This window comes from Cupressus sempervirens, chromosome 7 (assembly GCF_028749045.1).
Source record: "Cupressus sempervirens isolate cs-2001-9-10 chromosome 7, ASM2874904v1, whole genome shotgun sequence".
NCBI lineage: Eukaryota > Viridiplantae > Streptophyta > Pinopsida > Cupressales > Cupressaceae > Cupressus > Cupressus sempervirens.
In genome coordinates this window covers 895179562-895251650 of record NC_143124.1, presented here as the reverse complement: position 1 = coordinate 895251650, position 72089 = coordinate 895179562, and positions in this window count along the sequence as shown.

Below are 72089 nucleotides of genomic sequence, written 5' to 3'. Positions count from 1 at the left end.
CATGTGATAAGAGAAATAGTAATGAAATGGTTTATCCTAGTGAGCTATTTGAGAAAGAATTAGATACAGATCAATACATTCTAGGAATGCAATTTCATGATAATTCTTATGATTTGGGATCTAATCATTTTTTGGAATATGAAGAAAATGCAGCATATATTCAATCTGATATATGGTGTACTGATGTTGCAAGTGAGGATAAATTAGATTTTCCATACTTTTTATATTCGGAGGCATAAGGTGAGTTACCATCTAATTCATGTAACTCGTTCAACAAATTAGAATATCAAGCTTTTGTGTTTTCGGTTGAAGGAATCCATGATTCAGTCAGTAGTGATCAATTTTAGTTTGATTTCAGTTGTTATGATCACACTAATTCATATTTTCATAGTGAGCAAGGTGTAGACAATATGTATGATTTTTATACACACTATGAAGATGATGACAGTAGTTTTGTTTTGCCTAATGAGCTGATTGTGAATAATGATGTGTTGAGAATGAGAGTTTTAGTTTGCCTCAGGAGAATGTGAATGAAAATAAGGTTTATGACAGAGGTAAGGAGTTCTGAAACTTTTTCGGTGGCCTGGGGCCATCGCTTGTGCATAGTAGTTGTAGATTTCCTTATTTTCAATAAAGCTATTCAGGAGAGTTTTGTTGTCAGGTGTGTGGTATGCTTCTCCTAGAGATTTGAAATCTTGCCATGCCTGTAGGGGGCATGCATCCCCAGATAGAGCCACTGTTGGGACTAAAAATTGCATGCTGCATTTTTAGTCATATTTCGTAAATTTTGAGAAAATCAGGCCCATAAATGCCCTTTTGATGAGATTGTACCCAGCTATTAGTATGAGGCCTACATGTTGTTCAATGTTTCTAACACCCTCCATTCAGCATGTCCACCGGTTTCGTGAAGTTAAAACATCATTCTGAGCTGTTTGGCGAAATCCTATTTTGAGCATCCATCAAATCTACATTTTATCCTAAATGTTAAAAAGTGACAAGAGGCAGTGTTTGCCATTTAATATCTCGCACCCAGAAATATTTTGTGACTTGTCGCTTTGCAAATGTCTAGTGTCCATACCTAAGAACCTATGTTTTAGATTTTGAGTCGATTCAAGTCCATTTGACTAGGTTTTGAATCCCTCAAAATTGGTTAGTTACTGTTTTCATGCTTTTGCAATTAATTTTTAATTCTAGGAAGCCCTGTTTGACAGGTTATAACTTTTGACCAGTTGAACAAAATATTGAAATTCCTATTGAATTTCATTGTAGATATTAGAGACTTGTTATGTTTCAAGTTTCAGCCTATGATGAATCCGTTTGATTAGTTGTCAAACATGATTCCAAATGGAATTTCTATCTTTTCACTGTTGTCATTATTTGCAGATTGATTGGGAGCCCTGTTCAAGATGTCATATCTTTCTGCCTATGAATGGTAGGACCAAATGGTTTTCTTTCCTATATTCTACTCTAAAAATACTATAAGTGTGTTAGTTTTTAAGCCTTGACAAATTCGTCTACATACTTTTCTAGGTCCATTCCATTTGCAAACAATGTTTTCTTGCAGTGCTTTCAATCTGCAGATTCCAAGTAGCCTACTTTGAGCGTCTACCATTTGTGCCCTATTATTCTTCATGAGCCCAAATCATAGATTCATATTGTCCTCATGACAAAGAACTAACGCCCCAAGTTTCATTTTTCCCATGTGCTCATTTACCTAGTTTTCTAGGCCAAATCTAAAGCCAATTTATTGTTTTCTGACATGTTCTTGTGTAGGTAATTCTGAAGGGGTGACCTTAATGGTCAATATCTTTTGACCCTAGATTCATCCTAAGAAAAGATCCGACAAAGTGCAAGAATGTGGTACAGAGAGTCAGTGTGCCAATTTTCAGAGCCTAGTCAGAGGTTTGGGTCAATTTTCAAAGGCAGTCAACAAACTTCCTAACGAAAATTTGATAAGTTGCAGATTAAGGGTAAAATGATCTTTAGTTCATTATTCAGTGTTCAAATTTCTTTTCAATTAGTTCATGGAGATTATTGGATCAGTTTGCATATCAGATGCTCGAAAATGAATTATTTTTTAGCTAGACCCACTTTGGGGTCCGACTAATTACATCAAATTAAAGAAGAGGCTGAGCAAATCGAAAGTTTTGAAAGGGAAACTTACAATGCAAAATGTGGTTTTTGAATTAATGTTTCTTAACTCCTTATAAAGAAATAAATTAGTTCCTTTAGATGCATTATAAGAAACGTTTAGAACATCACCAAGAGAAAAGATGAAGTTTTTCCATTTTTCATTGAGATGAAGGTAATTAAAACAAAGTTGCAAAATAACTAAAGTGTAACTTTTAATACAAAAGGTCTCCACAACTGCACTGATAGAGGAATAACATCCATGTGTGGAGTCTTGCCACATGTACAATTTTGAAGTCTCCATGCAAAATAAAGGATGCCATCAATATGCAGAATGTAGGGGAGTAAGACGTGCAAGTTCCCTCCACATTGGCAGATGTTTGGAGAGACGTTAAGAGTGATGAAGCCCATGATAGGAGGCATCTCAGTTTAAGACTTGAAGCAACCAATGCAAGTGAAGCCGAGTCTGAACAGGGGTCACTAGTCTCATAATAAATGATAAGTCAAAGGAGGTTGTGATTATAGAGTGAAAGCAAGTGAAGCCACCATGGTCAAAGACTACAGGAAGAAGCCGCAGCAACCAAGAAGGAATCTGTAGGCAAGTTGATAAGAGGCACACCATTTACATGAGGCAGCAGTCAATGCATAATAAGAAAAGACTCCAACCCACATGTTTGAACAGAGGAATTAAGACGTAGTCATTCATAGAGGGCGAACATGTATAAAAGGGAGCTCCATGTATTTAAAAAGGGAGTAGCAGTTTCAAATCAACCAAGACCACAAGAAGGTACACATGTTTCCAAAGGTGGGAGTAGTTGAAAGAAGCAAAGACACCCAATGGCTTGGAAGGAATAGAGATGTGTCTTTTAAAATATATCTCACGTAGGCCTACAAGCAGAAAAATAAAACCCTCCATGCCAATAAAGAGAGCAGCTCACGCATTGAGCAATCAACACATGAATAGAAGGGTAGTCACTGCATTGAAAAATAGAACCCTCCATGCTGAAAATGAAAAGAAGTTTCAAAACAAGTATAAAAGGAAATTCGCAGGCAGTGAGGGGATATAAAGTGGAGATCATGCAAACAACAATGGAATAGTCCACCCTGCCATGAAAAATGCATCCACGCAAGCATTTTCAAAGAAATCTATGAGCAAAGAGCACTAAAATATCACACTATATTTTAAAGGAGAAAAAAGCTTCTTCAATAGTAGCATCATGCTGAAAGGTAATGAAAACACAAGCAATCCACGCATTGAATGAAGCTATAGGGCAAGAGCTTTATCCCATATTGATTATGTGGGAGTGCTTTTAAATGTTTAAATACCATTTCAAATGGTATGTATTGTGAAGTAAAGAAAGGGCCTTTTGTAAAGGCAGTGCCCGTGTGGTGGGCCCAACCCAAATGCAGTGCAATAAATAAGGATGACATCAGTGTGGGGTCTACGCAAAATTTTAAACGACAATGCAATGAAGGGATGATGATGTCATTATTTCCTAAGTGACCAGAAAGTTGAAAATTTTAGAAGGCATTATGACGCCATCGAAAAATGGCAACATTTTCTAATGACGACATAGCACCCTATCGAAAGACCTTGAAATCTGGTGAAGTGTGTGGGAAGATAGGTGGGTCCCACTTGAGGTCCTCAACCAATTAGAAAAGGACAAGTGGTAGCCAAAATAGTGACAAAGCGGTTACGTGGCACTCCAAAGTAGGTGATGATGTGGTGAGATTGCAGACAGAACAAGGAGATTGCAACATGTGGAAGATCCTGTGGTAGGCACTATGTCAGAAATGGAAGTTTCTCAGAAGTTAACCATAGCGACATAGTGCCCTTACTGACGTGGTGACTTCGTCAGTGATGAGTAGGAAGTTCGTGAGCTAGTAGGGACCTGCCACGTAGTGGCAGTGATGGGTCCGGAGGTGAATGACATGTGGTGAAGTGGGTAGTGACATGGCACATAAAATAAAGGACCAATGAGATGATGCCACATGGCATCTAGATGGAGCAGTCAACCAATCACATGCAAACACGTGGCAAAGTGGTCAAACCTAGTTGACCCAAGTGAAGGCATATTGGGAAAAAATAAAATGTTTTTAAAAGGTTTTAAATTAGTTTTTCAAAAAAAGGGGGTATGTATGTGTAGCATTTTAAAAAGAAAAAAGATATTTTCTAAAGTTGAACTTCAGATAATTTCAAAATTCTTGAAATTTTAAATTTCGAAGTAGTGTAGACCAGGTAGTTCAGAGTAGAGGCCTGATCTTCAAACAACCATAACTAGAGTATTTTTTAACCAAATTGGGCACGCCAATACACCGTTGGAACTGGGAGAACCTGAACTTTCCAAATTTGAGGTCAGTTTTTGTATAGGTATTCACCAATTTGAACTACAAGTTAGTTTGTGAAATTAGGGGCATTGGTAACAAAAAGAGCAGATTTAATTATTGATCATCTAAATCAGTTACAACACAATTTTGAAGGCTTGGTAAATCTTGATTGTGGAGAAAACAAGCATAAAAGGTTACATTGCATTCTGAAGGCCACATTATAACTGATTTTCACTTTTATGGTGAATTCCTTTCAACTCCAGAATTAGTTACATCCTTTCATGATTACGTTTTGAGATATTTTATGCCTCTGGGAGCTAGAATCATGGGATTTGATTCTCGGTTAGAAGGAAAAGATAATAAAGATGGTTTTAACCTGCTGAGAAGGTTTTTTGGGTGGACAAGTGTCATGTTAGATTCAATCTGGGAAATTGCTTCTTTCCTATATCTTTCATTCTTCTTCTCATTTGTGGGGGTTGGTAGTTTGCTCTGGGTAATACCTACAGGGTTCCAGTTCTACTATTGAAACCAGGATTGTAGATGGTTTTTCTTCTTGACTTTGAGCTAAGCTCTAGCAGTGAAGGCCACACATTCGCCATGTGCAAATTTTCATTCCATGTTATGCATTTTTATTCTAAAGTATTGGATATTGATGCTAGACTATGTGAATTATCTTGAGTTTCATTTTGTTTTACCAATTACTATATTTAGTCTTTCCAAGGATAAATACAAAGGGGGATTTACAAGAATTATCTAAGTTTCCTAATCCTGTCTCCTAATTCTTCATGTGTCATTAACTTTGTAATTGAATGGATAATGTTCATTTGGTTTAAGACATTTTGGATGAAATGTATATCAGATCTTTGTTGCTCTTGACTCGAGGAGTCAAATAAATGCTTCATAGTTCTTGTAAGGTTTTTGGGTACATGAAGGGGATATTGCATAAGTATGGGATTGGGGAATTTTAGTTGATAAACTTGATTGTAAGGAAAGCAAGTTAGGTCACCCTACTACTAATGACTCTATGTTTCAATGGATAAGGCACTGATGACTAAATTAGATACAAGCTGATATGAATGGCATTTGCACAAAATCTTTATTTCAAGTAATTTTAGTTGTTCATATTTGTAGTGGGCATAAAATTTGAACCCTCACTCAGCTTCTGAGATCCATAGATCTGCACCTAGCTACTATAGGTTCATGTCATTTCATAAGTCGTTAGGAGAAATAAGGGGTTTTCATCTACTTAATAGATTTAGGGATATGCTTTTGCACTGGTACAGTATCATTTGAATCTAAGGTTCACCCGCCTAGGTTTAGCAGAGCCTGAAGTAGAAGAAGGGTCATGCCTTATAGTTGGCCTGTTGTCAAAAATGGCATGTTGAAAATGGGAGCTAGCTTCCCATAGATGTGTCACTTTCTCAGTGGGATAATTGAAAACCCTCCAGCATTTTCAAAAAGCCAACAGATTTGATAGGTCAAGTGTTTCTATTCAAAAAAAAAGATGAACCCACTTTAGGGTCTGATCGGTTGCTTCAGATTGATAGAATGTCATGGAATTCTAAACGTATCTTTATATTTAAAATGATTTTGATTTGTATAGAGGTAATATGGAAATCAAATATGAATGAACAAATATCATCAGGATGGAGCAATTAAATATGTGGAACAACATCCCTGGCAAAAAGAAAAGTGTGTCCTTGTTTGGTAAGGTTGGTGATTTTGTACCTCATAAGATGAGATATTGTGAATTGAATGCCTATAAGATAAGAGCTAATTGGAGCATTACAAGTGGGAAGAAAGTGAACTTCTGGGGGGGGGGGGGGGGAGGATGAATGAGGAGTTTAAACTAGAACCCATAAAACTTTCACCATTCATATATCACATGAATTAATATACTAAAACAACATGTAAATAATATGCATTAATCATGTAAACATGTAATCAAACACATACATAACACTAGATATGATTATCTAGAAACCCTCCAAGTGAGAAGGTAAAACTGGGCTGGAGATGACATGCACAAATCTTCACTACTACAGCAATAAAGTGTATCCAATTAAGGTTACAATGGTTTGACCATGAATAATGAAGGCTTACAAAGACTATTTAGTCCCAACTTGTTAGAGGATTTCAAAACCCTATTAGAAGTGTGCCTGGTTAGAGGACTTTAACTTACAACTAAGTAAGCACACTATTAAAGGATTTCAGATAGACTATTAGGAGTACTTTGTTAAGAGATTTAACTAAAATCACTTGTTAAAATGTCTGAACATAGATCTTTTAGTTGGCACTTGCTTACCTGATAATAGATCACCTCTACACAATTTTTTATTGATCCTTCATGATTTGATGTATCAATGTTGTATCCTTCTCTATCCTCTGTTCTTCTCTAACCGATTCTACAATTCACTCTTACTTCTAAGTCATCTTGAAAGCTCTACAAACTATCTTTTTTTTTCTTCAATTTGATCATTCGCCCCTTATACATTGTTCTCATCATCATAAAGAGTTTAGGGCTTCATCCTCCTTACGAAGAATCTAGTGGCATAGGGTTAAGTATGAATCTATGGCTGAGATTCATCCATTTTTTTTTCTTAAACCTTCCCATTTTTTGATTGGCTACATGTAACTGCATAGGGAATCTACCTATAGATTTGTCCTTATCTTCAAAACATCAAAATCTACCCTTAAGTTAGCTTGAAAATGGTTTACATAGTTATTTGTGCCATTACAAATAAATATATCCAAATTGTGTCACTCAACATATGAAGTCTTTGATGCTCGACATACATTGTATTTCTACTTCTGACTTAGCACTTGATCTACTCAAGATCCACTATTTACTCGGCACTTGAATCACTCAGCATGGTCTATCTATTTGGAACTTGAGTGATTTGACACTTATTGCAACTTGACATGGTCTCATATTTACATGTTGTGCTCGACATGTATTACTAATTTAGCATGAACTAAGTAAATATTTTAAGTGTGTTGACATTCACTTGTCAAAACCAATCTGAGATCAACAATCTCCCCCTTTGACATGAGTGTCAAAAACACTTAAATATACAATATTCTACTTAACTTGTTGAGCATAACATATCCATGACTTGGCTTATATACAAAACTTTAAAATTTCAAAAAAATTAAATAACCTATATACCTCAAAATTGATAACTCCCCCTAAGTTAATGTGTTTATTTTGTATCCATAATCTATGCTTCTCTCTAACTTCAATGCATTATATCTGATACTCTTTCATCTGATCTGATACTCTATCATAGCTAATTTTGTGTCTATTTATTTTTTTCCTAAAAAATGAATATCAAAAATGTATATGTATATCACCTCAACGATATAAATTTATTTTATTTTCTTTCTTTCTTTTATTCACTACTTCCCCATTGTTCATAATCTCTTTCTATATGTCCCTATTTCTAGCTAGCTCCTCCTTTCTTTATTCTCCCCCTATGTTATATTTCTCCTTCTTGTTTTATCTCTCCCCATTTTTTGACACTTATGTCAAATGGGCTATACATGTACAGTGTGTTTGTCCAAAAAGGATTTATAGACTTCCATTATGATTTTGAGAGCTACATCCCAGTTGTCACATGCAACATCCAATGATTTGATTTGTATTGCAAGCTCAAAAGCTAGGTTTACTAGGCCATTTAAGGTAGAAAGATTATGGAATTTCTTCAATAGAGTTTTTGCATAACCTAGTTCCCTGTGTATTATTTCCATGTATGGGGTGAGGGATGCCTATATACATGTTAGTTTGGCTCTTATACTAGCCTCCTCTACTATTAACATAGCTAATTGACTTTATGGCTAAAGTAATGTATGAAAATACTTCTCACTCTAAGTAGGATTTCGAGGTAACCTTGTACTTGATATGTTAAGATTTCTCTCCAAGCTCAGAATATGATGAATAGTCTCTTGGGTGAAGAGTGTAGGGTCACATAATATGGTCTACAATGTGAATATATTCTCAAGTACCTTCTTCACATCCTCAACCTTTATTGCTAATGCAACCTGAGTGAGTGCTATATCACTAGATATATTTTCATTTACCTTGCTTTGGAATTTCTTTTTAGACCATTCTAAGAGTTTAGCATTAGTATCAGTGTCTTCATTATTGACCTTTTCCACTATATCTAACAATTGTTCTAGTAGTGGCTTGGTCTCTTCAGGAATTGGCAAACTAAATGCATCTAAAAAGATTTCTTTAATGTCTTGAAGTGCTTGCTTCTACCTATATCTCTCCTAAGAACTTCTTGATGCTTTTTCTTCTCTAAGGCTTGTTGCAAAATGCCTATTTGGTCTAGTGTCATTGTATCATAATCAAATTTTGAAATAAAAATCTCTTCATCTAGAGTGATATCTCCATAGTGAATTAACTTTTCAACTTTCGAAGAGCTAGAGCTTTGCACTGGGATTTGTAATGGTATAGCTTCTATGCTCAACTTTTGAAGAACTTTTGTAGGAGAAGTGCCAAATGTTGGTAGAGTTACCAATGCCTAGATGGCTTCCTACTCCTTTGCCTTAGATGTTTGCTCATTCTCTTTACATTTTCTCTTGTCTATTACAATGACATGAATAGAACCTTATCCTTGTGCTTCAGGTATAAATGACTCTATTTGTCCTACTTCTTGTTTTTTAGTAATAATGTCTTTTTCTTCTTCTATAGTTTGCCTCTACTCAACTGTATCAACTTTAACAAATTTATCAACCTTAGTAGATTTATCTACTATTGTTTGAGTCAAAGGTTGTACTTGAGTAACTGAAGGGATGATAGAAGGTGGTTCTTGTGGATTCACCTTGTCCCTCATGACATTAATTATTTCTTTTTAGAGCTCATCTATACTGACCGAAATTAGATTTCCACATAGCTTGGCTTGCAATGTAGATTGGTCTAGTATCTTCTTTACGTCTTCTATAGTCAAGGGATTAATGTTCTAAGTTGAAAGATCAGAGACATCCTTTACAATAATGGTTTCAGTAGACTTGATTTTGTCATGTAGGGGACTGACACTTGACATTTATGTGTCTTGCATACTCTGTTCATCTTGCCATTGTTTAGTTGTTGCTTTGTCGTCAGTTTTTTTTTCAATTTCCTCCCAAACTATATAATCTTTCTTGTCATCATTGTCTTGTCATCATCTTTTTCACCTTCATCTTTATCATCATCTTTAACCTCAAAAGGGTTAGCTTCTCCTTGTTTTACACTGGTCAACCCATAGATAAATTTCCATATTTGGGTAGATTTCTTGACCACATCTTCAATATTGTTTTGAAGTATGTTGAAGGCTCTATATTTAGGTGTAAACCTAACTCCATATTTCTTAGTATCCTTAGCAATATGCCCTTTTTTTAGTTTTGGAATTACTTGGGCTAAAGTGGTTAACCTTATTTCTTTTTCCAAATCATCAAAATTTATATGTCTAAAACTAGATAAATCTGCATTATTCTTGACATTTTCACACAAATTTTCAATATCAAAGAGTGATTTGTGACTTACCACTTTGAATTGGCTTATATCATCTAATTCAATCCTTTTTTCATCTAAATCGGGTTGTGCAACATATTTTCTTCTTTTTTTCCCTTGCACTTGACCACCTTGCTCTATTTTCTTTGATTTCTCCTTGATCTTATGTATTATGGCTTGCGTGCTTACTTTGGTGGTAGGTGTTGTTGGCTTGGGTAGGCTTGGTTTAACAATTTTATTTCCCTTAGCCACTGGCTATGTCTTATCCTTTCTCTTCTTTCACTCAACATGTGTGGATGCTTCCTCAACTTCTTCTCCCTTGGCACCTTCTATTTCTTCCTCTTCCTTTTCCTCTCCAATGCCTTGAGTCAATGCAAGAGGTTCTTGAGTTTTTTCATATTCTTCCTCTTCATCCTCTTTATCTCCTTCCTCTTCTTCCTCATATGCACCTTTACCAAATTTGGCCTATAGCTTCTTGACCAAATTTTCTTTCTTCTTAAGTGTAGAGGAACTTTTCAACTCCATTTCAATCTTTGATTTCATCACGTCATAATTCCGAAAGATTTTAATAGTTTTGCCAATTTCCTTTGTTAGTTGTGTAGTGATGGCTATTGAAGCTTTATTAACATTAATCTCATACCCAAGTGGCCTTAACCATCTTGTTGGAGATCAAAATTGCTTTCTCATTTTGAGCGTCCATTTAAAATTTTGAGTCAATTCAAGCTGTTTGAATGCCCTTGAATGCAAATGCACCCGACTGTACCTATAAGGCCATAGAGGTGTTCAATGTTTCTAACACCTTCCATTCAGCTCATCTACCTATTCCATGAAGATAAATTGTCATTCTGAACCATTTGGAAAAGTCTTGTTTTGAGTTGGTACCAAATCTGTATTTTACCCCAAGTGTCAGACAACAACATGAGGTTGTGTTTGCATCAAAATATCTCGCACCCAGAAAGGTTTTGTGACTCACCACTTTGGGAGTATCTAGCTTCCATACCCAAGAACCTATGTTTTAGATTTTGAGTTGTTTCGAGTCCATTTGACTATGTTTTGAATCCCTCAAAGTTGGTCTATTAAATTTGTCATGCTAATGCACATTGCACATTTCTGGGAAGCCCTGTTTGACCTATAATAACTTTTGATCAGTTGATCCTAATGCTAAAATTACTTTTGCATTACATTATAGACTTTAGAGACTTGTCATGTTTCAAGTTTCAACTCTTGACGAATTCGTTTGATTAGTTTTCAAACGGGATTCCAAATGGAATTTCTAAAGTTTTATTGGTGTCAAGTATCTGCAGATTGATCAGTACCCCTATTTGTGACATCATATCTCTTGATCCATGATAGGTGAGATTGAATGGTTTGTTTCCCTGTGTTCTATACTAAAAATAATTTAAGTGTGCTAGTTTATAAACCTTGACGAATCCGTTTGCACACTTTTCCAAGGCATTTTCATTTGCAAAATAAAACTTTTCTGTTGTTGTCTCTTGTCCTGCAATTCTGAGTAGCTTACTTTGAACATCTGCCATTTGTGCCTAGTTATTCCTCATCAGCCTAAATCGCATATTCATATTCATCTTGTGACATAGAACCAATGTCCCAGTTTTTGTTTCCCCATGTGCTCATTTCCCTAGTTTTTCGAGCCAAATCCAAACCTAGTTTATGGTATTTTGACATATTTTGGTGCAGGTAATTCTGAAGGGGTGACTTTGATGGTCAATATCTTTTGACCCTGAATTCATCATGAGACAAGATTCAGAACAAAGAGTTAGTGTGCCATGTTTCAGGGCATGATCAGAGGTTTGAGTCAGTTTTCAAAGGCAGTCAATAGAACTCCTGGCGCAAAGTTGACAGTCTGAAAGAAAGTGATGAAATGAGTTTTAATTGTTGATTTAATGATCGAAATTGATTCTAATCAATCTAAAATGATCGATGGATCAATTCAGCATTCCAATTGTCTGAAAATGAAATTATTTTAGCCAGACCCACTGTGGGGCCCGACTAATTCCATCTGATTAATAAGGCATCATGGAGTTGTCAAAATGATTAAAATGAGTGAGAATGATTTTGATCTTTTTAAATGTCACAATGCAAAGGTAATATAGTTAATCTTGAGTGTTCATCAATTTTTAATGTGGAGCTAGATCTTATTTTAGTACTTGAGAACAATATTTCGTTGTCAAGAGCCCATGGGTTTAATGAGCACTTACTCACATGGGATTCAAATGAAGAACAAGCCCAATTCTAGTTTTTACAAGCAAAAATGCTAATTGAATATTACTTCTGAATGGATAAAGAGAGGGATCTGGCATTTTCATCTATCTCCCAATTGGTTTCTACCAAGTTGGAATTTCTGTCCAGTTACATAAATTTGACAAAAGGCCTAGGTGCTAGATTTTTAATAGCTCCAAGAGCAGTATTGGTCACTGAAATTAAATGTGAAATGTAGCAAGTTGCTAAGGAGTTTGCCTTAGAAAGCTAATATGAATGTGATTCAATTTTCTTATGTTGAGACAAAGAATGTTTGCTATATGTATCAGCCTATGGAAGCTTTGTATTTGTTGCTTGTAACTAATAAGTAGAGGATGAAGTTATCTTAACAGGTCACAAGGGAGGTGTGACAATTGCACAAATCAAACAATATTGTGAAATGGGAAGCCAATCGCATGTCTTTTAACAAGGCAAAGCATTCTAAAGGAACAAGCTCCATGTCGAAATAAGCAAAGTAGTTGCCTGATGCCCAAGTCACAGGACAGTTTGGAGAATAGAGGACATGAGCATGGGTGACAGGAAAAACCAGGCAGCTGAGAAGAAAAAGAGAAAGCCGCCCAAGAGAAGGACCATGGCTTGAAAGAAGAAGAACAGTCAGCATTGAGAAAGGAGGCAGAGATTTCCAGATGAACAAGTCATTGCAGGTAACAGAGCAGAGATAGTAGAGTGAAAAAAAATCTCCCACCCAAGGAAAAGAAGTCACACCAATTCAAAAGGAGGTAGGGATGTTTATAAAGCTAGAAACTTGACATGCCAATAAGGAACCAAAGCAAAGGAGGATAGTCTCATTCCTTGTCATAGAGAGACTCACGCATTTAAAAGAAGTTGTAGTTTGTAAAAACCATCTGCGCATGAACAAAGGCCCTAGTCAGAATGGGTGCCCACAATGAAACAAAGGCTCTACATTAGAAGACAAGATGATCCACATTTTTGTAAATAGGGACTCCCACAATTTAAGCTCATGCCTTGAAACAAGGAAGAAGCTATAGATTTCAGAAAAGAAAACATATGCACAAGGATTAAAGAGCAAGACCATAATAGAGAGCCCACAGATCCATGTTTTCAAACAGAATAGGCTGCAACTTTTGAAATGGCACCACCTGTAGGCAAGGTTCCCAAGTTTTAGGAAGAAAAGTGCCATCCACAGTTGCAGCTAGTCAAAAATTTTGGTGTCCAAGGCAGGGTAGCACATAAAATAAAGCCCCACACTGTCAAAATAGTTGGAGGCCACAGCATAATGTAGCCCATGACCTATGAGAATGAGGAACATCTCCATGCGCAGTGAGAGTTATGGAAACATAGGAGGGCTTTGATCCCACACGAGCAGTGTGAAGGAGTTTTTATTTGTTTTTATATCTACTTACTCACCAAGCTAGATGTCTAAGATGCACGCCTCTTTGTGGAAATTGTCCATGTGTTCGAGGGGGGGCACTCGTATCCGACTAGTAGAACTGCATGGTCAACTGTATCTTGACCCAGACGCTAGCAGAGAAGTACCAACATGGCATATCTTGTGGCTCAGCATAAGATCATAGTCTAAATGTTTGGGGGTCTCGATGTTACGACCCAGCATAGGATCGGGAGGAAACGACAGAGGACCCTTAATGCTAAAGGCGTAAGATCGAGGGAGTTGAAAAATTTCATGACGATGCTACAAAATGGAAGACCCCATATGATCAGGAAAGGAAAAATTTCAAATGCCGATGCTACACGAAACTCACAAGCATATGAGCGTAAATGAAGATGTTGGGGCTACAAGAAAGGTTTCATCGTGAGGGTGTAAGACATAAAATAAAGGCTTCAAGTGGTACGCTAGTGCCTGTATGGGCGTAAATAAAATTTTCAAGGGTCCCGAGCTGACAGTGATGCGTAAGAACATAATAGGAAGCTTTGAGCATATGGACGGGAAGCAAAATTTGGAGATTTTTGGGGCTACGAGAAAGGCTAAACCGTGAGAGCGTAAAGCAATGTATGAAGGTAAATTCAAATGAATGGCGCTTCCAATGCTACAAGAAGGAAATAAGATTAATTAATTAATTAATTACAAATATTTCAAAAGGGGTCACAACCAGTAAGACTTTGACAAGTGGCGTGGACAGGAGACTTTGAGCATAAAAGTGAAAATGAAAATGAAATTCAAAGAAGCTTCAAATGCACAGGATGAAAATTTTGAATAAATTTAAAAAGTTTATATAGTTCTACTATGTTAATTTTTTAATTTTTTAATTTTAATGTCTGATCATGTCTGAGAACCCTGAATTTCAAATGGCCATAATAGGGCCATTTTTTATCCAAATTAGGAAGTGCAGTATATTGTTGGAACTAGGAGGAAGTAAGTTTTTCGAACTTGGGATTGAATTTTGCACAGGTCTTCGATAGTTCAAGCTATAAGAAGATTTTCATTTTTTAGAGGCATTCTCAGTGCAATGGGTAGAATTCATCACAAAGCATCATGGTTGGTTAGTGCAATGGGCAGAAGTCATCACAGAGCATCAAGGTTGGTTACAAGGTAGATTTGAATACTTTTTGAAGCCTGGATGTGGAGAAAATAAACAAGAAAGGTTATATTGGCTTCTTGAAGTCACTTTGTAACTGGTTTTTCATTTTTACCATGAATGCACTTTGGAATCAAAAATCAGTTATGAGGGTGAATAAAATATCTTAGATATATATGCCTTGTGGAGCCATAATGATGAAGATTTGATTTTCAGTTCAAGGGAGAAGATCTGAAAGTTGTTTTAAACCTGTTGAGGAGGTTTTCCCAAGGTTGACAGATGTCAGTTGTAGATTTAGATCTGCGAATTAACTTCTCCTATATCTTTCTATTCTTTCTCTATTGTAAGGGTTCCAATTTTTTGTGACTGTGAAACCATTGTCGATAGGAAATTTATGGTCATTTTGTGAGACCACTTCTTTGGATCCAGAACTGTGATTCCACCTCCATTCTTCAGCATAGTTCTCTCATGTGAGCAGCAAGTGTAAAGACAATACAAATAGTTCATACATGTTAGATTTTTTCATGTTTTGATTGCATGCTTTTAAATGTATTGTTTCAAGGAAATTAATACAAAGGAACAGGACTTTCATTAGTTTCTTTCTGATTCATGTCTCCCTTATTAGTGATCTTCAATGTTTTACAATCTCTGAACAAAAGAGTTTAGGTTGTAATTACAGCTCCTTAAGGCTGTATGTTAGTTCATTGTTTCTTATAACCCAAGAGGTTATGTAAATGCTTCAGAGAATCAACAGGATTGTAGGTTTGTTGATGGGGATATCATGTAAGAATGAGGTTTAGATTGAGCATAGATGTCTATTTACAAGTTATATGGATAGATCAGATATCTGAAGATACAAATGTGTCTCAAATATTCATATGTATGCATTTGATTAATGGATTTGCCCAATAGATAAGACACTGGTTGTTTACAGGATCACTTGTTCATGTTGCTGCATTTAAAGGGTTTTGTTGAATCAACATCATTAATCAAATGATCTTTACTTTTTATGTTGAAGAGCTATAATAGAACTAACCCTCACTCAGCTTGTGAATATTCTAGATTTGCATTTAGCTACCACAGATCTGTGTCATTTCATGAGTCTTTAGGAGAAATAAGGGGTTTTCATCTGCTTAATAGATTCAGGGATATGTTTTTTGCACTGGTACGGTATCAATTGAATCTCAGGTCTACCCACATAGGTCTTGCAGAGCCTGAAGAAGAAGAAGGGTCATGCCTTATAGTTGGCCCTATGTCTGAAATGACATGTTGATAATGGGAGTTAGCTGCCCCTAGATGTGTCATATTCTCATGGGGATAATTGAAAACCCTCCAGCATTTTCAAACACCAACACATCTAACCCTTGGTGTGGTAGCCTATACAAAGGTGTAATCAGCATCAACTAGAAAGCATATATCATTGTAATGTTGCTCAACCAATGAAATAGGTATCGTCATTCTTTCCTTCATTGATTTCTTAAAATCTTCAAAATAAATTTTCATTAATGATCCAAAATTTTCTCCCATCTATTCAATAAACTCACTAATCTGCACTACTATTGAATTGTTTGTTTTCCAACTTGTTGGGAAAAAAAATTGCATGCTTCATTTTTTAGTCCCATTTTAAAATTTTGAGAAATCAAGCCCCATAAATGCTTGTGTACCTAGCTATATCTGTAAAGCCCCAGAGGTGTTCAATGTTTCTAACACCTTTCAGTTAGCCTTTCTAAGTGTTCTATGAAGTTAAATTGATATTTCGAGTTGTTTGGCGAAGTCTTGTTTTGAGCCAATGACTAATTTGCATTTAACTCTAAGTGTCAAACAATGACAGGAGGTTGTATTTGCCATTGAATATCTCACACCCAGCATTGTGTCATGACTTGCCACTTTGGGAGTGTATAGTGTCCATACCCAAAAACTTATGCTTTAGATTTTGAGTCATTTTGAGTCCATTTGACTAGGTTGTGAATCCCTCAAAGTTGGTAGTTTACTGTTTTCACACATTTGCAAATTGCACATAATTTGGGGAAGCCCTGTTTGACGTGCTATAACTTTGACCCAATTGACCCAAATGCTAAATTTCCTTTTGTATCATATTCTAGGGGTCACGGACTTTATATGTTCTAGATTTGAACTTATGTTCAATTCGTTTGATCAATTTTTGAATGTGATTCCTTTTGCAATTTCTAAAAGTTTCATTGGTAACCAGAAGTGTAGACTGATCAAGAGCCATGTTCGGGATGTCATATCTTTGTGCCTTTGAATGGTAGGACCAAATGGTTTGTTTCTTTGTATTCTACTGTAAAAATACTATAAGTATGTTAGTTTTTAAGCCTTGATGAATCTGTCTTTACACTTTTCTAGATCCATTCCATTTCCAAAAAATGTTTTTATGCCAGTATTTCCAGTCTGCAAAATTTGAATGGCCCACTTTGATCGATCGCCATTTACGCCCTGTTATTTTTCATGAGCCCAAATCACAGATCCATAATGTCCTCATGACAAAAAACTAGTGTCCCAATTTTTGTTTCCCCGTGTGCTCATTTGCTCAATTTTCAAGGCCAAATCCGAACTCAGTTTGTTGTTTTTTAATGTGTTTACTTGCAGGTAATTCTAAAAAGGAAAATTTGAAAGTGAATATTTTTTCACCCCGAATTCATCATGAGACAAGATTTGACAGTTTGAAAGTGTGTGGAACAGAGATTCAATGTGCCAATTTTTAGAGCTCGATCAGGAGTTTGGATCAATTTTTAAAGCCGGCTGATAGGCACTATTAGCTGAAAGTCACAGTTTATAGATAAGTGGTAAAATGAGTTTCAAATGTTGATTCAATGATTGAACTTGATTGTAATTAGTCTGAGGTGATGAATGGGTTAGTTTGATGATTTAGTTGTTTGGAAATGAAATTTTTTTAGCCGAACCCACTTTGGGGCCCGACTAATCATACCAGACCATTAAGATTGATAAAATGCCAGGATTTGGGGTGTCTTAGACGATGAAGACTCTGTCGAATTGTGTTCTCACAAATTGTCAATTCTTGTGAATGATGCTCCTTGAGTTCTCAATATTGTGATTTATGTTTTTTCTTGCAGAGGCTACAAATTTTAGAGCTTGGATGTGGGCCACATAGGAGGAAAGGGAAGATGCCCACACAGCTTGAATTTTTCAATGATATTGATTGATGCATTGACTTATCTTCACCCATTTTATTTGAGAATGGATCATAGTTAACCATGTGGGAAGTGCATGTTGCCATTTGTAAGAAGAAGCATCTTCGAGAACTCCATTGAATGAAGAAATGAATACATGCACCCAAATTAAACAAGGAGGCACAAAAGTGAAACTAGACATTTACACATATAACACAAGTTATCATACAAAAGTCAAGCTACTAGCAAACCAAGTACCATAGTTTATCCCTTCTACCTTTCAATCATGTTCACAGGCTTGTATGCCATGAATTGGCATCTATGTTACTTTAAAATGTTATGTGCCCAAAATGGAAATGTTAAAATATAAACCTAAAATGCCCATGCAATTTTGAAACTAGAATGTTTTGCATTTGTTACTAAGTTTGACAACATCGTGCTGCATCTAACCATTCATTAATTATGACACCTAAATAAGAGAATAGCAGAGATGCCATGGGGATAGGTAACACATTGAAGGAGAGACTTCATTCGAATTGCAAGTGATCATATATGAAAAACATCAGAAAAGCCGCCATAGCAGAGAGGAAGATTTTATATTCTTTGAGGAGATTACACTTCAAATTAAAGAAATGGGACTTGGAAAGAGGGTAGAAAATGATTAAGGAAAGCCATGTTTAAAAGGTGAGTTTTAAAGAGCCAGGCATTAGAAAGGAAAGTTGTGCCAGTCAAAGGCAAGCCCCATGCAAATGTGGAATGAGCATGAGAGAAAGGAAGAACTAGTGTGTCAAAGTGGAATTCATGCATTGAAAAGAAGTAGCAACATGTAGAAGGTGCCAAAGACTGTGAAAGCAACCCGCAGTTTTGTGCAAGGGTGAGTTTAAAAGGAAAGCTACCAACATTTTAAAGAAGCACCCATGTCAAAAAAAATGAAGTTGTAGCCTCTAAGGAACACCATCCACGCATGAAAGAGGACCTCATTTCAAGGAAAGGTGTAGACTTCAAAAGCACCCACAAAATACAGAGCTGCCCATAGCCAAAGACAAGGGTTGCCACGTTAAAAAATATGCAGATCTATAGGGAGAACTCATCCATGGTGGCAGCCAGTGGGAAATGAAACTAGAGGTAGGGGAGCTCCACATTTTAGCTATCCATGTTTGCAAGAAGAAGGCATGAAGGCCACTCACAGCTTGGAAAAGTCGTAGGCTAGAGGGATTTCATTGTCCCACATTGGTGGGGGTGATAACTTTAAAAATCCTTAAATATAATCAAACAGACTATGTTGTGAAATAAAGTGAGAGCCTTTTGTAAAGGCAAGACCATATGCCGTGGGGTTCACTCATGACGTCAGAGGTTAGAGAGGGGTAAATTTTTGAAGGAAAATGCATAACAAAGTGATGTCGTCAGCAAGTTAGAGATGCTGGAAAAGTTAAAAATTCGGCTAGTTGCTATGGCGCTAGCCGATAAATCTGAGAAATTCCAACTAGCAACATAGTGACTAGTCAAAAAAAGCCAAAAAATTGGCGAGATACAAATGGAGATTGTGGGTCCCATGTCAGAGTAATGTGGTAGATTCGGCAGCAAATCAACATGCAACAAATGGTAACCAAGCAGTGACAGGGCGGTGACATGGCATTTTGAAGCAGGTGTTAACATGATAGAAGGTGACACATGTCGAAAGGTCATTATGTCACCAATGACATGGCGGTTGCTGACTCCTATAGTAACATGGCAAGGGAGAATCAGGAAGTGCTAGGTGGCATTGGTCAAACAAGGTTTGACCCAAATTTAGAGGGGTGAAGAGAAGTTTGAAAAATAATAAAAAAATATTATTTTTATTATTCTTTTTCAAAATGGATGTGCAGATTGATTTTTAAATTTAGTGGGTCTTTTTATAAAGTTTGAACCTTAGCATATTTTAAATTTTTCGAAATTTAAAATCAAACAAGTTGCAGACCTGACTTTTATAGTAGAGGGAGGCGATTTTCAAATGAAGATTTAATGTGTTTTCTGAAAGCCAAATAGGCGATATTATATATCGCCAGAATAAGGAGAAGACGAACTTTCCAATTTTGGAGTCAGTTTTTGCACAGGAATTAGCTGGTTCAGGCTGCACTAGGTTTTCTATCAGGTACTTGAATTGCAACCGTATTCAGACCAGGAAGTTCAGATTTGATTTTATAACATAGAAATGACCTGAAAGTGGTTAAAAGACAATTGAAATGTAGTTTGGGTTGAATTCAAATCAGGTTCACTCAGTAAAAACCAAATTTCACTAGCATTATCACAAGGCAATTAAGATATTTTGGTGACTCACACAGTTTTCATCATTTAGAAAGGGATATTTTGCAAGTTTGTTGCAGAAAATGATGAAACAAGATCAGATCAAAATGGGAAGAAAGAAGAGAGAGGTTTTCCAGTTGTAGGAGATTGAATTCCAAGTGGACACTTATGATTCTGAAATCAAATCCAAGAATTCATCTGGGCTATATCATTCTTTCTTTCTGTCATTGTAGGGGTTCCAATTTTTGTTACTAAGAAACCAGTAGGTTAGCAATTTTCTCTGGGTAATACTAGCAGGGTTCCATTGATTTACTGTGAAACCACATTTTCTTTCAACAATTTTCTCTCTTGTATGAAGAGCATTAGGAAGATATATACAGATAGTCTAGATCTGTTAGGCATTTTTATGTTTTCATTTCATGCATATGATTATATAATTTCAAGGAAATAATACAAAGAATAGCAGATGGTTGAGTTTCATCTTTAATCATGTCTCCTTTGTCAAATAATTTTCAATGTTTTAGAGTCTTTGACATAGTGCTTAGGTTGTATTTGCAGTCCCTTTAAGTTTGTATGTTATTCATTGTTGCTTATGACCCAAGGGGTTGTGTAAATGCTTCAAGGAATCAACAGGGTTGCAAGTTTACTGATGGGGATATCATGTAAGAACAATATTTAATTTAAGCATTGATGTCTATTTACAAGTTAAATAGATAGATCAGATATCTGAGTATATAAACAAGTATCAGATATCCATATGTATGCATTTGATTCATGGGACTACCCAATGGTTAAGGCACTGATCAGCTACAGGATCACTAGGACTTCCTGCTGCATATCTGAGGTTTTGCTGAATTCAACATTATTAATCAAATGATCTTTACATCTTATGTTGAAGGACTTAAATGTTATGCCCACACTTAGCTTGTGAATATTCTAGATCTGCATTTAGCTATTGCATATCTATGTCATTTCATGAGTTACTAGGAGATATAAGGGTTTTATCTACTTTAATAGATTCAGGGATATGTTTTTGCACTGGTACGGTATCAATTGAATCTCAGGTCCACCTGCCTAGGTTTAGTAGAGCCTGAAGTAGAAGAAGGGTCATGCCTTATAGTTGGCCTATTGTCAAAAATGACATGTTGAAAATGGGAGTTAGTTGCCCCTAGATGTGTCACTTTCTCAATGGGATAATTGAAAACCCTCTAGCATTTTCAAACACCAACAAAATGGTGACTCTGCTAGGGAGTTCCATATAGAAAGAACCAAAATCTATGGTATGAAACAGATTGAATATGGCATATATATAGCAAGAGGTGTTTCTTATTTCCTTGCTAAAGTTTCATGTTCCTCAGTTGAGCTTTATTCATGGACAGCAGTATGTTATAAAATTGGATGAAAATTGTGTTCTATGACTATTATAAGTCTACCTTCAATCAGTTCAGTTTTATGAGCTGCTGTAATGAAAGTCAGAGTCAAGAATCTAAGAATGAAGTATTCTCTCTTTCTAAAGTGTTAATGATCTGCAAGTTTTTCATATTGAAAGTCTAAATTAGAGTATAAGTGGTAAATTGTTTCTAAATTTTTCTCACTAAGTGTGAGTGACAACTCTGAAGTAAGTCTCTATTCCAGTGCATGTTTTGTTTTAAATATCAGAGGCTTTCTGTATTTGTGGGCAAATCTAGTTTCTTGGAAAGGGGAAGTATAAGTTTCTTGATTAATGCTTTATGTGGTTGTTTGTATCTGTTGAAGTATTCATTTCAAAAGGGGAATCACTATTGTGGTTTCATTTTCCTCTTCAAGGAGGTGTCAACTCTACAAAGGAATTTATCAGTGGTGTGAAGGATTCCATGTTTGTACCTATGCCAATCAGCAGATCAATGGTTTTATACTACAATACATAAAGGTATTTTCAGTTTTCATGTCTTTGTTTTCATGAAAATTGAATGATAGAAATGGTTGCCTCCATCCAGTGTTTCAGCACTAAGAAAAAGAGGTAGGAGTTTTAAAAGTTTGAAGAAATGGATTCTGAGTCTAGATATAAATATGAATTAGAGAGTCTTCATGCGGAGATTGCTAGATTAGAAAGAGAAGATCATGATAATCTGATTCTCATACTAAGAAGTAGAATTGGTGATGTTGAGGGTCTTGATGGATTGCAAATTTACATAAAGTTCAAATCTATAGTCATGGATCTTTATGAGTCCTATAGACTAGAGAAATCCTCATGGTCAATGTTTCTCGTAGAAATTTTTACACCACATTCGATTGATTGGCCAGAGGAGGCAAGATTCCAAAAGATTATTAAATTTCATTATACTATCATAGAATTTGAATGTGAGTTAAAGGCTAATGAGTCTAATATTGGCGAATGCAATGAATCTATTGAAAGTGATAATGAATATGAAGATTCTCAATTTTATAAATCAGAGGATAGTAATTAGCAGTCTGATAATATGCATAATGTCAGTTCATCTTCTTATGATAATGAGTATACAGAAGAAGAATAGTTTAGCAATAATGATAATATTTCTTCTAATGATGAATGTATTTGTGTTGAGATGCCAATTGTTGAGGTGCTATCTCAGGAAGAAGAATTATGTGGTGATAATATTTCTAATTTTTTAGAATGTATTACTAACAAATCTGCTATTACAAGTGTGCCAAGCCATCCAGATAATAATCTCAGCCAAGGAGAAGAAACTAGTAGTGAAGTCTTGTTAAGTGTTGATGAGATTTTTGACTTGTTGGATCATGATTTTGAAAGGTATGCTAACCTATCAAAGGATGCTTGTGTTTTTCCATGTTATGCAAATTCATGTGGTGAAGTGATTTCCCCTAAATTTGATGCTAAACAAGACACAGTTTCAGGATATGCTCTGTCAAGTTTGGGAGGTGTATGTGATGGTAATTTATGCATCAATACACATGACGACTTCTATGTTGAGAATGAAAATAGAGAGATAAGATTTGTTGTTGATTCAATATTTTCCTATTTTCATAAGGTTGAGATAAGTTTAGATAGCTCATGTGATAAGAGAAATAGTAATGAAATAGTTTATCCTAGTGAGCTATTTGAGAAAGAATTAGATACGGATCAATACATTCTAGGAATGCAATTTCATGATAATTATTATGATTTGGGATCTAACCATTTGTTGGAATATGAAGAAAATGCAACACATATTCAATCTGATTTATGGCGTACTAATGTTGCAAGTGAGGATAAATTAGATTTTCCATACTCTTCATATTCAGAGGCACAAGGTGAGTTACCATCAGATTCATGTAACTTGTTCAATGAAGTAGAATATCAAGCTTTTGTGTTTCCAGATGAAGGAATCCATGACTCAATTAGTAGTGATCAGTTTCATTTTTAGTCTAATGTCAGTTATTATGATCACACTGATTCATATTTTCATGGTGAGCAAGGTGTAGATAGTATGTATGATTTTTATACACACTATGAAGATGATGAAAGTAATTTTGTTTTGCCTAATGAGCTGATTGTAAATAATGATGTGTTGGGTAAGACAAGGAAGAATGAGAATTTCAGTTTACCTCAGGAGAATGTAAATGAAAATTAGGTATATGAAAAAGGTAAGAAGTTTTGAAAACTTTTCGGTGGCCCGGGGCCATCGCTTGTACATAGTAGTTGTAGATTTCCCTACTTTCAATAAAGTTGTTCAAGAGGGAAGTTTTGAAATTCATGTGTGTGGTCTGCTTCACCCAGAGATCTGAAATCTTGCCATGCACACAAGGGGCATGCATCCCCGGACAGAGCCACTATTGGGACAAAAAATTGCATGCTTTAGTTTTTAGTCCCATTTAAAATTTTTGAGAAATCAAGCCCCATAAATGCTTGTGTACCTGGCTATACCTATAAAGCCCCAGAGGTGTTCAATGTTTCTAACACCTTTCAGTTAGCCTTTCTAAGTGTTCTATGAAGTTAAATTGCTATTCCGAGCTGTCTAGGGAAGTGTTGTTTTGAGCCAATGACTAATTTGCATTTAACCCTGAGTGTCAAACAACGACAGGAGGCTGTGTTTTCCATTGAATATCTTGCACCCAAAATTGTATCATGACTTGCTGCTTTGGGAGTGTCTACTGTCCATACCTGAGAACCTATGTTTCAAATTTTGAGTTGTTTCGAGTCCGTTTGACTAGGTTTTGAATACCTCAAATTTGGTAGTTTACTATTTTCACACATTTGCAAATTGCACATAATTCAGGGAAGCCATGTTTGACGTGCTATAACTTTGACCCAGTTGACCCAAATGCTAAATTTCCTTTTGTATCATATTTTAGGGGTCATAGACTTTATATGTTCCAGATTTGAACTTATGACGCATCCGTTTGATCAGTTTTTGAACGTGATTCCATTTGCAATTTCTAAAAGTTTCACTAGTAACCAGAAGTGCAGATTGATCGGGAGCCCTATTTGGGATGTAATATCTTTCTGCCTTTGAATAGTAGGACCAAATGGTTTGTTTCTTTGTATTCTACTCTAAAAATACTATAAGTGTGTCAGTTTTTAAGCCTTGACAAATCCGTCTTTACACTTTTCCAAGTCCATTCCATTTGCAAAAAATGTTTTTATGCCAGTATTTCCAGTCTGCAAAATCTGAGTGGCCCACTTTGATCGATCACCATTTGCGCCCTGTTATTCATTATGAGCCCAAATCATAGATCCATAATGTCCTCATGACAGAGAACTAGTGTCCCAGTTTTCATTTTCACATGTGCTCAATTGCCCAATTTTCAAGGCCAAATTCAAACTCAGTTTGTTGTTTTTTAACGTGTTTACTTGCAGGTAATTCTGAGAAGGCAACTTTGATAGTGACTATCTTTTGACCCCAAATTCGTCATGAGATGAGATTCGACATGCTGAAAGTGTGTGGAACAGACATTTAGTGTGCCAATTTTTAGAGCCCGATCAGGTGTTTGGATCAGTTTTTAAAGCCGGCTGATAGGCTCTGTTAGTTGAAAGTCACAGTTTACAGATAAGTGGTAAAATGAGTTTCAAATGTTGATTCAATGATTAAACTTGATTCTAATCATTCCGATGTGATGAATGGGTTAGTTTGATGATTTAGTTGTTTGGAAACAAAAAAAATTTAGCCGGACCCACTTTGGGGCCCGACTAATTATACCAGACCGTTAAGATTGATAAGATGCTAGGATTTGGGGTGTCTTAGAGGATGAAGACTCTATCAAATTGTGTTCTCACATATTGTCAATTCTTGTGAATGATGCTCCTCGAGTTCTCAATATTGTGATTTATGTTTTTTCTTGTAGAGGCTACAAATTTTAGAGCCTAGATGTGGGCCACATACGAGGAAAGGGAAGACGCCCACACAGCTTAAATTTTTCAATGATATCGATTGATGCATTGACTTATCTTCACCCATTTCATTTGTGAATGGATCATAGTTAACCATGTGGGAAGTGCATGTTGTCATTTGTAAGAAGAAGCATCTTTGAGAACTCCATTGAATGAAGAAATTAATACATACACCCAAATTAAATAAGGAGGCACAAAAGTGAAACTAGACACTTATACATATAACAAAAGTTATCATACAAAAGTTAGCTACTAGCAAACCAAGTACCATAGTTTATCCCTTCTACCTTTCAATCATGTTCATAGGCTTGTATGCTATGAATTGGCATCTATGTTACTTTAAAATGTTATGTGCCCAAAATGGAAATATTAAAATATAAACCTAAAATGCCCATGCAATTTTGAAACTAGAATATTCTGCATTTGTTACTAAGTTTGACTACAACCTGCTGTGTCTAACCAATCATTAATTACGACACCTAAATAAGAGAATAGCAGAGATGCCATGGGGATAGGTAATGCATTGAAGGAGAGACTTCATTCGAATTGAAAGTGATCATATATGAAAAACATTAGAAAAGCCGCCATAGCAGAGAGGTAGATTTTATATTCTTTGAGGAGACTACACTTCAAATTAAAGCAATGGGACTTGGAAAGAGGGCGGAAAATGATTAAGGAAAGCCATGTTTAAAAGACGAGTTTTAAAGAGCCAAGCATCAGAAAGGAAAGTTGTGCCAGTCAAAGGCAAGCCCCACACAAATGTGGAATGAGCATGAGATAAAGGAAGAACTAGCGTGTCAAAGTGGAATTCATGCATTCAAAAGAAGTAGCAACATGTAGAAGGCACCAAAGACTGTGAAAGCAGCCCGCAATTTTGTGCAAGGGTGAGTTTAAAAGGAAACTTGCCAGCATTTTAAAGAACCACCCATGTCAGAAAAAAGAAGCTACAACCTCTAAGGAACACCATCCATGCATGCAAGAGGACCTCATTGCAAGGAAAGGTGCAGACTTCAAAAGCACCCACAAATTACAAAGCTACCCATAGCCAAAGACAAGGGTAGCCACGTTAAAAAATATGCAAATATGCAGGGAGAACTCATCCATGGTGGCAGCCAGTGGGAAATGAAACCAGAGGTCGGGGAGCTCAACATTTTAGCTATCCACATTTGCAAGAAGAAGGTATGAAGGCCACTCATAGCTTGGAAAAGCCGCAGGCTAGAGTGATTTCATTGTCCCACATTGGTGGGGGTGGTAACTTTAAAAATCGTTAAATATAATCAAACAGACTAAGTGTTGTGAAATAAAGTGAGAGCCTTTTGTAAAGGCAAGACTATATGTCGTGGGGTCCGCTCATGACATTAGAGGTTAGAGAGGGGTAAATTTTTGAAGGAAAATGCATAACAAAGTGATTACGTCAGCAAATTAGAGACGTCGAAAAAGTTAAAATTTTGGCTAGCTGGTAAATTTGACAAATTTTGGCTAGCGACATAGTGACTAGCCGGAAAACTCCAAAAAATTGGGGAGATACAAATGGAGATTGTGGATCCCATGTCAGAGTAACATGGCAGATTTGACAGCAAATCAACACGCGACAAATGGTAGCCAAGCAGTGACAGGGTGGTGACATGGCATTTTGAAGCAGGTGCTGACGTGATAGAAGGTGACACATGTCACAAGGTCACTATGTCACCAATTACATGGCAGTTGCTAACTCTTATAGCAACATGGTGAGGGAGAATCAGGAAGTGCCACGTGGCATTGGTCAAACCAGGTTTGACCCAAATTCAAAGGGGTGAAGAGAAGTTTGAAAAATAATAAAAAATATTATTTTTATTATTCTTTTTCAAAATGGACATGCAGATTGATTTTTAAATTCAGTGGGTCTTTTTATAAAGTTTGAACCTTAGCATATTTTAAATTTTTTGAAATTTAAAATCAAACAAGTTGCAGACCTGAATTTTATAGCAGAGGGAGGTGAATTTCAAACAAAGATTTAATGATTTTTCTAAAGGCCAAATAGGCGATATTATAGATCACCAAAATCGAGAGAAGATGAACTTTCTGATTTTGGAGTTAGTTATTGCACAGGAAGCAGCTGGTTCAGGCTACACGAGGTTGTCTATCAAGTACCTGAATTGCAACTGTATTTAGACCAAGAAGTTTAGATTTGATTTTATAACATAGAAATGACTTGAATGTGGTTAAAAGATAGTTGAAATGCAGTTTGGGTTGAATTCAAATTAGGTTCACTCAATAAAAACCAAATTTCACTAGCATTCTCATAAGGCAGTTAAGATATTTTTGTGACTCACACAGTTTTCATCATTTAGAAAGGGATATTTTGCAGGTTTGTTACAAAAAATGATGAAACAAGATCAGATCAAAATGGGAGGAAAGAAGAGACAAGTTTTCCAGTTGCAGGAGATTGAATTCCAAGTGGAAACTTGTCATTCTGAAATCAGATTCAGGAATTCATCTGGGTTATATCATTCTTTCTTTCTATCATTGTAGGGGTTCCACTTTTTGGTTCCAGTTTTTGTTACTAAGAAACTAGTAAGTTAGCAGTTTTCTTTGGGTAATACCAGCAAGGTTTCATTGATTTACTGTGAAACCACATTTTCTTTCAGCAATGTTCTCTCTTGTATGAACAAAATTAGGAAGATATATAAAGATAGTCTAGATCTGTTAGGCATTTTTATGTTTTCATTTCATGCATATGGCTGTATAATTTCAAGGAAATAATACAAAGAATAGCAGATAGTTGAGTTTCATCTTTAATCTTGTCTCCTTTATCAGATAATTTTCAATGTTTTACAGTCTTTGACATAGTGCTTGGGTTGTATTTGTAGTCCCTTAAGTCTGTATGTTATTCATTGTTGCTTATGACCCAAGGGGTTGTGTAAATGCTTCAGGGAATCAACAGGGTTGCAAGTTTATTGATGGGGATATCATGTAAGAATGAGATTTAATTTGAGCATTGATGTCTATTTAAAAGTTAAATAGATAGATCAAATATCTAAGTATATAAACCAGTATCATATATCCATATGTATGCATTTGATTCATGGGATTGCCCAAGGTTAAGGCACTGATCAGCTACAGGATCACTAGGTTTTACTGTTGCATATCTGAGGTTTTTCTGAATTCAACATTATTAATCAAATGATCTTTACATCTTATGTTGAAGGACTTAAATGTTATGCCCTCACTCAGCTTTTGAATATTCTAGATCTGCATTTAGCTATTACATATCTGTGTCATTTCATGAGTTACTAGGAGATAGAAGAGTTTTATTTGCTTTAATAGATTCAGGGATATGTTTTTGCACTGGTATAGTACCAATTGAATCTTAGGTCCACCCACCTAGGTTTAGCAAAGCCTAAAGTAGAAGAAGGGTCATGCCTTATAGTTGGCCTATTGTTAGAAATGACATGTTGAAAATGGGAGTTAGCTGCCCCTAGATGTGTCACTTTCTCAGTAGGATATTTGAAAACTCTCTAGCATTTTCAAACACCAAAACAACTTACAGTACCAAAGAAAGCGAATGTATTTTTCATATAAACTAATATACAAACAAGTATTGAACCAAATTTACGTTGAGAACTCTTGGTCTTTTTGATTGCTCCAAGATTGTCTATCACTTGTTGTAGTTGAAGCTCAGCTAGATCATAAGTATGATCTTTCTTCACAATCTTGTAGCCAACATTCATAGCAATATAGGGTACACCATTCAATCTACTAGAGTGATAGAATTTATGAGAAATTACCTTAACAACAATATTTAACAATGGATCAGTAACAATATCTATTGTCATGCATCTTTTATTCCATTTTGCTCCAATTTTTTTCTCTATTACTTCCTTGGAATCACTCCTTGGAGTTTTGGGCTAATATAGGGTTGGGTAGCTAGTAACCCTATGAATTATTCTCTTGGTAATATTAATTGGTCCACCCTCCAGCCATAAGGATCCATCATGTATTTGATTTAGCACAATTATATTCCATTCAATTTTAAATATAGTAGGAAAATCTGGGGCACATGTTAATCTCTTCTTCCTTTAGAATACCATTTTCACATAACCTATCATATGCTTCTTTTATTTCTAAGTCCTCAATGCTACCAATATTTCAATTATAACATCTCCTTACATCTTGCACCATTATGACATTTGGCAGGATCATGGATAAAGTGCTAGAAGGATCTTGTTTATAAACTATGTTTGGAATGGCCTTAAATATAGGTTGTTTAACTTTGTTACTGACAAGTTGAACATTCAAAACCTCTTTCCCTTCTACATTATTTGAGCTAGATGCCATTTTTCAAACTAGGGTTTATTCAAAGTAAAATTGCATAGCTCAACTTGTGATAAATACCTTGTCAAATCTAGAGAACTGGTGTGAGATCATTGTCAAATTCTTTGCAAATTCCATGAACGAGTTTCTTGAATCACCTTTCACTCTGCTCATTCTTGCTCAAATTTGAAATGATGAATAATGATTGAAAGATATCATACACCCTTTTCAAACCTTGCATTTAATGTTTAGTGCTTATAGAACTGTAAGCTCAACATCAACCATTTTCAGAATCACTCAACATCCATTAATATTACCATCACTCAGTAGCTACTATAGACTTGACATCAACTAGCTAGTCTAGGAATTCAATATCAACTACCATTCCACTCAGCATACATAGAAAATATTTCATGCTCAACAACAACATGAAAACCTTAAAGATTTAATTTGTATTTACAACACCTTACATCTTTATTCATGTTGATGTAGTATTTTCAATACTATCTTCCTTGGAACTGATGTATGATATTACACTTGAATATTAGTCCTACATACCTCTTATTTGTTCAATTTGATAAGGTGTGATCACTTGACCCATTGGGTGAAGTGATCCCTTTTTCATTTGATTTATTGCAAGAATCTTTTTTTTTCCATGTCTTGTTCATCTCATCTTTGATGTGTTCAATATTTTCCTTTCCTTTGCCTTTATCAAATTCACAACTTGGTGCCCTTGACCTAGTTTGACAATGCTTACTAATGTGACTAGTCTTCAAATAGCTAAAATATGAAGTTTGGCTCAACCATCTTTTGTAGTTACCACTAAAGTGCATTCTAATACAATTCTCAAGAACATTTCCATATTCTTGACAATAGTGACAGCTATATCTTGTATTATAATCCCAATTATAAAGGTTTCCATAGCTTCTTACCTTTACTATCTTGTTTGATGACCACATGGATTTGGATCTACATTCGAAGGCTCTATGTCCATACTTCTGACAATTCTAGCAATATCCTTCAAATCTTTATATTTGCATGGTCTTGGTTTTGAATTCATGTGCCTGATGACCTTTCTTTTTGAAATTGTGACAATGAGTCATTTTCTTAGGCTTGACATTCTAATTAGTATTGTTGGTCCTAAACACATTAGTGGTATGTCCTTTCTTAACATAATTATGACAAGTAGATTTAGAGTTCTTACCTTTGATGTTCCTTTCTTCAGTAACTTTGGATGATTCTCCTTCTTTAGTGCTTGTGTATCCCAATCCCTATGTGTCTTTCTTGGATCTAGGGGATCTCAAAAATTGCTCAAAGTATTTGATGGCTTCATCTGGCTTTTTGAGACTTTTAGCAAATTCTTTTTCCCTTTTTAGGTCATTTTGCAACTTCAATGCGGTTATCTCAATGTCCTTGAAATTTAGTTCATATTTGGTATTCAACATTTGACTTAGAGTATCCAATTGCATGTTGGAGATCTTGGTAAAATCTATTGACTTCTCTTCCAATTTGTTTGCCAGAATTCTTTTATCTTCCTCAAGTATGGAATTGTCTTCCATGGCTTTCTTCTTTTGTTCAATCACTTAACATAGTAGTATAGCTTGTGATTCTTGCTCTAGCTTGAGATTTCTAATTTCCTTAGCTTGTATTCTATTCTTTTCCATTAGATTTACAACTGTTACATAAAATTCATTGGTGTTACCATCTACAAATAGCTTGATAGTGTCTATTTCTTTGTATAGTGTGTCATTCTCTACAACAACAATCTCTTTCATTCTATTCAAGGATTTCTTTAGTTCCTCTCTTCCCTCATTCAATTTATGTAGTATGAGATGTATTTCAATCTCCTAAATTTCAATAGTCTTTCCTAGCTTGTAGACTCCATTTCAAGATCTTTCCTCTAAGCTACAAAGGTTCTCTTTTAGAGAACTTGGCTCTAATACCAATTGTTGGAATTACAAGTGGGAAGAGAATAAACTTCTAGGGGGAAGGGTGAATCAAGAGCTTAAACTTGGACCCATAAAACTTTTACCATTCATTCATCACATTCATTATACTAAAACAACATGTAAAGCATATGCATTAATCATGTAAACATGTAATCAAACACACACATAACACCAAATATGATTATCCAAAAACCCTCCAAGTGAGAAGGTAAAACTAAGGTGGGGATGACACCCATAAATCTTCACTACTACAGCAATAAAGTGTATCCAAACAAGGTTACAATGGTTTGACCATGAATCATGATCTGCCCTATGAAAGGCCTGTCTTGTTAAAAGCTTACAAAGACTATTAAGTCCCACCTTGTTAGAGGATTTTAACATGTTGTTATAAGTTTGCCTATTTAGAGGACTTCAATTTACAACTAATTAAGCACCTTGTTAAAGGATTTCATACATCCTATTAGGACTACTCTATTAAGAGATTGAACTAAAATCACCTGTTAAAATGTCTCAGCATAGATCTTGGGATTGGTACTTGTCTGCCTGATAAAAAATCACCTTTGCATAATCTTTGATTGATCCTTCATGATCTAATGTATCAATTTTGTATCCTTCTCTATCCTCTATTCTTCTCTAATTGATTATGTAATTCACTCTTACTTCTAAGTCACCTTGAATGCTCTGCAAATTGTCTTTTTTTTTCTTCAATTCAATCATTCACCCCTTCTACACTATTCTCATCATCTTAAAGAGTTTAGGGCTTCATCCTCCTTAAGAAGCCTTTGGTGGCTTAGGGTTAGGTATGAATTTATAGCTAAGATTCATCATTTTTTACACTTAAACCTTCCCATTTTCTGATTGGCTACATGTAATTGCATAAGGAATTTTAATATAGATTTGTCGTTATCTTTAAAACATAAAAATTAATCCTTAAGTTGTCTTGAAAATGGTTTACATAGTTATTTTTTTCCATTACAAACATGTCCAAACTATGTCACTTGGCAAATGAAGTCTCTGATGCTTGGAATACATTGTATTTATGCTTCTAACTTTGCACATGAATTGCCTGGCATACACTATTTACTTGGCACTTGAATCATTTGGCATGGTCTATATGCTTGGCACTAAAGTGACTTAGTACATGAGTGACTCGAAACTCATTGCAACTTGACATGGTCTAATATTTACATGTTTTTCTTGGCATGTATTAATAATTTGGCATGAACTAAGTAAATGTTTTAAGTGTGTTGACACTCACTTGTCAAAACCAAATTGAGATCACTACTTTTAATGTCACTCTTAAAGCTTAGTGTCTCTAGGATTTCGTATTGATCTTAGCCCATCAATAGGTGTCTTGAATTATAGATGGAAGAGAATTCTTTGTGAATGATAAATGGTGCAGAGCATATGTACATGCTGACCTAATCTATAAAACAATTTGTAGAGGATGTAAGGAAAATAGTCTTGGCTAACAAACATTGGATACAACTTTTTTGGAAAAGGCTCACTTTATGTTATCTCATTTCTCATGGATAGTAGATGTGTGTTGGGACTTGCCCCTGCACCAATGGTTACTTTTCTCATGCACATTCACAAACCAAAGCATGAGAGGGAGAACCATATGCAAGTTGTGCCTGTTATCCAATGTGTAAGAGGGAGAACCAATATGAAAGTTGTGGGTGTTATCCAAAGTGTGAAGAGGGAAGAACCTCCACCAAGGGAAATGGAGGAGAAATATGAAAATATGCTATAAGAATAGGCTGCAAGGAGTGTAAGAATTTTTGAATAAGGCTGCATCAAGATTGTTCTAAAAAGACTCATGTGAAAGATCCTCCTTATTTACTATCATGAAAAAAACTCTTTTAATTTCTATATATGAGCATAAAGAACTTTCATGGTACCTGATTGTAAATCTAAAAGAGACATCACCAAGGGGAGTTAGTGTTGTAAGTTTGACATGATTCTTTGAAGGAGATCTACATTTTAAAGGGTACACTATTTACTAGAAATGGAGTCAATGGCTCTACAAGTTTATTCCTTCTCCCATGTTGTTTGTTCAAACACAAAGCAACAAAAGAATGATCCACAAAACTAACCCATATAAGGAAATTCTACTAATAGATGATGGTGTTGATTGTTCCTTTATTGAACATACAGATCAGGGTCTTTATGATATGTGCACACACTGATAATTTTGAAGGTTAGCATTGACTAATAAGGGAAATGTCATTCATTAATGGAATGCAAATTTTGTAGAAAATGCATAAAGGCTACAAGAAGGATGTTAAATTGATCTCTTATCTACATACAAAGTCAGGTTTTTAGTCCCACATTGATGGGCTAAAGAAACATTTTGGTATTTATATACCTAAAAAAAACACAAGGTAAATATCTAAAGAAATTTGCTTTATGACACAAGGCTTACTCACATGCATCAGTCTCGCAGCCAGCTTGGTGACTAGTAAGGTATTTTGAATTGACATGCAAACTAAGAAGGTGACATGGAAACTAGCTGGATAGACTACAAATTGACATGTGGCACTCGAGTGGATCAATCATAGTTTTAAACATGGCACAAATTGTGAGGAAGTGTGATGTGGCAATGTGCAAAATGTGACTCACAAGATTGTGACACAAGGCAAGATTGACAGTCATTTCTATGTCACAATATAAAGATGCAAGGAAAATAACCAAAGTCAGAAAGAAACAAGGTGACACATGGGAGTGGGTGATGAAATGGCATCAAGAAGGAGCAAGTCACCAAATCATGACATGTGGCAAGATCAAGAGTTGTCGTATTGTCACAATATCAAGTTGCTCACTAGTTATCCAAAGCAACAATGCAATGATGAATGAATAGTTGATACATGGCACTATGTCAGAGATCAGTGAGCAAATAGTGGATCTGATGCATGATGCTCTGTATATCTTTCTTTTGGCATCAAAGTGTGGGACACTTTTCTATCTACTAGGGGAGTTTGATGCAGGAGCATCTTGCATGGGAAAATTAAATTATTAAAATTTTTAAAAAAATTGTGGAGGAGAGAGAAAGTGACAAAACTAGAAAGAAAATAATAAAAAATTAAAAAAATAGGAAAAAAAGGAGAAAAGGGGAATTTCTATTTTCAAGGTGCATAGGTGGCGTAAATAGAAAAATAATAAAAATAGTTGTTATTCCATTAATCGAGGTGTGTAGGTGGCATCTTAAGAAGTTTGTGGAAAGTTCCTTAAATCATGCATTTAATATTTGTTCTGATCTACAAAAGAAATGTAATTTTCTAATTGGGCCACATGGTGGTGCTTAGTTGTATTTAGGTGGAAATTCTAGAAGGTTTTGGATATTGTAGAAGGTTGTGGATATTCTAAAATGTTGTGGATAAATCATGCATTGTGTGGTAAGTGCCTATTTAAGGAAGGCTTATGTTCATTTTTAATCAAGCTCTTCTAATGTAATCTCTTGTAAGAAAGCTTGAGAAGTAGAAGTTGGGTAAGTATAAGCTCTTTGAATGTAATCTCTTTTAATTAGAGTGTACCAAAATCAATGGTATTAGAGTAGGAGTTCCTGAGCATGCAGACAGATTGTTGAACATGAGGTAGCTTGCACCAGGACCTTGAGTTGGGTGAAGTTTGTTAAGAAGTTCATGATTGTGTAGATAGATCACCAATTGTGAGGTAGTTTGCACAAGGTTCTTGTGTTGCACTAGATTTGTCTTCTAAAGACTTGATTATGGAGAAGAGAAAGAAGAAGATAACTTTTGTGATTGGATGGATTCTGAGGATTCCTCAACTAGAGAAAATTAGGGCAAGAAATCAAGGGGAATTGATAGTTGATTTGCAAAAGCAAGTGAATGAATTAGAAGTTGAGTTGTAAAAATGAAGAGCATGTCACCAGAAACAAGATGTTGATAATTCCTTGGATGCAGAAAAGATAGAAGATCCAGTGGAGTATCAGACATGTGGAATAAAAGAAGAGCAAGCAGATGAAGAGGAATTTATTTGTGAACAAGAAGTTGAAGAAGATGAAAGAGAAGAGGAAGAGCATGAAGATAACCACATTTGTGCACCAAAAGTAGATCAAGATGATTTGAAGATTGTAGCAATGGAGGAGAAGTATAGTGCCTTAGTTGGAGAAGTAGTTACATGCATTGTTGATGACATGAAAGAGGCAAGCAAAGATGAATATGTCAAAGAGGTAAATTCTTTTGAATTATATGATGCTGAATTTGAGGTGAGTTTGAAAGATATTATTGATGGTTTGCATGAGGATCTTGTTTGTGATGTATGGTATGCAAAGGAAGATTGGTATGGTGTTGCTAGGTTTATCAAAGGTGTGATTAATTCAAAAAGATTGAATGAGGATGAGATTTATACTTGGACAAAGTTCATTGCAAAGGAGAAATTTCAGCAATAGACACTTGTTCCGACTAGGTGTTGGAAAAGAAGAAAGAAGGAAATATATCGACACTAGATACATGTTCCAGCTATGTGTTGGAGGAAGATAAAAAAAAAAAAATGTCAACAATGGCTACTTCATTTTGTGAATCCATACTCACAAAATTTTTCCTACCATGGGAGTCGGATGCAGGAGCATCATGCACCAAGAAAAAAAATGTGGAAGATTTACAGGCTAGTTTTCTTGTCCCTATTGAGGTGGAAGCTTGTGGTGAAGATGAAGATGGTTGTATATCTTTCTTTTGGCATCAAACTGTGGGACACACTTTTCTATCTACCAGGGGAGTCTGATGCAAGAGCATCTTGCATGGGAAAATTAAATTATTAGAAAAAAAAAATTTGTGGAGAGAGAAAGTGACAAAAATAGAAAGAAAATAATAAAAAAAAAGAAAAATAGTTATCATTCCATTAATCGAGGTGTTACTTAAATCATGCATTTAATATTTGTTGTGATCCATAAAGCAAATGTAATTTTCTAATTGGGCCACATGGTGGTGCTTAGTTGTATTTAGGTGGAAATTTTAGAAAGCTGTGGATATTGTAGAAGGTTGTGGATATTGTAGAAGGTTGTGGAAATTCTAGAATGTTGTGGATAAATCATGCCTTGGGTGGTAAGTGCCTATTTAAGGAAGGCTTATGTTCATTTGTAATCAAGCTCTTTGAATGTAATCTCTTGTAAGGAAGCTCTCAAGGTGTAGTAAACAAGCTCTTTGTTGTAAGCTCTTCTAGTTGGAAGCCCTTAGTGAGGAATCTTTCTTATATTATAAGAGTTTGTAGTTTTTTCATTTGGAGAATATTGTAATGAATTTTAAGTATTAATGGATGCTTTATGAAGCATTTTTGTCATCTCTTTGTCTCCATATTATTGCATTCTTGGTTGTGAGTTGGTACGGGTGGTATGGCCCTCCATCAATGGTATCAGAGCGTACCTACATTAGGACCAATTAGATGACACCATGTGGTGGTGACTTGGTGAGGTGCCTAGTAAGATGATGATGTGGCAAGGTCATCATACATGGGGGATCCAATTAATGGTTTCCATGTGGCACTGAGTCAGGTAATAGGTGGTAGTTTTTGGACCAATCAGAGTGTACCATGTGGCACCCAGGTGATGATGACTATGCAAGGATGAACCAATCACATGGTGACATGTATCACTTGGAAGGTTGACCATATTTGACCCATATGCAAATTTGGAGGAAAATTCTAGAGTCCAGAAAAATAAATTTTATTCCTTTTATGGGTTTGAAAGTGCATAAATTTTTTAAATCAAGGGAGATTATATAATAAAGCTTTAACTTTAGGAAGGGTTAAATAATTTAAAATAAATTATAGACTTGAGAAACATGTTTGGACCTAAATTTCAAATGGACACTCTGGGCATTTTTGTTAAGCTAGTATATCACTATCATATATCGACGAAAAGCTCCTGGAATGAGCTTTCTAGATTTTTCATTTATTTTTGCACAAGAATCCATATCTTTGAGATATTTAGGGTATTTTTTGAGGTTCCTATTTTTCAACTGTAATCTGATATGGTGGTTTAAACTTGTTTTCTGGTGAAATGATGAATTGGGTGTGCGCCAAAGTTAGTAGAGATGTAATTGATGATGTCTTTTTACCTCTAAGTCAGCTTAGTAAAGGATTTATCAACATTTTAGATGAAAATCTAATGTTTTTATTGGTGTAAAGGTTTCTCATCAATTAGAGGAGATATTTTGAGTTTGTTGAAGCACAATGATAAGATTCCATTTAGATTTTGGTTATAGAGAGAAGAGAGAAGCATTGCAACAATAGGATAGAGATTCAAGTTGACATATATCACTTCTAGATCAAATCAAGGATTTCTTTCCTCTCCTATATGTTTCTTCTTTCTTTCTTTCTTGAGGGTTGGTTCCAATTTATTACAAAAAAAAATTCATTTTCTATGATTCCACTTGGTTGAGGGTTGGTTGTTTGTCTGGACTATTGAGAAAAGCTCTAGCTATGATCCCACCATTCCTGCCCATCATTTTCTCTATATATGAATAATATTTAATGGAGTTTTATGTATAGTTCTAGTCTATTGAGTTTTTTCTCAGTTATTTAATTCATGTTGAATATATTGTTTCAAAGAAATGAATACAAGGAACAAGAAACTTTTTAGATTCATTCTAATTCTTGTCTACTATCTATGTTATCTACAATGTTTTGTGGTTTAAGAACAAAGGGTTTAAACCTATTTACAACTCCTTAAGTTGTATGTCTCAATATAATTTATTGTTGGGATGAAAAATGAAGTCAATGCTTGATATATTTGATATAGTTGCAGGTTTCATGAGAAGTATATTTCATGAGTATGAGGGTTGTTATGAACATTGATTTCTAATTCATAAAGTGATAGGATAGATTTGATATCTTGATGTATGGGATATGTCACTAATATCATGGATGCATGTTTGTAATTTGTAGAATTTCCCAATAGATAAGGCACTAATTAATTATAGGATCAACATGTTCTTTTTGTTGCATAGTTGGATTTTGTGGATATTAAACTTTAATCAATCATCAATTTCCCTTTTCATTTAAGAGCTAAAAGGATGACCTCACTTAGTTTTTGGATTTCATAGGTTTTGTAATTTTCTAATACAAGCCTTTTTCATTGCATAAGTATAGGAGAAATAAGGGTTTTATCTTCTTTGTATAAGATTCAAATTATATGCTATGGCAATGGTACCATACAAACAAATCTATAGGTTCAGCTGCCTAGGTCTTGTAGAGCCCAAAGGAGAAGGAGTCTAGCCTTGTAGTTGGCCCTAATGTCTAAATAGGTATGTTGAAGATGGGAATTAGCTACCCCTAGATGTATTTGTTCCTATCATTGGGTTATTCAAATGCTATTAATTTAAGAGCCAACAAGATCAAAACATCGGCTTCTTATTATAGATACAAATGTAGAATCAAAAAATTCAAAATTACAATATGCTAACCGACATGGGCACCTTCTTTACAGTAATATGCAAGACAAATCTATGAAATTTGTCACCTAGAGTTGTCCTAGACAATGTTCAGGCCTTTCTTAAATAGAAAATTTTATGCCACCTAGGAAGGTTCTTGTTAGTGTAAATAATTAATTATTATTACACTTTATTTAAGTTTACTTAGGTTAATGTATTATTGTATTAGTTGTCATGTAGACACCTAGGAGTATGCATAGTCATATGAGTTGTCTTGTTGACAACAAAGGATTTTGCATATTCATCTAAGTTGTCATGTAGACAACATAGTTGTCCATATTGTGCTAGTGCTTGAGCTTCTTGATCTTGGCATCATTTTTCCCTAAGGAAAATTCTTGCATGGTATTAGAGTGATAGGAGATCTCTTCAAATAGCCAATGGAGACCATTTTTGCTTGAGCTCTTAGAGGACCACGATTCAGATCCAAAATATCTGCAGTCATTGGGAGTGTCTAGAGCCAAAGTGGACCTCACCATTGCATCTAGAGAATTTATTTAGCAAATTTTGACTATAAATTTTCCTACTCTAGGCCATTATCAAATTTGAGGCAAATTCTTTTGTAAACTAGAACCTAAAGGCCCAATTTTTGAAATTGGTATGATTATTATAGATCTATGCAATTAATTTTTTATATCTACATTTTTATTTTCTTCTCTACACATTTTTTATTTGGATCTATATTTTTTCTTTTTAGATTTTTATTTAATTTCCAAAATTCCATCAATTTTTTTTTGGCCATCTAGCTAGTAGGAGAGAATTTTCTAAAAAAATTTGCACACAAACTAGGTGGTCAAACCCCAGTAGCCCACAACCAGCATACTGTAAATTGGGCTAGCATATTCCAAACCAAGCTAGTATATTCCACTGCTGACCACAAATCTCCAACTACTTCAATATTTCTAGTGGCTTCTTAGCCACTTTAGCTCTTGCAAGCTCTTGCCTTTCAAAGCCACTGTGCATTTAAATAGGGTGAATGTGGGATTGAAAATCCCACACTCACTATCACCCATGCACTACTCCCTCCACTTAGATTTGCATTGAGGTCCTCCTCCATCAACCAACCACTCTTGCTAGCCCCTCCTCTTCTTTGCTGGCACTCAAACACCACTACTAGAGCTGCCATGTTAGAGCCCCCGCCATGGAGACATCATGTCTACTTCCATAGAGACTCGACCATGTTAGCATCCAAGCAATCTGCCACATCAGCACCCCTAAATGGATACTGCTTTGTTAGCTGTTATGCAGTGACATGTCAACATCCCCATTATAGCCATGTAATTAGCATAGTTAGCTACCATGTAGTGACACATTATCACTCATCCCTACTACCAAATAATAAATCCATGTAGTATGGACTATATAGTTAGCCGGCCAAGTCCATTGTTTTTTCTAACATCATCACTTGATGAGATTTAATTTGACAATCATTTAATCGTCACCAACAAGCCAAATTGCACTGCTGAGATGACTATTTGGACATCAAATTTAACATAGTGATTTCCTAATATCATTAGGGTAGACCTCTCACCATATGTATTTTTAATTTGATAGTCCAACTTTGGGAGGCCATATCTCAATCATCCAAACTCCAAATTAGGTGCAATTTTTGTTGATTTGGGCTAAAAATTCCTAAATCTTTTAGTGGTGCTATTATTTTCTAGTTTTGGTGCATGTATTTTTTAGAAAAAATAATTTTTGGTGACTATACCTATCCAATCCTACATTTTGCAACTTCAAATGCTCCATACGGGCTCATTTGGACACATATTCAAGTTCCATTTTTTTGAAAGTGCATAATTTTTCATCTACTTTCTAGATCTACAATCAAATTATAGGCTTGTGTAGATAGAAATACCACTTTCAAAAATAGGTCCTTTTTTGCATTGTCTTGGTTTGATCAAACTTCAAAATTGTTGTATATCATAGCTATATTCCTAAGTACAAAATTTTAACTCTGAGAGGAGGTTGTAAATAGAAAAATTAGAAGTCCACCTTTGTCCATTTTGACAAGCAACTTATTGTAATTGCACTAAGTATAAAGTTCCTAAAGCATTGATTTGGAGGGGGGGGGGGTTATTTTATTGAGTGAAAAGGGAGGGTGTGTCTTGTGTGTTGCTGTCTCCTTGATATTGTGCTCTTTCTTTTGCACTGTGGGTTCTTTTTCTAAGTTAACTCCAAATAATTATGCTATTTGGAAAGAAAAGATAAAGGAACCATTAGTTGAAAAAGGCTTACTACATTATGTAACTGGTGCAGTAAAGAAACTTGATGATGATGTTGATGAGTCTCGTAAATAAGATTGTGCATCAAAACAAGAAATGGCCTAAGGAACCTTGTTAAATAATATCTCAGATCTTGCCAAATATCACATTAGGAACCTTAACAATCCAATAGAAGTTTGGGATAAACTTGAAACATTGTATTGGATAGTAGATGAAGATATATCCTACACCATTAAGGATAACCTTCTCAAATTGGATCCTAGGAATTTTGACACCATCAAATATATTCTTACCCAAGTAGACGTGTATTGCAAACCACTTAATAAAGGATGGAAAGTTGATCAAACATGTGATGACTCATCTCCCTCTTAAATATGTTGCGTTTGTTTCATGTTATAATACTCACAAGTTAACAATGTAAAGTGCCTTCACTAAGCCTTCATTCAAGTCATTTTTATGAATGTTGGCCTTAGAACATGAAAAGTTAGTGAATATGGGAATTCTCTAGTCTTCCAAGACCAAAGCCTTAGTAGCTAATGAATGGAATCAAGGTGGTAAAAATTCCAACAACAAGCAAAAGCAATGGAAGGTTAAGCCACATGATGATACACATCAATCTTCCTCCACACAAAAATATTCCTCACAACAAGGCAAGTCTTTTTCATAAAATAATAAGAAGGGGAACAACTTTAACAAAAGGGAGAAAAAAAATTGTGCTTATTGTAAGAAGAATGGTCATGATGAACATGAGTGTAAGGATAAGAAAATTGATGAGTTGCTAAATATAATGAGGAAAAATAAAATTGATGTGTCAAATGCCTATAAGGATAAGGGGTCTTCATCCACTTCAAAAGGTAAGGTACAAGCTTTGGCAGCGAGTATAAACAATTATGAGGAATGGGTTCTTGATTTGGGAGCTATACATCATATGGGTACTTCAAGAGAGAATTTTCCCTCTTTGAAACCATCACATGTACCTTACATCTATGTGGGAATTGACACACAAGTGGAAGTTGAAGGAAAAGGGAATGTTGAGTTGGACAATGGAGTTTTCAAGAATGTTCTTCATGTTCCCAACCTTAGCACCAAATTTGTTTCAATCTACCAAATAACTCACTATGGATGTGGCAACTAAGTGGAGTTCCTTCTTGATTTAGTTGTGGTGAAAAATCTAAATGATGATTCTATGGTGGAAATTGGAATCATCATACAAGACTTTATTCTTTTTCTCATTTTGTGCCTAAGTCCACTTCCCTTGCCTTGTTATCCCATTCAAATTTACAAAGTAAACTATGACATGAGAGGTTTGGACATCTCAATTATCGTTACCTTTAACAACCTAGCAACAAGGATATGGTCATTGTTTTACCTCAAGTCAAGTATTCAGAGGGTGTATGTACAGGTTGTGAAGTAGGCAAACATCCTAAAGAGAAGTTTGATAAGCGAAAGTCTTGGAGAACTATTGTTGTTCTTGAATTGGTTCATAGTGATGTAGTTGGCCCATTTCTAGTGTCATCATTTGGAAAGGCTTGTTGTGTTCTCACCTTCATTGATGACTTTTCATGCTACACTTGGGTCTTCTTTCTTGCTTATAAGAGTGAAGTGTTTCATAAGTTTATCACCTTCAAAGCTCAAGTTAAGAAGCCATTAAGGAAAGCCATCAAGATTCTTCAAACAGATAATGGAAGGGAATATGTGAACTCAAGGCTTGTAGACTTTTGAACTCATAAAGGTATTGATCTTCAACATTTAGTTGCATGCACTCCACAAAAAAATGGTGTTGTTGAAAGGAAGAATAAAACCCTTAAGGAGATAACCACTTGTATGCTACAACACAATTCTCTAGATCAAGTTTTTTTGGCAGAAGCTATGTGTTATGCCAATTACATCCAAAATAGAAGTCTCCATAAGGACTTGGATGGAATTACACCTTTTGAGGCTTGGGGTGTAAGAAAACCAAGTGTAAAACACTTTAAAGTTTTTGGTTGTCCAACTTGGGCAAGGATACCTCCACAAAAATGGAAGGCATTGGAACCTCAAAGTAAACCTTGTATATTTTTTGGATATCATGACCACCTTAAGGCATACAAACTCATGGATCCAAAGACACATGAAATATTCTTTAAGAGGATTGTTCACTTTGAAGAAACTTGTCCAAGTTTGGCTCCTTCAACTCGTCCTTCCTTCTTCATGGAAAGTGATGATAGTGATGATAGTGACTTGGAAGATGATATTCCTTCAACTTTGACTTGTAGGACACCAACTTCATAGGGTCTAGAAATAGTTGGGGACACTCCTTCTTCCATAGACCTTGTTGGGCACAAAAAACACTTGATTCAGCAAGCTCATTGGTGGGGAATTCTTTAGATACTAGGAGGACAAGGTCATAAAACAAATCATTTCCATAAGCATATAATGCCATTACTTATGATCCACGATCATCTAAGGAAGCATCAAGTGTTCTTGAATGGGATAAGGCCATGGAGGAAGAATATAACTCATTAATGAAAAACAACATTGGGACTTAGTTCCTCTTCCTAAGGGAAGAAAGTTGGTTTGATGTAAGTGGATTTATCAGACCAAGTTTATAGTGGATGGAAGTGTGGATAAGGCTAGACTTTTTGTGAGAGGTTTCTCACAAGTTCTTGGTATTGACTATACTAAGACATTTGCACTAGCAGCTAAGATGAACTCCATTCATTTGACACTAGCTATTGATGTAGGTCATGGTTGGGTTGTACATCAGATGGATGTGAAGAGTGCTTTCCTCAATGGGGATCTTCTTGAAGAGATATATATGGAGCAACCTCAGGGATTCATACAAGATTCTACTATAGTTTGCAAAATAAGGAAGTCTATCTATGGCCTTAAGCAGGCTCCTAAGGATTGGTATGCCAAAATGGATTCCTTCCTACTCTCAATAGGATTTACTAGGTGTTATTTAGATTTGAGTGTCTATATTCTTCAAAGATATGACTCACACTTGATACTTGTGCTTTATGTAGATGACTTGATCATTATAGGAAGTACTTCATCCATCATTGCTAGTGTCAAGACTTCTTTGTAGGAAATATTTTCTATGATAGACTTGGGTTTCCTTTATTATTTCCTTGGTATTGAGATCACATAGTCTTCAATTGGGATCACACTTTCACAACCCAAGTATGATCTTGATTTACTTTCTCACTTTCCCATGAGTGATTGTAAGCCTACACCTACTCTCTGTCTTATAGGTGTTAAGTTAGAGGAAAAGTATTCCACTCTACTTTTTGATGCTACATTGTATAGATAGTTGGTTGGGAGTCTCATCTACTTGACACATACATGCCCTGACATAGCTTCGCAGTCGGCATGGTTTATCGCTCCATGCAATAGCCACATGAACTTCATTAGAAGGCCACCAAATGCATCTTGCACTACATAAAAGGTACACATACACATGGGATACACTATGTAGCAAGTACTAGACTATAGTTAGCGGGTTATACAAACTCAGACTATGCAGGGAATCTTGATTCATGCAAGTCTACTTTAGCTTACATGTTTCATCTTGGTTCTAGCCCCATTTGTTGGTAGAGTAAGAAGAAAAATACTATTCCTCTTTCTTTGACTAAGGTTGAGTATCAAGAGATTGTTACTATAGCAACAAAGGCTATATGTCTATGACATATCTTGAAGGAATTTGGGTTCAACTTTTCATAGTCTACAATCATTCATTGTGATAATTAGAGTACTATTGAGATCTTAAAACATCCATATCAACATCAGTGGACCAAACATATTTAGGTTCATATGTACTACATTAGAGAACTAATACATGAGTAGGTCATTGCATTGTAGTATTATCCTATAGAAAATTAGACTATAGATATCTTCACCAAGCCCTTCACTAAGGTCAAGTATCTTCATTTGTGAGATCTCTTGGGAGTGTGGCATATTTCACTAGGGGATCACATGACTCTTCTCTTTATTATTGTACATATTTCTACTTTTAGGGGAGGGTTTTCCCAATTTTCTTAGTTTTCAGAGAGATTGTATTGCATTGCATTTAATCACATTAAATGTAGAGAATTGCATTTGTACATGGGTACCTAAAATGGCCTAGTAGCTGAGACCCATCATGCATTTTCATCATACCTTTTGTGAGTTTAAGTGCATTCCCCTAAGTTACACTTAAGGTATGGTGTTAGTGTAAATAATTAATTAATATTAAACTTTACTTAAGTTTACTTAGGTTAATGCATTATTATACTAGTTGTCATGTAAACACCTAGGAGTATGTGTAGTCATATGAGTTATCTTGTTAACAACATAGGAGTTTGCATATTCATATGTATTGTCATGTAGATAACATATTTTTTTGCACTCCAATTGAGAATATGGTGTCTAAAACATCTCTTTATGAGATACACCTATGTAATCTTATCCTCTCACCATCACATAAACTCATGTGCTTAATGGAGGATCATCCGCTCTTGGTGGACATGTGCTTAGTTGTGAGGCTTATCACTTTGCAGACTGCTAGTCATTCTAGATGCCTTTATATACAAGCACTTCTAGTGTGTATTCATATGATATTCATTTTTATTATTGTTATTATGATCATCCATTATTGGTCCATATTATGCTAGTGCTTGAGCTTCTTGATCTTGGTGTCATTTTTTCCTAAGGAAAATTCTTACAATTCTAGACACTCAAACTTAATACCTTGGGTCAAAAAACCCTAAAATTACATATAGAGTCAGCCAAATACACTTTTGACATTTATTTTAAAAACTTTGGGTAGCCCAACTTCAAAAGACAATAGCTCTCAAACTATTGCTCTAATTGGCTATTACAACCACTTTTTGGAAACCTCATCTCCTGATCTATAGGCATAGATTCATGCAAGCACCCATCCATAAATTTTTTAGACCTCATCCAAGGCCTCTAAGGCTTTCAAAATTGAACCTAAAGTTTTTATACCAAAATTACACATAAAAAATCTGCAATAACTTCACAAATACATATAATCTGGCCATGAAACTACACTAACAAGTTGATATATCTAAAATGAACCTGTTGGAAATGATTGAGGAGTAATGGAATTGGTAAAGAATGTTTTCAATCATTTTTTTGTCATTGATGTCAAACTTTCTACTTGAAGGAATGACAATTGCTTTAGTGATCCAAATACTATCAATTAGTTGATTGACAAGGAGGTGGTAATCAAAAAGATGTAACTAGAGTACCTAGAGAAAGATTGAAGTTATTATGTTGTAATGAAGTATAAGGATCAGCTAAGCCATTGATGACATACTCCAAGACATAGAGGGTGGACACACTAAGACACATGATGTAAGGATTAACTAAGTCCTACTTAGTGTCGAATAGATTCCCAGTTGAAGCTGAGAAAAGTTCAACTTAGTGTGTATCGAGTGGTCTTTAGGTGCCAAGTGGTCTTCAGGTGCTGAGAAGTCTTCAGGTGCTGAGTAAAGATCGAGTGCTAAGTAACAGAAAAGAAATAGGTGTTGAGTAAGTTTTCAAGTGTTGAGCAAGATATAAGTGTCGAGTGATATTGAAGTGCCAAGTTTCATAGAATTTCTTTAAGTGTCGAACATTAATAAATCAATAATGTCGAGTTGCTGCATTATTTTGAAAATTAAAAATTTGCCAGATCTAAGCCAACATGGTTGTTATCTATAATTATGTGAATCAGATAGAAGATAAGAATGATGAGCTGGTGGCACAGAACACTATGTAAATCATTTTTGACAAATACAATTGGATTCTAGATGAATTTTCTAGATAAGAGAAAATTATGGGATAGATACATTGTATCTTACCTAACCTATTGAAACCCTAAAGGTGGAGAGGGAGAATCGAGTGGGAAAGGTATTTCAAATTTATATTTAAGGAGTCATAAGGTCATGAAAAAAAGTGTGGTGATTGAGCATGAAATCATGAAGTACTAAAGAAAGTGCTAAGGTGGAAGAGAGCATAGATACTCTGCTTCAATAGGTGACCATAGATATGATTGCATTGGTATGATGAGTAAGAAGACTCAAGGTGACAAAGCTTGAGATGAATAGCTTACAGAGCTGAAGTGATTAAAGCTAGGCAAAGGATTGAACTGAAGTGTGATCTATAATCTGCAAGATATGTTGTAAGTTGTATCAGATCAAAATTCATTATTGTTACTCTCTAGCAATTGTGACAGTTAAAATAAATCTTATGGACTTAGGTTGGTTTAATAGCCATGTTGTAAACCCTTTAACAGGGTGACATTCCAAGTGAATGTTCCAAAGTCCTTTAACCAGGCCCATTCCTAATGGTATGGTAAAATCCTCTAACAAGATCACATTTAACAATGTGTTATAGCCTTTAATAGGGCAGACCATCAGAAGTGGTTGAAATCAATTGCACAGTTATTTTTGTGGGTATCATCTCCACTCCAGTTTTACCTTCTTATTCCTAGAGGGTTTTTGGGTTATCAAATTCTTAGTGTTATGGTGTGATGCATGTCTACTTTTCATAGTTGTTTAAATATTCAAATTGCATGCATGATAGTTTCAGTTATGTGCTATTGAGGATTTGGAGGAAAAGTGGCATTGGACCTTGGATAACTAATTCATACCCACCCCCCTTCCCCCACTCTTAGTTATTTTAAAGAATTATAAAAACTGGTATCAGAGCATTGCTGTTGACTTAGTTGAAAGGGACTAGAAGCAGAAAAGATCAAAATGCCTAAGAGAGAAGTTTCCATGCTCAACAAAGACAACTTTCTTGCATGGCAAAGCTTGATGAAGCTACATGTTGGATCCATGGGAGATTATGCCCAAAATTCAATTGTTACTAAACATGTTGATCCAAATGGTACTCTTACTGTAGAAGATTTGAAAAATAAATAGGAACACAATCAGACAATGCTTGAAATTGCTTCTGCACTCAACTATGCTGAATTCGATGATATCAAAGGATGTGACATTGCATTCAAGATGTCAAAAGCCCTATCAGAAATTTATGGAGGAGATTAGAATGTCCAAAGAGCAAAAAGAGAAAGCCTCAGAGGAAAGTTTGATGATATGAAAATGGAAGAAAGTGAGAATGTTGTTCAGTATGCCTCTAGAATAAAGGAAGTGGTAAGTGCAATAAGATGTTTGAGTGGTCAATTAGATGATGATACTGTTAATAGTAAGTTTTTAAGAACCTTGCTCCCTATCTATGCTATTAGAATATTAGCTATACAAGAGCTAAGATGTGTGCTAGGAAACAATCTAAGTTTTGAAGGTATAGTGGGTAGACTCACTGCATTTGAGTTATCTAACTTTGACAACTACAGACCTAAGAATGTTGTATCCGCTTTCAAGGCCAAGCTATCACTGAAAGATGTTGAACTAGTGAAATCAAAGAAGGGAAGAAAGATGAAATATGTATCCAATGACAGTTGCACTAATGAGGAATATGTGAAACAATTAGAAGCATTACTAACTAGAAGATTTCACAGAGGCAAAGGAAAATTCAAAGGTAAACTACCTATCATTTGTTTCAATTGCAATGAAGTAGGACATATTGCTGCAAGGTGTACACAGAAAAAGGAATACAAGGAAGGAAACAAGTATAAAAATAGAAGAGAAGATGATAAGAGATATTACAAAGACAAAAGCAAGAAGTGGTATATTGTTGAAGAAGATTCTGATGATAATGATGATGAAGTTGTCTACATAGCCATGAAGGACCAATCTGATGAAGAAGAGCCTACATCACTAGTAACATGTATGAACAAGAATGAAAAATAGATCATAGATAGTGGATGCTCACATATCATGACAGGAGACAAAAGTAAGTTTGTTAACTTTACTTAGTATGATGGAAATAGTGTTAGATTTGGTAATGATTCTCCACGTCAAATCAAAGGAAAAGGTTCCATTAAGCTTACAGAGAAAATTTCATGTGATAATGCATACTATGTTGAAGGACTAAACTACAATTTGCTAAGTGTCTCACAGTTAGGCAATGTAGGGTGCAAAGTAGAATTTGGAAAGAAAACTGCAAAAATCTATGATACTGATGGTAGATTGATAGGAAAAGGAGATCAAACAAGAAGTAATCTATTTTATCTTGATCTGGAAAATACTTCTTGTCTTTTTGAAAAATTTGATGATGTGTGGTTATGGCATAGAAGGCTATGTCATGTCAACTTTGATAATCTGGTCAATATTAGTAAAATGAAGAAAGTCGGAGGTTTACCTAAACTAAAGAAACCTGACAATATCATGTGCAAACAATGTTAGCTAGGAAAGATGAAAAAAGTCAAGTTTTAAGAGTAAAAACTATACATCTAAAGAAGTACTTGAGTTAGTTCATACCGACTTATGTGGTCCAATAGAAGTACAAAGCTACAAGGGAGATAAATATATAATGTTGTTTGTTGATGACTATTCCAGGATTATGATTGTTATGTTCTTAAAACAAAAATCTAATGCTTTTCAAATGTTTAACTGGTATGTGGCTAGAGTTGAAAAAGAAACAAGAAAGAGTTTGAAATGCCTAAGATCAGACAGAGGTGGTCAATTCACATCAAATGAATTTGAGATATTTTGCAAAGACAAAGGAATCAAGAGACAAACATTAGCTCCTACAACTCCCCCACAAAATGGAATTATCGAGAGAAGAAATAGATATGTGATTGACTGTGCTAGAACATTAATGATGGAAAAGATTGTTGCTCTAAAATATTGGAGAGAAGTTGTAAGTGTGGCTATTCATACACTAAACTAAGTACAAGTCAAGAAAGGTACTAATGAAACACCTTTTGAATTATGGTATGGTCACTCACCCAATGTAAAGCATTTCAAAGTATTTAGTTGTAAATGCTTTATCCTTCAAGATGCTAGAAATGGAAAATTTGATGCAAAAAGTGATGAAGGCAAATTCCTTGGTTACTCCACTGGAAGTAAAGCATACAAGTGTTTAAATACTAATACTAACAAAATTGTGGAAAGCGCAAATGTAAACTTTGATGAGCATGTAGATGTCCAAGTTGAAAAACCAAAGAGAATAGATGACTACATAAGCTTTGTGTATTCTTATGAAGGAATGCCTATTAATGAGGATACTATCAATCAAATTGGGATTCAACAACAAGTTTTAGTCTCAGCCGAGTCACAACCAATGAATGCCAAGCTGCATTTAGAAGCTGAGTTGTAGAATGAAGGAAATGCTCATTCTGACTCTGAAGTCAGTGCACATGACAGAGATGTAGAACTACCTAACAACAAAGTGCATAGTGATCCTAAATTTGAAAGATCAAATATGGAAACAAGGACATAACCAAGATTGTCCAAATATGTGAAGAGGCATCACCCTGTTGAACAGATAATTGGTGACAAAGATGCAAGACCAATGACAAGGAATAGACTAAGAAATGAATCATGTCTATTAAGAAAATTTGAACCTAAAATAGTGTATGATGCATTAAAAGATGGTGACTAGTATAAAGTTATGGAAGAAGAGATTGATCAAATAAAGAAGAACAAAACCTAGAGTTTGGTTCCTAGACCAGTTGACAAGAATGTGATTGGAACCAAATAGATATTTAGAAACAAGCTAGATGAGAATGGTGAGATTACTAGAAACAAAGCTAGACTAATATGGAAGGGTTATGCTCAAGAAGAAGGATTAGGCTATGGGGAAACATTTTCTCCTATTGTGAGAATGGAAGGAGTAAGAACTTTACTTGCATATGCTGCATATAAAGGTTTTAAAGTCTATTAGATGGATGTAAAGTTTGCTTTTCTAAATGGTATATTGGAAGAGGAAGTCTATATTGAACAACCACAGGGATTTTTTGATGAAAACAATAGGGATATGGTTTGCAAACTACATAAAGCACTCTATGGTCTGAAACAAGCACCTAGAGCATGGTATGAGAGACTTCACAAGTATCTAGTAAAAATAGGATTTGAAAGAACTGATGATAACAACAACATGTGAATCAAATCAGAAGAAGGTAAGGATATTATTGTATCTGAAATATTTGTGGATGTCATAGTGTTTGGAGGAAAGGAAGTGCTTTGCAAAAGTTTTGCTGACAAAATGAAACACGAGTTTGAAATGTCTATGTTTGGTGAAATCAAATTTTTTGTTGGTTTGCAAGTACATCAACTAAAACATGGTATATTTATGACACAATCAAAGTACATCAAAGAGATACTTAAAATGTTTGGATTACAAGACTCCAAACCAGTCAGCACACCAATGGCAATAGGAGATAAGATATCCAAAAATGATGTATCAGCTGAAGTTAATCAAAAAATGTATAGATCCATGATTGGAAAACTACAATATGTTGTACATAACAGACCAAACATAGCATTAGCAGTTGGAATAGTGGCTAGATTCTCTGATAATCCTAAAGAGAACCATCTCATAGCAGTAAAAAGAATAATGAGGTATCTCAAAGAAACTGATGAATTTGGCCTATATTATAAAAAGAATGAAAAGTTTGAGCTCAATGCATACATAGATGTAGATTGGGGAGGCAACATTGATGACAGAAAGAGCACAAGTGTAGGAGCATTATTTTTAGGTAAAAGACTAGTTACTTGGACTAGCAAGAAGCAAACATGCACATCTTAGTCCACTACAGAATCGAAATATGTGGCAGCAGCAGTCAATTGCACAAATATTGTGTGGCTCACACATTTATTGCAAGGAATAAAAGAAGAGGTAACCAAACTTGTGATATTGTATTGTGATAATAAAAGTGCTATAAACATATCCAAGAATCTAGTAATGCATGTAAAAACCAAGCATATTGAAATCAAGTATCGCTATGTCAGAGAATTGGTAGAAGACAAAAAAGTGAAGATGGAGTACATTCATACAAAGGAACAAACTACAGATATCTTCACCAAACCATTGCCCAAGGATTCTTATGAATATCTTAGAGGAAAGTTGGGGGTAATGCCCCTAACTCAAGTAGTTTAAAGTAAAGAAGCTACCCTACATCAACAGGAAAAAATCAATGAAATATCAGAAGAATGATGCAGAGGATGACAGTAGGAGCAGAAACTCCAAAACAATCACAAGCATGGTGACAGGGGGAGAAAATATGAGATGCAAAGCTTATATTTCGCATGTTCAAGATGTTACATCGTTGGCATTTATGTCAAAGAGGGAGATATATGTAGAAAATTGATCAATACAAAGTAAGAGGGAGATACTTATGAGGGAGATATATATGAAAGAGGGAGATTTATGAGAAATTGAAAGGTAAAGATATGGAGATATATGAGATCAGTAGTAAAGGATGTAGCAATGAAGAAGGAAGTAGAATGTAGCAGAAAATTTTGGTGGTAACTAAGTTGATCAAGTGATCAATTTGGTTTGCCATCAATGCTAAAGAGGGAGATTGTTGGAAATGATTGAGGAGTAATGGAATTGGTAAAGAATGTTTTCAATCATTGTTTTGTCATTGATGTCAAAATTGCTACTTGTAGGAATGACAATTGCTTTAGTGATCCAAATACTATCAATTAGTTGATTGACAAGGAGGTGGCAATCAAAAAGATGTAACTAGAGTACATAGAGAAAGGTTGAAGTTATGATATTGTAATGAAGTATAAGGATCAGCTAAGCCATTGATGAAATAGTGCATTGATGACCTACTCCAAGACATAGAGGGTAGACACACTAAGACGCATGATGTAAGGATTAACTAAGTCCTACTTAGTGCTAAACAAATTTTGAGCTAAAGCTAAACAAAGTTCAACTTAGTGTGTGCTGAGTGGTCTTTAGGTGCCGAGTGGTCTTCAGGTGTCAAGAAATCTTCAGGTGCCGAGTGAAGATCAGGTGCCGAGTAGTAGAAAAGAAATAGGTGTTGAGTAAGTTTTCAAGTGCCGAGCAAGATATAAGTGCCAAGTGATATTGAAGTGTCGAGTTTCACAGAATTTCTTTAGGTGTTGAGCATCAGTAAATCAATAATGCTGAGTTGCTGCATTATTTTGAAAATCAAAGATTTGCCAGATCTAAGTTGACATGGTTGTTATCTAGAATTCTATGAATCAGATACAAGATAAGAATGATGAGCTGGTAGCACAAAATATATTGTAAATCATTTTTGACAAATACAATTGGATTCTAGACGAAGTTTCTAGATAAGAGAAAAATATGGGATAGATACATTGTATCTTCCCTAACTTATTGAAACCCTAAAGTTGGAGAGGGAGAATCAAGTAGGAAAGGTATTTTAGATTTCTATTTAAGGAGTCATAAGGTCATAAAACAAAGTGTGGTGGTCGAGCATGAAATCATGAAGTACTGAAGAAGGTGCTAAGGTGGAAGAGAGCATAGATACTCTACTTCGATAGGTGACCATAGATATGATTGCATTGGTATGATGAGTAAGAAGACTCAAGGTGACAAAGCTTGAGATGACAAGCTTACAGAGCTAAAGTGATTAAAGCCAAGCAAAGGATTGAACTAAAGTGTGATATGTAATCTACAAGATATGTTGTAAGTTGTATCAGATCAAAAGTCATTATTGTTACTCTCTAGCAATTGCAATAGTTAAAATAAATCCTATGGACTTAGGTTGGTTTAATAGCCATGTTGTAAATCCTTTAATAGGGTAAAATTCCAAGTGAATGTTCCAAAGTCCTTTAACTAGGCCCATTCTTAACAGTATGGTGAAATCCTCTAACAAGGTCACATTTAACAATGTGTTGTAGCCTTTACCAGGGCATGCCTTTAACACGGCAAACCATCAGAAGTGCTTGAAATCAATTGCGTAGTTATTTTTGTGGGTATTATCTCCACTCCAATTTTACCTTCTTATTCCTGGAGGGTTTCTGGTTTATCAAATTCTTAGTGTTATGGTGTGATACATGTTTACCTTGGATAACTGATTCACCCCCCCCCGCCTCTCAGTTATTCTAAAGAATTATAACAGAAATTAGAACATTTTGAGCTTGTATGATTTACTTACTATGTAGCAAGCCTCCATAGGCAAAAACACTATATTAAGACCACCCTTATTGAAACAACTAAACAAAAATATTTTTGGGTGATGCAAGATTGCTCTTACACCAAGGATACTCCTACATTAGTTAGATCATGTGTTCGATTGCACCTCATCTCTTGAATAGTTGAAACTCTAATTGAATAGATAAGAAGAAGAGTTCTTAGTTCCTTTTTTATTACTCTTTCATCAGTTATACCTTTTGAAGCTCTGATTTCACTAACTCTTTCTTTGACCCTTTCACTAGAATGGGTGATGTTGTCACCTTCTTTGATTTTCAATCAATTGAGCTTTCCTTTCAAACTTTTTCCCTTAGCTCTTTGAACTTTTTTGTCACCTCCAAATAATTTCTTTAGCTTTTCCCACATGTCAAATACAGTAGGACAATATTTGAGTTCATCAAATTTAGAATAGCTCAAAGAGGATGCAATATCAATCATCATAATATTGTGATCTTTTGCTTCTTTTATTTACTCCACAGTTATACTCTTGGGTGGTGGCACATTTTTTCTCTAGGTAGAGTACACCAGCGTCATTGATGCTTGATATATGAAGATTCATTAACTCCTAGCATGCTTAAAAATTTTCTCTATTAAGTTTAGGAATCTTCCTATTATAGGACATCTTCATCTTTATCATAGGTCCTTATAACCTTATCCCATAAGCACCAATGCTCTAATACCAATTTTTGGAAATTTAATATGAGTAACTAAGAGGGGAAGGGTCAATCAGTTACCACAAAAACAAATCCTTGTCCCTTAGATATCAATACAACCTTTCACTTATCATACAATATTGAATAGATCAGTTAACATTGGAATATAAATGATGCTTAGTTAACAAAGTAATCTTAAGATGTATTAATATATTTTAACCTTTAATAACTTGGTTGTAGAAATATAAACTATAATTAAATGAAATGAATGTATATGAAAACAAGATTTAATGTTGAAACCCAATTTGGGAAAAACCATCTTACAACTAGTCACAATAGTTTTTTCTCTTCTAAAGTGAGTCCTATTAGTTGCAAAACTTGTTAAAGGTCACAAAACATATGGTTAAGTATGACCTTGTTAGAGGATTTAGTTCACCTTATTAGGAGCATCTTGGTTAGAGGTCTTCAAACACTTCAATCTAGAAATGTCACCTTGCTAGAGGATTTACAAAAGGACTGTTAAGTCAACTTTGTTAAGATATTTCTTTATTGCTACAATGGTTAGAAAGAAATAATAATCTAACTTGATTTAGGAAGCAACTTTCTTTGCTAATTCAGATCTTAGTTCTAGCTTGACCTTCAAATCCTTCTTGATCAGATATGTTGGTCTCAAAATGGTTTTGACATTCGAGTGTCAACACACTTAACCAATTTCACTATACATGCCAAGTACACTATGTATGCCAAGCTATAGTATTTGTCGAGCTAGAATTTCAATAGGTACCGAGTGACTTCAAGTGTCAAGTAAGCAATAGATGCTAAGTCATAGTAGATGTCAAGCAAGTAAGAGTGCTTCATATACCAAGTGAGCTAGAATCACACATGTGCCAAGCAAGATAGAATGTAATAGGTGCCAAGCACGAGTAGTCCAATATGTGCTAAGTAACAAAAAATTAGCATATGAGTTTGTGCCCTCACAAACTTAGATGTAAACCATTTCTGGAGCCACCGTAGAAATATTTGAAAGGAAAACAAGGATAAGAACAAATCTTGTATATTTCCTATGCAATTAGCATAAAACCAATCAAAAAAATAGAGAAGGCATGTAATCAATGAGGAAAATGTAAGGACTGAGTTGGAATTCAAGATTCAATATGGATTCTAGATCCATATCTAACCCTAAGTCTATGAAGTCTTTATAAGGAGGATTTGACCCCATGATTTTATGTTGCAAAAAAGAGAAGTTAGAAGGAAGTTGCTAAATAGATAAAAAATTGTAGAATAGGGCAAATAATAGGGGCATCATAAACTTGGAGAATTGAGCAGTAGTTACACATTTAGCTAATCAGAATAGGACAAGGGATAAGAATAGAGATTAGATCAACCAAGGGTCACATCAGAGAGAGCAGATGAAGTGCTTGAATCCAACAATTAAAGATTGCATATTGTCGGGTTAATTATTCTAATACTTTCTTGCCATTGCATTAGATGTTGGAAATCCTATATTGACAGGCTAGCTTAATAACTATGTGGGAGAACCTTTGGAGAAGGTGATTGTAAATCCTATTTAATTAGGTGGGTTTAATAGCCTATTGTAAATCCTTTAACAAGGTGACACTTCTTGTAAAGTGTTTGTAAATCCTTTAACTAGGTCACTATTGACATAGTGTAAAGCCTTTAATAGGGTAGGCCTTTAACAGGGCAGACCATCAGAAGTGGTCAAACATTTATTGCTATAGTGATTGTGTTGGTATCATCCCCACCCTAGTTTTACCTTCTTATTCCTAGAGGGTTTCTAGGTTACCAAATTCCTGGTGTCATGTGTTGATGCATACATTTATTTCATGTTTTCTTAAATGCTTATATGCATGCAGTTTACTTTTACTTATGTGTTGAAAAGGATTTAAAGGGATAAAAACTACTTACTTTTGATTCAACACACACCCCCCCCCCGCCCCCCCAAAGTACTCTTCCAATTTTGAATATTTAAACAATTAGTATCAAAGCCCTAGGTTCTCATAAGGAGAAGCCTAACAACTTAGAGAAAAGGTCTAAAGATGGAAATCTTCAAACTTGGGATGTTCATAGACAATCAAGTGATTGATGTGTATCTTGCTCTATATAAATTGGAAGAAACCAGAGAAGAATTAAGAAAGTCCTTAAAAAGAAGGAAGTATATAGCCATAGCTAAAAATGACATACACTATGATAAGATTGATACTATTGGTCTAATTTTTCACACTTGCAAATTTTTTTTTGAAAATTATGGTGAGAAATCATTTGAGTTTTAAATGTTGCAGACTAGTGTTTTTATTTCAAGATATGCTGGAAGTTTTTAGGTTACCCTAGTTTTGCCCTATTTCATGTGTTATCAGAGTCTATTGATTTCTCTAGGTTAATCTCCTAAAACAACCATGAAATTGTCCTAGGTCTGAAAACCCTAGTATCCCTTTTGAATTTCTCAGAAGGAGTTGTAAATTGTTTTAAGTTAGTCCTTTACGTTCTTACGGTGTGAAGTTTCACGTAAGAGTGGAATGCCTTTTTCTTTTGGTTTTCGTGGCCACACTTTCTAATACAGCGAAGAGGCATAAAGGATTTATCATGCTTTGAAAAGCTCTTGTTACGGGCTTATGAGTAAACACCTTCAGCAAAGGAGCGAAGAAGCCTACAGTGTGATCTATGCATATACATTTCAATGGGTAGCATAAAGGCATAAAGCTTGATCTGAAGGGCGCACGAGGGTATTACGATGTCACAAGTAAAGGATTTTTTGTAAGAAAAGAGGCATGGTTCCATGATGTTTACGTGTCTATGATTCTTTGGTTTGCAGATGACCGTAAAGCTTTGTTTTAGCAGTAAAGGAATCATATGGGACCCATTGTAGTGTCAAAAGGGCCCAGTTGTAGAGAATCAAATGGAGGCGCGATATTTATGTCAGATGGGCCCATCCCTCATGGCACATGACTTAAGTTTTTGATATTACGCCCTTACACTTGTAAGTTAAGCGTATGAACGAAGAGTTGTTTTTTCCTTTTTCTGTGGTTACGGGTCCAGTCTCAGCGTGTAAGCGTAAAAAGGTGAATAAATGAACATCAAGAAAAAGGGCTTTACGCTTATATGATAAAAGGAAAATGTGACACCTCTCTAGTGATATGAATGAAGCTAAGTCATAAGAGTGAAAGATAAGTTTTGAAGCCTTATGGTATCCCAAGAAATGAAGTAAGCAGAGCAACATAGAGGGAATTTCCAAGGTCTCTGCAGATACGTGGACGTAGGAGTGTAAAGGATAGAAGGACAGCTTGAGCACGGGTTTTACGCTCACACGAGGAATGTTGAATCATAAGAACGGAGATGTTAGTAGAAAGGTTTTTGATGTTTTGGTGTAAAGGGTTACGTATAAGCATAAAAGATGATAAGGTAGAGTTAAAGATCTTTACACTTATATGGAAGAAGCTTAAATCGTAAAACCAGAAATATATAGTAAAAGGGCTTGAGATCCTATGGGGTAAAAGGTGTTGTAAGAATGTAAAAGGGATTTGCAAAAAAATGTAAAAGCATCATTACGTTCCTATGATTAGGGCATTTTGAAGCCTCTTTGAGTAAGCATAGAGATTCATCAAGGGCATTTTCCACATCACGAATATTGAAGGTTTGACTCAGCATAAGAATGAAAGATAGTCATATAAGAAAGAACATCTGATGTGTCATGATAGATAAGAAAAAAGGAAAAAATTACTGTAGCCAAGAAAAATAAGGCTTTGAAAAGTACATCAAAATCAAATTTTGTGGCTGATATACCCTGATGGTGACTTGCAATCATAAGTTTTAAAGCTCATGCATGCTAAATTTATTAAAAAGGCTGGCAGATATAAAATTAAAACATCCAGGATTTAATTGAATTGCATGCCTCAAGAAGCTTGTTTCTATGCTATTCTAAAATTTTCAAAGCTACAAAGCTTTGTGTATCCTGTGAAATTGCAGAAGAATTCAAAGTATAAAAAAAAAAACATGGCGGACCAAGAAGTTGAAGAGGTGCACGCAGAAGAATTTGAAGTCGAGGATGAGGGTGATGATGTGGTAGAAGTCACACCAGAAGGAAAAAGGAAGAAATCTATTGTCAAAATAGAAAAGAAGACAAGGGTCAAAAAACCAAACAAGCATCAGAAGACTGGCTAAAACTCCTTCCAGGGTCATCAGATGCAATTTCTGCAAACGATCATATATTCACAGACCCTTATGCTTTTCTTTGAGATGCTGAATGCCCTAGAATTACTGGTTATGATATTTTCATGTACTTTTATTAGAATAGAATAGAGAATGTGCTAGTATGTAACCCATGGAATAGAAATATGGGAAAATTAATTTTCCCAGAAGTGTTCGTTGATGTTGATCTGTTGAAGGCCCTAATAAATTCATACAATCCAGTAACTAGGACTTTCCACAGGCATAATGGGAGTGTATTATGTACATTAGACATAAATTCTTTTATTGAGGCTTTTGGATTGATGGGACAAATGGATGTACCTATTGACATTGGGGACTTACAAGGAAAATTCGATAGGAATAAAACCTATTTTGTAAAAAATGTCATGTTTCCGCACATTCCTTATAGAGTTAAGAAGGCAGGGTTAATTCCAAGAAAGGTGGGAGACTTTTTACCTTTGAGTAGGTTCAAAAATTATTTCAAAAACACAGTGTATGCATTGCACAAAGTATTGGGAAGTGATGGTGCAGAGGATTGTGTATATGGTTCTCTTTTTCTGATGGCATGTGACATACAGGATCCTTTTCATCATAAGGAGTATGATTATGTGGCCTTTATCATTGACAGTATGCACATGCAGATTTGTGATGCTAAGAAAGGAGACCTAAAAGACTTCAAGTTCCACCATTATTCATTATTGATGCACCTTATCCTATATAGCAACATTGGGTACATCAGTGGATACTTCATTGATCAAACTTGTAATGAATTTGGTGAGTTCCCTGTGCAACTTTGGACTCGTATTTGGCATAAAGATTTTTTTTATTCAAATGCTCTAGTTTTTTTAAATTTGTTCAGTTCTACTATTATGAGGCAGCTAGATCATACTTTCTTTAGGGCACCCAATGTTTTGAAGACTCTGCTTAGGCCCTCTTTCTTAGATGAAAAAACAAAATTAGATCATAACTGGGGAAGCATATTTTTGTTTAAAGAATGTACTTTAATGAGAGTTTTTGCATGTCCACAGCCTCCTCATCTATTGCCTAAATATCTACCCCCTAGATTGGCCATTATTGAATTCTTTTGGCAATTCTTATTGATGAATAGAGAAATGATCCCTCCCTCTCTACATAAGCCTACTTTTGTATGTAGAACCTTTAAGGTAGCAGACTTTGAAATAGGCAAGAATGCTTTTGAGGAATTAAGTGACTATTTAGGTCAGCATGAATTTGCTATTGTGCCCTATAGGATGTATGATCCTGACAGTTATATTGCAAACGAGGTTAATGCCATTAGGGCTTTTGTTCTTCCTCCAAGCAAGCCTATCCCTATAGAGGACCTAATTTCTAACATAGTAGCAACAGGGGAGGCAGATGAGTTATTGCGGAAGTATGAAGAAATAAGGAAAGTGGAGAATGCTTTGAAGAGGACCAGCCCTGATTTTAAGGATTTTTATACAGAAGTTCCATATCCTAATAATCTGAGGAAAATGATTGAGAATTTTGACCATATTATGTTACAAATGCCTCATGAGCCAGAGGGAGAAGAAGCCATTGTAAATAGAGAGTCCCCTGAACCAGATACACAATTAGAAATTGATTTAGAAGAGGAGCAGCCATCAACTTCAGCCTGGGTGCCACAAGGAAATAAAAGACAAGAGACAATGCACATCCCTGAAAAGATGGTAAGAAGAGCTATACAAGTCATGTCTAGAAGTAGTGAGTATTTTTTTGATATTACGCAAAATTATTTTCACCAAAGGGCTACTGAAGTAGGAAAAGCTTCTACTGACATGCAAATTGCAGCATCAAGATTGGATGATAGGTTCATTCAATCTGAGAAATTTATAGAAGATGATGATTTTATTAAATCATCAAAATTTAAAAGTTGTCTATATAAAATCAAACAAAATGAACACACTTTGAGTCTCATGCCAGGAGAAGATCCAGAGAAAAATTAAGAGTTAGTTGAAAAACTATTGGCTTATGACCCTGAAAGTGAAACAATGACTACTGTAGAAGCTAGGGAATTAGTACATAGGAGTGGCATGATTGTAATACCGCATTGGGATATTGAGAAAGACTTTGTGTTGGACCAAATGAGAAGACAAGATAAGGCCATCAGTTATGAAGCCACTAGCAGTGAAGGCTTTAAAAGAGGGTCAGGTTTTAATGTGGACACTAAAACCCTAGCAGTATGGAGTGTGGCCCCTGACACCAAGAAGCCTAAGATGATAGATATAGAAGAAACTGCTCAGGGCAATATGATATTGTGGACATTGAAGAGCACTACTGGGAAGGAAATCTCTAGTTTGGTAAAACATTTTTCTCTTATGAATGAGGAAAAGGTTGATGAAATTGAGGATAAGTTAGCTGCAATGTTCAATGAATGCCTTGATATTAGGAGAACATATGAAGAAGAGCTCAAAATGAGCCATGTACAGAAACAAAGAATAGAGGAGTTGGAGGAAAAAATTAAGATTCTGGAAACAGAAATAAAATCCCTCAAAGAACAACTCAAGGTAGCAGCAGAGGCAGAACATGCACCAAGGCAAGAGGAAGAAAGAAGGCACATGGTAGAAGTAGAGGCCCAAACAGAAGGAATGCCTATGGGAACAATAGTGCCAGTGCCTATGATTAGTGTGGAAATAGAAGTTTCCTAGGCTAATAGTAATACCAAGAAAAATGCTTTAATGAATGTATTAAATCATAGAATCAACATTCTGAAAAGAATATCTCAGGATACTTATAATACATTCATCTGTCTACAATATGCAAAACAGGTATGCATGGGTGTAGTTAGATGGCTTGCGCCTATTTTTCAATAGTGGGGACCATATATACAATTTTTTGACAGGTTGATACCCTTGTTGGCCAAGAAGCCAGATCTCCCAGATAAAGTTATTACTATGAAGGAGGGTATGTACAAAGTGAAAGAATTATTGCAAATCTTCACAATGAAGTTGGCAATAATTCAAAGTAAATTGAAAATGCTAACAAATGGTTTCTATTCTTTGATTCCTTCTGTTATTGATTCTAATGATAAGTTAAAAGATTTTAATGAGTGGTCTAATTCTTTTGTTCACATTATAGACTTGCCAAAAGTGGTATCCATTCTCCAGGATGGTATTGATGAATGTCTTTTCAATGAACTAATTGATACCCTTTTCAAGATTTAAACTGAAGTGAATAGGTTTATCATAGAAGGAAGGGTGATTACTGATGCCAGGTGGTAGAAAACTTTGGATGAACTAACAACAGTTAAGGAATGTGATTGGCCCACTAAAAGAGAAATATTTGTCTAGGAAGCAATCACAGAAATCAAAACACTACCAATAGGGAGCAGTTAGAGAAAAGGACAAAATTGAAGATTTTATGCTCCAGCTGTCATCTGCCTTCTGTTTTATTTGTTCATTTTTCTTTTGAAAATGGGTAATTTACCCAATTTTGTAAAAGGACACCTGTCACTTTCTTTTAGCGTGAAGCTTGTTGCATCTAACACTATTTAAGTGAGATTCCAAGGCTAAAAAAGGGTCCAAATTCTATTTTTCTAAGTACTATGCTTAGTTTATTTTTGGTCCAAATTTTGAAAGCAAGTTTATAATGTATTTTTCTATCAATTCTATGAGAATACATGAATATAGAATGAGCTGTGTTTCTTTCTGAAGGCCATTCTGAGTCTATTGTAAAGGATATACCATGTTCAGATGAAATGAATACAAATTGTGAACTGTCCCCATATCAGTTCTTTCTAAATTTTGTCTCCTTTTAAATACTTAGCTACCTTGATGTTGTATGAGTAAAAGCTTGTGCAATTGAATGCAATCTAGTTAGGTTGTATATCCATTTATCATTGCTTTTAATTCAATGGATTAAATAAAGGCTTTGATGAATGTGATGAGATTCCTTAAGTATTGAAAAGGATTTTGAATGATAAATTTTGATAAGAATTTTTGATAGAATTTGTTGTAAGGAAACAAATTAGATCTAAGAATTTGCTATATACTTTGAACCCCAATGGATTAGGCATTGATCAAGTTATTTCAGCTGAAGGAGAAATATATTATAAATGGTTATTCAAATGCATCATCAAATAAAATTTTACTTTTATTTCCTATAGATCTTCAAAGTTGGCTAGCACTTGTCTGCATGGAATGTTTTAACTACAGTTAGCCACTGTTGTTAAGGAAATCTGCAAATCTATAGAAGAATTCTTGGCCATATCTATTTCGTGGGATGTGTTTATCCAGTTAGTAGGAATTATGTATATGTTTTGAGGATTGTGAGATAAGAATCATAATAAAACTAAGAATAAACCTCATACAAGTTTTCCAATTTTGAATCATCCCTGGGTATACCTGCCCTGGTTTTGCAGAGCCAAAAGAGCAGAAAACCAGCTGTGGTTTTGTTGAAGTTGGGTCCAAGTACTTTGCATATGCAATTGTAAATAAGAATTGGCTAGTCTTTAGGTTGTTTATGTACTATTATCTTGTTATTAAGCCTTTTTTCACTTAGTAGTTTTTTGTGCATTTTAAAACACCAACAAAATGGTGACTCTGCTCGGGACTTGTCCAACACATGTGTGTACATGTGTGTGTCATGTACTGCAGTTTCTTTGGTCCTGTTGTGTACATGTGTGTCATGTGATCTAAGTTTTGCCCCTGGTTATAAGGGAATCTTCTAGTGTCAAACCTTGAGAATTTAAAGAAGATAGATCCCAAGTACCATTGGTACACACTAATGTATCCAGCCTTTCTAAGTGTCTTATCTAACAAGCAAGAGTTGCAGTCTTACGACATCAGTGATTGGTCTGTCTATGACAGATAATTTTGTTTCTACTTGTGTATTGTTTTCCTTCAGTCAGAAAAAGTGTCATTATATATTTTCTTGAAATAGGGTGGTGACTCAGTCAAGGTTTTGAAGCTAGTGCTTATTGTAACAAAAAGGTGAATATGACTGACAAGAGAAAAAACACAAGAGCTTACATGAGAGCTAATCCCGATGTATCAATGTATACTAATCTACCCCAAGGTATTAGAAAGAATCAAAATAAGAAGATAGATCCAAATCCCACTTGGAAACCCAGAGGTAATGCATCTTTTAATTCCCATTATCAACCAGTAATAGGAAGAGAGTCTTCTTCGCTTAGCTCTGAATCCAAAACTACAAGACTCTTAGGAGGCATTTTCAGTACCCCATTACCAGATGAGAGAGTTTTTCAAGATAAAGATGTGTCTACTATGGGAATTTCTTCATCAAGACCAGATCTTGTAGAAGCTATGAACTATAGGCTAAGATTTAGGAGTTCATCTAATAATCCTTTTAATCCCAGAGTAGCTCCATATGTAGAACCAAATCTTATAGATCTGGATGACCTTGCTGATTCAGAGGCAACTTCTGCAGATCCTAAAGAAGTGCACTCTGAAATAGAATTTTTGAAGAAATGGATTGCTAAGGAAGAAGCTAAACGCATTTGTCTTGAAAAAGAGAAGGAGCAAGCTAGCTTGGATGCCATAATAGAAAGGGATCCTTTGCTAAGAAGAATGGCAGCTTTGAAAGAGAAAAATAAAAAGTTAGAAGCAAATACTACTACTCTCCATAAGGATGTTTTTGGAGATGTTGATAATTTGAGAGCTAAAGTTCAGGAACAAGAAAAGTGCGTAAGTTAGAGGCAAGAACCAGTTATTGCTCAAATCCAAGCTTATAAACCTATTCAAGTGGATCCTGTAGAGCCCACCACAAAAGCTCCAGATAAAGGGAAAGGCAAGGCTATAGGAATCCAAATAAATGAGCCTTAAGCTATACCAAGAAAACCTATACAACCCTCCATGTCAAAATTACATCTAGATCTTGAGAAGGCTCGAAAAGAGAGGGAAGATCTTGCAAAATAACTTGAGAAGGTTGAGAATGAAGCTCAAGCTGTAGAAACTAGAAGAAAAATCCAATTCATAAAGTCTAATTGTGCATTGGCTTCATGGCCCAATTTGTCTATCCCACCTACAAATTTTGCACCAGTTAGTGGTCCAATAATCTAAACTCATGGAGTACCCCAATCTGCTCCTACTTCATCTTCCACTATTGGCACCCAAGTCACATTTGTCCCACCTCAACAATCCCAAGCTGCTCCCCTAAGTCAAGCTAATATAGCTAGTACTTCAAATGTTCCTGGTTTCCAGAAGAAACTTGTATACCTAGAAAAGTATAGACAAATATCATTTGCTGGTATTCCTGGTGCTCCACATCCCATATCATTTGATTTAAGAGATAAAGTGGTCAAGTTCTCTGGGAATAATGTTGTTACTGGTGAAGAACATTTGAGAATTTTCATTGATATGTTAAATGATTATGAAGTTGAACATGAAGATATGGTAATGAAATTGTTTGTGCATTCACTAACAGAGGATGCCAGGGATTGGTTTAGGAGGTTGCTTGATGATAGTATTACCTCATGGAGTGATTTTGAGAAATTGTTCAAAGAGCAATATGGGGACAACACTAATGCAGGATTCATGTTGAATGAGTTCAACAACATCAAGAACAATCCAAATGAGTCTACATTTGATTTCAATGTAAGATTCTAGAAAGGTATGTACAGACTATTTCAAGTTATGATGTTAAATGAAGATGTCTGTCTCACAACATATTTTAATGCTTTTGATAGCAAAATAGCTTATCAATTGAGGGATAAGGATCCTAAGACTTTAAGATATGCCTATAAAATTGTAGCAAATATAGAGAATAATAGGAAGGCATCTGGCAAACTAGGTAGGAGGGATGATCCTAAGCTTTTTAATCCTAAGAACAATAATAAAAGGGAGGGTGAAAGAACTCCTATAGGAAAGAAGCCCGAAGAATCTACTATAGGCCAGGTTTTAGAAATACTCAAGAAGATGAATCCCACTAATTTCAATAAGCCAAATGTTGCTGAAAGACCCCCTGTGAATAACAACAATTTCAATAGGTAGCCTAAAATGCAAAATTACCCTTACACCACTCAATGGAAAGATGGTAAACCAGTTACCAACTAGACCCACAATGTGAAGGATAAGGGTACTCCAGATCCCCTACAAAGGAACACTGTAAATATGAATGATGATGTACAATGGTGCATTATATGTCAATCACCTCATTCTGTTGATTATTGTGTTGTTGCTCAGTCATTTGCCCAAGCTCAAGGAGTGCAACCTGAAGAAGAAACTGAAGATAAAACCCATGATGATATAAGTTGCAATATGGTGAATATGTGTGATGATTTGATAGATTCTGATTCAGAAGAGCCTGAAAATGATATTACTAGCCAAAGAATTGCTTACCATCTACATCATCAGCAAGTGCTTTCAGATGATGAAGGGTATGATACAGATAAGATATGCAGTACATTTTTTGATGTAGGTCTCACAAGCTTGAGAATGCCCTCCAAGGAGGAAATTGATAGAATTACAGTAGAAATGATTTCACAAGTCCATAGTAATTATAATTTGAGAAATAGAGCAGTAAATAATGATGTAGGAAAGCCATCTAGTGTATTCATCAAAGACATCACTCATAAGATGAATGATCAAGATAAGAAAGTCAATGCAGATGTGCCTAAGATCAAGGAAAATAAGGGTAAGAAATGGGAACCAAAAAAGAAGGTTCAATTTTAGACAAGTGAGCCAACAAAACCCATTGTGCAACCAAAGAAATTAGAACTTGATACTATCAAGCAAATAGTGGTGCCTACTACTCAAAAGATTCCAACTCCAGGTACTTTTGTAAAACCCACTGTTGTTGAACCTGTTGATGTGATCTCTATGTTATCTCAAATTACTGTAAAAGTGCCCTTGTTTAAACTTTTTAGAATTGAAGAGAATAAGAATAAGGCTTTGTCTTGGTTGGGTGGAATAGCAAACAATAATATTGTTGTAGATCAAATTGTGTTCCAACAGACCCCATTAGTAATAGAGGACAGTGGTATCATATCCCAGATTCCTCAAATGTTTCTAGATGATTCCTTAGTGGCATTTATAGAAGATATTGATCTTTTTTTCCTTAGCCTAATCATAAAAGGGAAGACCTTAAAAAATTGCATGATAGACTCATGAGCTTCCAACACTATAATGCCTTTCAAAGTAATAGAAGCCTTAGGTTTGAAGGTGGATACCAAGCAGGGAAGATGCAGAGGAATGGATGCTAGGGAAGTCCCAGTCATAGGTACCATAAATGCCTTACCTTTCAAATTGGCTGCATATCCTAAAGTAGAATTAACCATGTTTGCCCTTGTGGTAGATATCCCTCCACACTATGGAATGTTGCTCTCCAAAAAATGGAGTGTTGCCATAGGGGGAAGCCTACAATGTGATCTCACCTATGCCACTTTTCATATAGGGGACAAAGTTGTCAGGGTAAATAGGGAGCCAAGGGTTAACCACATTTTAGGAGAAGAAATTGACAAAGATACCACTTGTTTCCTAGATACTGGGATTAATGCTTTCAAGGCTGAATTAATTATTCAGGAAGTTGAAAACTTACCTGATATCATTGAACATGAAGTTGAATGTTGCATGAATTCACAAAAATTATGGACAATGTTCTTTGATGGGGCTAGTTCTAAAGAGGGTGCAGGGGCAGGTGTAGTTTTTGTGTCCCCTAAAAATAACACTTTTAGGTATTCATTCACCTTGAAGTTTTCCTGCACTAATAATATTGTAGAATATGAAGCATTGCTGCTAGGACTCAAAGTTTCCATACATCATAGAATTAAGAAATTATGTGTCATAGGGGATTCTGAACTAATTATCTCTCAGAACAAAGGAACCTACTCATCCAAGAATTTGAGATTGAAACAATATAGAAATGCAATCTAGGATCAAATAGAATTATTTGATGCATTTGGGATCTCATGGAGAGATAGGACCCAAAATAAGATGGATAATCTGTTAGAAAATGTAGCAATCAAGCCAAAAGAGATATCATTTGTAGGAATCTCCCAGATTGAGGTGCAAAATAGACCTTCCATACCTAACAACATTGAAAATTGGCAGGTCTTTGAAGATGACAAAGATATTACAAATTTTTTGTTAAATGAAAACAAGTACCATGGTCAGGAGATGGATTGCAGTGGGCGATTGAAACCATAAATGGGAAGGAAACCATTTTTGGTCAAGAGATAATGCAATTGAAAACAAATAAGATGCCAAAGGGGTTAGTAGTCTTGGAAAATATTTTTGATAACCAAGACAGAGTAAAATTAGGAGTAAATGACCCTAAACCTTAGGAGTTAGAAGAAATAAACTTGGGTACTAATGAAGTTCCTAAAAGGGTTTATATTGGCCAAAATCTGCCTATTGAAATTAGGAAAACATTGATTGACCTACTTAGAAAATACAGACATGTATTTGCTTGGTCATATGATGACCTTAAGGCTTACAGGGAGGATATGTTCCAGCATGTCATACCATTGAAGGAAAATGTAAGACCTTTCAAGCAAAAATAGAGACCAGTCAATCCTACCCTTGCCCCAAAATTGCAAGAAGAGCTAACAAAACTAAGAGATGGTGGAATAATCAAGCCAATCAGGCATTCCACCTGGGTTTCAAACTTGGTTCCTGTTAGGAAGAAGAATGGATATATTAGGCTTTGTGTTGATTTTAGAAATTTAAACATTGCATCTCTAAAAGACAATTATGGCTTACCTAATATAGAAGCCATGTTGTAGCAAGTGATTGGCTCTTAATTAATGTCAATGATGGATGGTTTCTTTGGATACAATCAAGTTATAGTAAAGGAAAGTAAATAGTTCAAGATAGCCTTCACAACCCCATGGGGAACATATGTGTATGTGAGGATGCCTTTTGGCTTGATTAATGTATGAGCTACCTTCCAAAGAGCCATGGATGTAGCATTTCATGAGTATATTGAAAAATTTATGGTTGTGTACCAGGATGATCTTACAGCCTATTCTAATAAGGCCGAAGATCACTACAAACATTTGGAGAAAATCTTTATAAAAGCCCTGGAATATGCAATATCTTTAAACCCAAAGAAATGCACATTTGGGGTCATAAAAGGAAAACTACTAGGACATATAGTGTCTAAGGATGGGGTGAAAATAGATGCTCAGAGAGTAGCGACTATTGACAAAGTCCCTAAGTCAAAAAATGTAAAAGGAATTCAATCCTTCTTTGGCCAAGTTAATTTCCTTAGGAGATTTGTTACAAATTTTGCTGAGATCAGTAGACCTATCTCGAAGATGCTCATAAAGGGAGCCACTATAGATTGGAATGGTGAGCCTTCACAAGCATTCCAAGATATTAAAATTGCAATAAAAAATGATCCAGTATTGAGAATGCCAAATTATTTAAAAGCCATGCATATTTTTTCTTTTGCATCCTTCCACACTGTGGTCGCAGTCTTATTGCAGAAAAATCAAGAAGGATATGAGCAGCCTATTGCCTTCTTTAGTAAGTCACTACAGCCTGTTGAACTTAAGTATGAAATAAATGAAAAGCAAGTGTATGCTTTAGTAAATGCTGTAAAAGCTTTCAGATGTTACCTGATAGGTGCTACTGTTATCGCTTTTGTACCTAGTGGTGCAGTCAAGGATATATTTTCTCAATAGGAAGTATCAGGCAAGAGGTGCAGATGGATCAATAAAATCCAAAAATTCAACATTGATATACAAATAACAAAGTTAGTAAGGGGTCAATGTTTGGCCAAACTTATGGCTGAAGCTAATCTAGAGGCTAACCACATAAATCTGGTAAATGATGATCTCATAATTGACTTATGTGACATGAACTAGTGTGATTGGTACACCAATGTCATATATTACTTGCAACACATAGAAGCTCCTCCCCATTTGCCTAAAAATGAAAAGAGAAATACTAAATTGCAAGCCATCGGGTATGTAATTGTCCAAAGTAACCTATGGTGAAGAAATTTTGAGGGAGTATTATTGAAATGTGTTGATAAGGAAAAGGAAAAAGAGGTTTTAAAAGAAATGCATGCTAGAGTGTGTGGGGGGCACTATATGGCCAAAACCACTGCACATAAGATAATGAGGGCTAGATTCTGGTGGCCTTCCCTTTTCAAAGATGCTCAAGTTATGGTTTGGAAATGTGATCCTTGTCAAAGGTTTGCTGGAAAGCTAAAATTCTCAGAAAACACCCCATTAAAGCCAATGGAGATTCAAGCTCCTTTTCAACAATGGGGTCTAGAATTCATAGGAGAGATTTTCCCCAAGTCTAGCACTAGCTATTCTTGGATTCTAGTTGCTACTAACCACTTTACAAAATGGGTAGAGGATATCCCCATAAGAAATGCAACAAGTAAAGTGGTCAATAATTTCCTACTGAATAATATTATTTCCAGATTTGGTTGTCCACAGAAAATTGTAACAGATAATGCTATGTGCTTCAGGTCTGAGGAATTCATCAAGTTTTGTGATAAATATGGAATGACAAGGTCATCATCTGCTCCATATCATCCATAAGGGAATGGACAAGCTGAGTCCACAAATAAGAGCCTGTTGAAGGTCATTAAGAGGACCTTGGATGATAATAAAAAGGCATGGGATTCCAAGTTACAGTTGGCAATATGGGCTGATAGAGTGACTGTAAAGAAAGCAATTGGTGTAGCTCCATTTGATTTAGTGTATGGGATTCAAGCCAAAATGCCTCAGACAAACTTTATGGGACTATACAATTACATCGAGCTATATGATCAAGATACTATAGATGAAATGCAAGAAAGAATGGATGAATTGGTAGGACTAACAAAGACTAGAAGAGAAGCATCTCCAAAAAACCAAAAGTTGCAATTGCAAGTCAAGATACTCTATGATAAAAGAACTGTAAGTAGAAAGTTTGAAAAAGGAGAGTTAGTCTTAATGTTGAATGCCAGAATTGAGGATAAAGGAAAACATGGCAAATTTGATCCTATTTGGTTAGGCCCATATCTAATTGAAAATACTTGGGGTGTAGATTCTTATATACTCAAAGATGTATTTGACAGTATTCTTGAATTTCCAGTTCATGGACAGTTCTTAAAGAGGTATTTTTCTTGAAAAATACTTATTTTCCATGAACAGTAGTTTAGGGTTTCCTGTCTTTTTGTATTTTCTGTAAATCTTTGTAAGTATCCTTGTGCAGTCTAGTTCCTTGTTTTTGTGTGTTTCTTTGTGCTCTTTGAAGAAGTTGTCATTTTTTTTTTGCACCAAGTATGTGGTTTGCTCTCCCATAGATTATGATTTCTTGCATAGACTCAAGTAGTCTATCATCCCCAGATAGAGCCATTGTTGGTTTGATTTTCACACTTGCAATTTTTTTTTTGAAAATTATGGTGAGAAATCATTTGAGTTTTAAATGTTGCAGACTAGTGTTTTTATTTCAAGATATGCTAGAAGTTTTTAGGTTGCCCTAGTTTTGCCCTGTTTCATGTGTTATCAGAGTCTATTGATTTCTCCAGGTTAATATCCTAAAACAGCCATGAAATTGTCCTAGGTCTGAAAACCCTAGTATCCCTTTTGAATTTCTCAGAAGGAGTTGTAAAATGTTTTAAGTTAGTCCTTTATGTTCTTACGATGTGAGGTTTCACGTAAGAGCAGAATGCCTTTTGCTTTTGGTTTCTGTGGCCACGCTTTCTAATACAGTGAAGAGGTTTAAAGGATTTATCACGCTTTGAAAAGCTCTTGTTACAGGCTTACGAGTAAACCTTTGTGCATATATGTTTCAATGGATAGCGTAAAGGCATAGAGCTTGATCTGAAGGGTGCACGAGGGTATTACGGTGTTACAAGTAAAGGATTTTTTGTAAGAACAAAGGCATGGTTCCA